Below are 72,089 nucleotides of genomic sequence, written 5' to 3'. Positions count from 1 at the left end.
ATAAACCCAAAATAAACTTAAATGATTTCTTCACCTCACGCTGTCTACATCTTGCTATGTCACAGTAGAAAAAGCACAGGTGTAAATAATAAAATTAATGATGGCTGAATTTCATTTTTAAGGTAAAAGTTGCTAAAACATCACTCTTACAGAGACATTTCTGCCCACAGCTGAGTCTTAACATTCTTATTTTACAGTGCAGTGAGCATATTTCAACCCGATTTTAAATCAGCTTGTTAAAACTGTTGCAGGAATGGCACAATGATGAAAGAAGTTGATTTACATTTAGAACAGGTCATAACATTCAGGCTACACTTGCAGATTTTCTCCCTTTTTATAAGATGATTAAACTGTTAGTGCTCCATTACAGAACAAAATGACTCAATAAGAAGTGCATCACTTTTTAGAAGCTGATTTTAAGCAATCTGCAAAATATGCAAAATAACCAGTGACTATAGCTATAAAGTAAATGGAATGGAATAAATATAGTATTTCCATCTGAAATGTAGTGGAATAGAAATATAAAGCATAAAATGGTAATACTCAAGCAACAAGATTATTCTTATATGCAGTAATTGAGTAAATGTACTTAGTTACATTCCACCACTAGTCCTGGTATTGTGTATACTGGCTACCATGGCTTGCCAACACATTCTCATCCTAACTTGTTGTATACCGCTGCTTTGTCAGTAGAGCTAAACATCAAAAAGTGCTAGGTACCCACCTGAGTCAGTTTTGGATGTTCTGGGACACTGTGTCAATTGACGCTTGTTACACGCATTGTGTCATGTCAAAATACACTTCTGTTTTCACCGAAAATGTACAGTTTGTGCTTGTTACATGCATAGTCTTTTTCAAAATAAACTTACAAGGTAGGTAAACACCTCAATTTTATGATTATTTCCTTAAGTTTAAGAGGGCCTCCCCAGTGTAGTGGTTAGAGCACTTGTCTTCCATGCAGAAGGTCCTGCTGGGGTCGACGTCAGCAAAGGCATGCAGTCGCAAGAGGTTCCCACCGCCGAATAAAAAGGGATTAAATTCAGAATAAGAAAGTAATTCTGAAATCTGGAATCAAGTCCTCAACAAGGTCCGTGTTTTAGCGCTGTTTATAAGTTAATTTTATGCTAACATAATCTTGTTTCGCTTAATTTGTGTAGGGGCTCAAGTTTGCATGGTTGTGTTTGATGGAGGATCTTGTTTTTGCCACTTGCTGTCAGGTATGTTTTCTGTGTTTTATCGTGCTTAACTGAATGTAACATGGCGCCCATTTGTTGTTGTGCTCTGTGGGAGAGGGGCTTGAGTTTGTATGGTTGTGTTTGATAGAGGAATTTGTTTTTGCCACTTGCTGTCAGAAATACACGGAGAGCGCCTCCAAAGATTTATATCAACACAGCAGAGACAACACTAGAGCCTATGCTACACATACTAGCACATGACTTTGTTGTTAAAATAACTTCACTGACTTTTGTGTGACTTCAGTGACAGAAAACAAGCACTGGGCTCCTGGTTGAAAGTCCAGAGTTTGTTTGACCCATCCACCTCCTCTCCTGCCCAACCTACTGCTCTTTATACTGTTTAGTTGCCGGCAGTGATACAAACTGCTACCAGCCAGTGCGTTTCATGAAGCCGCGAAATTGCCTTTGTGCATGGGTATCTCACACGGACGTCTACTGACAAAGCAGAGGTATTTGACAAGTTTCGTTGTTGCCCACTGCATCATCAACTGTTGCCGCCCATTGTGCATCATACTCCCACAAAAGGTGCCTCTGTGCGTTGTACCATTGTTAATGGTATTAGTAAGATGTGTGCTTTTCCTTCTATGACAAGTGAAAATGTCTGCTGTGAAAGAGGCCTATTGTAAAGACTTTAACACAGACAAAGAAAGCACTAGATTGCTGACAGTTCATCGAAAGTCTGAGATTTAGATTAAATATTTGTGTTTGGGCTTTCTTCTAAGCTCACCTTTTTGCACAGACAATAAAAATCATACTGAGAAAAAAAATCCACATAGAAGAGGTAAAGAAACCATTGACCTCAGTGTGCCAGGATGTCAAGCTCTACACCTCCCACATTAATGGATTTGTCACCTTTTACGTGTGACAGCTTTTTAAAAATAATTGCCAAGGCCTCACATTGTTCTGTGCTGGCACTTTCTCTTCATTGTAGAAAGTTGTTTTGACATCACAATCACAAGTATTGTAGCAGTCCTCATGTAGACTCAAATATCTCACAGAGGGGGGTTTACAAAGGTCTTTGTGAGAAATATCGAACTGAAGCAACAGTGAATGACGCAGTTTAGAGAGAGACTGGGTTCAGAAAAATATGTAATGACATTTAAAACACAGAGCTCTTGAAATGCTGTATGCCGAGGTTCGATTCATCCTCTAAATCTATTTAGTATTTACAATGAGAATTTTTCTTGGCTGATACGGACCAATACTTTAAAGCAGCCACAACTCTATGAAACCGTTTCAATTTAATACTGATGCACTGATATGACCTACATAAGCAAACGAGACCATCAGCGAGAAGATTGGCTATTTCTATAGTTAGTCTTCTGAATGCTGTGGTGATCAACAAGGGAAAACACACTTCAGTGGCCCAAAACATTTTCATTTGGAGAAACATGCTGAAACTATGCCAATTCAAAAACACAAAAGACCCCTAAATGAAGACAACAGAAAAACACTGCCTGTCAGATTAACACAACTAACTAACTAAAGTTCTCCGTACTTTTACAGGAAGTGCTAAGTAGCTACGTAAATCTGTTGCTCCTCTATAATATTGTAACAGACTGTTCTATATGGTGTGTCCCTCTTGAGTTGCCATAGGGCAGAAACAGTTTTGAGGTGACATTCCACTGTTTTAAGGGGCTCATGCATGTGTGAGAGATTGGGGGTGTGAAGAAAATAAATGGGCAGTTACACTATCTGCCGTCCCGTTTATTGTTTTATTAATTATTCAGTTAGGCGAACTCAGGATGCTCGGCTACAATATTATTAAAGAAGAAGGCCAAATGTAAAAAAAAATATTTACCTTTTTTGCTGCCTCGTTATTCCACTTTTCATCCTACTCAAAAAAACACACTCTCTCGTCTGGTCTCTGGTCAAAAACCAGGCTGTTCCTCTTATTGCTCCTCATAGAGGCCTAGAAAACTTCTGTTGTGTTGACTTAACATGAAGCTGTGTGTTTTTGACTTTGTATTATTTCTGTATTTGCTGCATGTTTGGTTTCAATTAGGGCTGTCAATCGATTAAAATATTTAAGCGTGATTGATCGCATGATTGTCCATGCAGTAGTTAACTTGCGATTAATCACAAATTAATCCCACATTTTTTTATCTGATCTAAATGTACCCTAAAGGGATATTTTTCAAGTTTTTAACACTCTTATCATGGGAGTCTACAAATATGCTCACTTTACGCAAATGTATGTTAATTATTATTGCAAAAATCCAGAACAATGTAAATACTGTCTAGAATATTCTCCAGAATAACCTTAAAGGTACTGACTGCTCAAAAATATGCTGAAAGCATACCATGGTAAACTTAAGCCCAACGAGCATCAACAGGTGGACGTATTGACCTGAATGTAACATTACTTAGTAAAACTAATACAATGTAAAGGTTAACTGAACATCCACTGTTTTTTTAAGCAGCTTTACGTGCTCCGGTAATAACTCAATTTACATCGACAGTAAAGGCAAATAACTTTGGTCTTGCAGAGAGAAGCATCTGGCCAGGCTCCTATGACAGTTAGTAATCTTACATAGCCACAAATAGATACATTACTTCATTGCTATGCATCCTGCAAACAACAGTACTGAAAACAAGTTGCGTCTTTCTGGCACTCGCTTCCAAAGAAACACACACACTAGACAGATCAAGATCTTTATGACATAGGGCAATGGTGCTCATGGAAAAACTCCCGCTTTTGTCCACAGTGGCCACCAAAATCAACACAAAATCAAATGACCTTGTAGCTGCTTTAAGACGAAATGCTGAAATATTTGATTCAGGCTTTTATCATTTTGATAAAGAACAAATCAACAAAAAGAGCAATGGTGAAAAACCCACTCGGCCACTGGTATCCCCCCTCTCTCTTTGCACAATAGGTCACAAATGCAGCTCGACACCAACGGGTAGAATAAACTGGCCTGAGCAACTGTAACGACTTTCGTGTTCTTGAACTCTGGCATCTTGTGTCATGCTGAGGAAGGGGAACTCGCAGCGCCTCCGTAGCCCGATGTCAGGCTGCATCCACGAGACTGCGGTGAGGTGAAGAGACAGGCAACACGCCAGCGGAGCGTCCCCAGCCATATGACTCACCCTGTCCCTACGTGTTAGCCCAGGCTCAGTCAGGGCCATGAGGGAACAAGGCCGTTGGTATTGAGTCACTGACACACTGGACAGTCCCCAGATCAAGCATGATGATGAGGAGGAGAGAGGAGGATGCATGTTGTCATGTTCTCCCAAGGAGTACTAAGGTTTAATGTACAGATCTTATATCATGCCAGGTGATGATTTTGGGACATCTATTGGCAGAAATGGAATATAATATTCACTACTATATTTTCATTAGTTTATAATCACCTACAAATAAAAACCCTAGTGCTTTCGTTACCTTAGAATGAGCTGTTTAAATCTACATATAGAGCAGGTCCTCTTCAGTGGAGTCCACCATGTTGTTTCTACAGTAGTTCAAAACAGACAAATCAAACACTTGCTCTAGATAAGGCCATTTGCATTTTTGCGTAGGCCACTGTAGGTCTCCTTTGCTCCTATAGCTCTGCTCAGGTGTGCTGCATTGACTAATGAGGTGCAATGATCCTTGAGGTGCACCTAGCCTGGGAAGGAGGTGCTTAAACCCAGTATACACTGTGTGATTTTGGGCTGTCCCAGATGAAAGATGACCAACATAAAAGAAACATGGCAATATCTTTAGTCATGGCTCCAAAAAGATGGTTCTGTGTTGTACAGTCAGAGAAGTTCAAGGATGGCTGTTCGCGGTCTTGCATTCAAAGACAGCCTGGGATGAAATTCTGACAACGTCAGAAATTCGGGATGACCCTCTCACTATGTGACTGCTGTCAGGTCTATATCTACTACGCACTGGTGCTAAACCTAAACAAACACACGGATAGCCATGAAGGCAAAATGCAAGAAAAGAAATGTATGGGATCCCGGCAAAGAGGAAAACCTTGTGACGTTGTGGCAGCAGAAGCCTTGCCTGTATGATGTGTCCTCCAGCTCTTACCATGATCATGTAAAGAAGGACGAAGCATGGACATAAATAGTGCCAGAGTTGCAGCGTCCAGGTGAGCCACCTAGCAGCTAGCAAACACACACACAGACACTGCAGTAGTGCCCACAAGACTTTAGGTTATTTAATAATGTGACCCCCTGTGTTGAACCTCACAGTTGGACAAGTAATAACCCATCCAGCATCCTTGCACACTCAGTATGGGAAGCTATTACATCATATGTCGTAGTCTGCTATCATCGTACAGTCTGCATACATCAAACTTGATGTCGTACCCAAGTTCATTAGATTAAAGTCGCACAGTGTAGCTGCACTAAACTTTTAAGATTGCTAAAATATCACAGTCTGTAGGAGGCTTAAGAGCAGAGGAGAGAGGCCTCTGGCATGGAGGCTGTTGGTCTTGCTGCCTCTCAGCCTGGGCGTTTATTGTCTTGTTTGCACGTCTTATATGAATAAATCCCTTGGATTTGATTGTTTTTAATGTATCTTCTTCTGTGGCACGAAACAGCATCCTCATGCATGTGCACAAGACAAACAAAACAGAGACCCTTTCACAGAAACAAAGCTCCATAGCACTACTACAGGTTAAAAAACCTCCCTAGGGAACCTTAAATATCATTTTTTGGCTTTAATCAGCCAGTGTTTTTTATTGTTTTCTTAATAGCTATATTGTACATAAAAGCTGGTCAAGGTTCTCCGCTATAACTTCACTATAACAGTTTTTGTCAGATGGACATCAGATCTTTTGTTGGGGCAACCTTATAACTGCCATGAGTAAAGTGCAAAATCATTTGCTGTAGCGGCTGCATCTTATACAATAAGGGACAGTACCAAACAGTAGTAAGTCAAAAGGATCTGAGCTGGTCTAGTGGGGCGAGGATAAATCAGCTTTTAAACATTCGCAGTATAACGTAGTGACAGTGACAAAAACGATGCACCAAGAGAGCTTATCACGAATGCATCTTTCCTTCTGGCTTTGCTGACCGTTCTGCCATAAAGCTGAGACAACTGATGAGCGAGCAGCAGAAACTGATGAGAGCATTGTCCTTTCCACAATACAAGCAAGATTTAAGGTCTCGCAGAGATCAATCACTACCTGCCACGTCCTCGCAATCATGCTGTTTTTTTGTATTCATTGAGATTTTGAGGGTGTGTGCCAGGTTTCCATGTTAACAGAGTCTTCTGTACGCAGACATGACAGGACTGTTGATGGGATGTTGTATAAAAGGAGTATTGCATCTGATAACCTACCTTATGCAATGATGCATAAACATGCCACTGTCTGCAACGCAAATCCACATTTGAAAATATTAACTCTGACATCTTTGTTGATTAGAGTCAGAGAGGTGCCAGAAGTACGTTGTATTGTCAGACTGTAGCCTTGAGGATGAGAACACATAACACTTTATGTTTAATTTTAGTAATCAGCGTGGTACATACAGCATTGTTATGAGGTAGAAGAGGGTGGCCGGGCAGCTGGAAAGCTTCTGTTCAGTGTCAGTAGTTATTGACAGACACAGTATTGAGGACACACTGCTAGCGCCATGGCTGTAGCGATGGCATATCAGTCTACCTGGTGACCTGTTGGCGCACCACTTTGGTCTAGATTGAAATATCTCAACAACTAGTCAATGGATTGCCATGAGACTTGGTGCAGATATTCAGGATGAAGCTGGCTGTTCTTATTCACTGTTTGGACTTATATTTACAAAACTAAATGCACTATAATTCATATATAACTCATGTAGTCTTGAGCCAGGCTGTGATCACATGATCTACTGTATAGGCTGCATGTTGTCCTCCCTCATATGGCAGGAAGTGAAGGAAGAAGTCAGGCTACGTAGTCTAGTGACAAGGTCAGGGAGTTAGGTCGGGATAGTGGACGGGTCAAACAAACACAAGACCTTTCCCTAGGAGACCAGGGTTCTTGTCCCATGAGAAATCAAAATGCAACATTGAGTTGTTTTAAGTCACGTAAGTACATATGTAACGTCAAATCATTACATCATATTGTGCCAAACCATGATTTTTTTCCTTAACCTAACCTAACAGGTAAGGGTGCTAATACCTGAGCTACTATGCCGCTAATTTGTAAGACACCATGCTGCTAATTTGTACAATATCATGCATCAATTCGTATGAATCGTGTGCATAACTTTCATAAGATATTGTATGAACTGTTGAATGAGCCTATATTGAGCTTAGTGACTGGTGATCCCCCAGCTTTTCCTCTAATGCCACCAGCAGGTCTTCATGTTTGGATTTTAGTGAAATGTCGTGATTGGATGTGTTGCCAGGAAGTTTTGCACAGAAATTCATTGTTCCCAGATGATGACTCCTATTGACTTTTGAGATAAACTGACTTTTCCTGAAGTACCGACAGCAGGTCAGACTTTTCATTTATCGAGTAAAATGTCAACATCGACTAGATGGGTCTGCAGAAAAGTATGTGGAGATTTTAGAGGTCCTCAGAGGATAAATCCTTGTGTCTGTAGCACCACCATGAGGATCACATCTGGTAAGTGAAATGTCAACTATTGGACTGATTACCGTAAAATTTGCGTACACATATTTATGTCCTCCTGAAAATAGGTGTGCTGATCCCTTCACTTGTCATCTAGCCCCATCAACGGGTCAATGTATCCTCTTGTAATGGTTCATATGATACCTTACAAAAATGCACTCACAACGGTTCCTATGATATCTAATGAATTTGCACCCAACGAATTTGCGCTTCTACTGGTTAGGTTAGGTTTAGGAAAAGAATCATGGTTGGGTGCTGTCTGGTTACGTACCAAATGTTAGGTTATGTACTTTAAGTACATAAAGTTATGTAGAGTAGGTTTAGTAAAATAATCATGATTGGTTATTGTCACGTTACGTACTTAATGTAAAGTTACATAGGTTGGGTTTAGGAAAATAAATTCACATAGCTTAGGTTATGGAAAAGAAACAGGGTTGGGCATAGTCAGGTTACATACTCAAAGTAAAGTTAGCATAATGTGATAACATAAAGATTTACTTTAAAATGACTCAAAGCTCACTTGCTGTCAAATGGGACATGGACACAAGTCTCCTGGGGGAAAGACCTGTGTTTGTTTGACCCATTCATCGCCCCAACCTGCCTCATTACATGGACTCTAGCTCTTTATACTGCTTCCTTCTTTACTAACATCAGCGCATTCGTCACGTGTTTGCAGCCTTCCCGATTACGTGGATCAAATATAGATTCTTGTGCATTAATTTTCATAGGTATAGCCTGTGAACAGTGCATGAGAACAGCCTGATCAGGTCAAAAGTTCAATTTCTCCAGTACTTTGGTTTCTAATCAAATATGTCATGACATAGCTATCAGCCCCAGTTTTACACTGTGTTTATTGCTAATCACGACTCAGCCAAACCTAGGATGGTGAACATGCTGAACATTAAACATCAGCATTTGCATTATCATCATGAGCATGTAGGAAGAGCTCGGAGTGCAGCCTCAAGGAGATCCTGGCAGGACTGCAGACTCTTACTCATGTTCTCTTTTGGGTTGTCCAGTGTGTGCTTGCTGTTTTGCGCCATGCCAAAAGTATTAAAATAACTGAATTAGGACTTGTGTGACTATTTGTGCTGCCAAGTACAGATTTTTCCCAGTCTTTATGCTAAAATCTAAGAAAACATCTTAGGTGCCCGCCCCCACACGAGTAAAACCATTTGTGCATGTGAGTGTGGGCAGCCGGCTGTACATTTGGTGGGAGGAAGTGTACATGAGCAAGAGGGGCAATTGAGCCTGACGATTAAAGCATCTATCTCTAATTTGGATCTCCCCTGGTGAGGTAAGTGGGGATGCTAAAGATAACAACACCAAGGGCTCATTAACGTCACTTCAGACATTTCAGAGGAGGTACTCTCTCCAAGCGTAGCATTCTCCTGTCTCACTGAGACTAAAGACACATGCAGGGACACACACGCACGCTGACCCATACGCTGACCCAAACGTTCACACACATAGACCCACAAAAATGCACACGCACTCTGCAGTTGCCTGATAAGCCTCACGCCTCACCAATTGGCCCCTGCAAATGTCAAAGTGAAGCCATCTCAGTTTACTGATAGGGCGTGGGTGGGAGTGAATGAATCCAAATTTCCTTCAGTTTCGTTTGCATACGCTGGAGATTACCTAAATTAAAACAAGTCTGCAGTAGAGACATAATCTTTCAAATCCCTCTACTTATACATGATGAAAAGAGGTACAGTAGAAAATCTCCAAAATATCCCCACTGCCGAGTCCAAGAGACGAAGCTTACGTCAACAAAAAGCAGCTTACAGCACTTCTCAGAGGAATACTTATCTTCAAACCCTGGACCTTAATAAAGTCAGGGAGGACACGAGATGAAATGTGAGTCAAAGGTTCAAGCGTCGTGTACAGTCCAGATGCTGTTTCATCACATACTAAGACACCGGCCCCAGAGTGTCCCATTGGGTAGGTTGTTCAGCTAAAGTCACCATCAAAACACCCCTGAGGAGGGGTTTGTGTCGCTTACACAAGCACAATAGCTTGAGTAAGGATCACCCAGTTTTGCAGGATGAGGCAAAGACGGTGCCTGCCAAGAGAATTTCTCTACGTTTTACACAGAGGCTTCCACAGAGGGTTTTGGGCTTACCCCTGTTTCCTGTGTGACTCTGACCTCGATAAATGGCTCAAAAAAAGGACGGGTGCAGTTTTATCTCTGTGGTGTGATGCAATAATTAGTATTATTTGCTAGCATGGTTGCACGACTAAAATCCTTTATGTTCAGGGAAAGAAGGAATGAAAAACAATGAATTCAGGTGCAAGACTCTCTTCACCAGTGTTTGGCAGTAATTACTGATAACACACAATATTAATATTAGTTTTCCTAGTCACAAGTAGTGTACCAAATTACTAATAAAATTTCAGTAATAATATTAGTTACACCTAAAACAAATACCTCGTTACAACCTTACTCCCCCCCCCCAGCTGATTTGAAATCCAACAGTACCACGTCCGCAGGTTCATTTTTGTAATCACTGCACAAGCTAGCTTGGAAGATGAAAAATGATTTTGTTAGGAGGATAGATAACAAGAACATTCATCGAGACAAGAAGTCATCGACATTGGCATGATGTGGTCAGTTGCCAGTATAGTTTAACGACGCCTGGCGGCATCAAAGGGAAATGCGGCGAGACAAGGACGAAAGTCAAGGCAGCGAAAGTCCAAGTGGGGTGGGCAGGTTCCTTTTTCCTAAACCAAACCATGTGTGTTTGTTTTTGGAGGAAAAGAAACGTCAATTTGTGGTGTTGTACCGACGTAGTGCGTTTATTTTGAAAGAGACTGTATGTAAATGTGAAAGAATCTTTTCTTGAAACTAGACAATGCATGTAACAGGCAGAACTTGACACAGTGTCCCAGAACGCCAACAACCAAAGTACTCAGGGTACCCTTTACGTTGTATGTGGACATGGAAAGTCCATGACCAAACGTCAGTATGTGATGCAGTCGGAGTGAGAATGCGTTGTCCAGATAGTTGAACTAAGACCATTTCAACTGCAAAACACACAACATCAAACCAAGCACAACAACACAACATCGTGCAGCTCCAGGAAATACCAAAAGTGAGCCCTCTGCAGTTGCGTAGGATAGTTGTAGCTCTACAATGGCTAAACAACCAAAACTGGATTTTACTGTAGACAGCAGGCTACAATGGACAAAGAACTAATGCAGCTTGTGGCTGGATATGTAGTTGGTGAAATGTTGCCTTTCTCAACAACCGACTCTCTATCTTTCAAGCAGATCATTGAGAAACTGGCAGTCACAGGCAACAGAGGTAAGAAATCATTTGCAAGCTATCTAGCTTTAACTGCACTTACCAATGATTACCCTGACATTCGCACAGAAGCACACATGTGAAGTCTGCATTTTGAGGAGAAACGATGCAATTACACATTTTGTGGTGTAATGGAATAGAGTATTAAGTAAAGTAATAAGATTACCTTTGAAAAAAAAAAGACATTCTTTCAGTAACAGGCCGAGTACTGCTCTTCACTCATGCAATATGATGGTAAATACTGTTGAACTTGTGGCCCAGTATTCAACATCTCTTAAGCATCTTTTTACATAAGAATGGATTTGGTGCGTTTGTGTTTCTTCCCGAGGGCTTCAAGAAAAGTACAGATGTTGCAGACTCTCGGGCAATGTTCAGTTCCGATGGTTTCAGCAGTGAAAGCTGCTTTCTCGCAGACCGGGGGCGTTTGTCTTTGACATTGTGACATGAAGTCTCTAATTTGACGATGTGCTCATACACCCTGCAAGGAGAAAACAGCGTGTGCTAGTGCTCAGCTCCCCCTGGCTTGGGTGACCTCTGCCTAGGCACGGACCCTCCGCCTTAATTGTGTCTGGAGGAATTCTGCTGTCTTAAGACAAGCTTAAGTTTAGACTGGAGGGCTTCCTGGCCTTCACTGCACGGAGCAGTTTAACAGACAACAGGATGCTCCAGTGTGGCAATTGAGTCTCATCATTTTAATCAACTGTATACTTTACACCGATTCACAGCTCACAAACAAAATGCTGAATTTAATTGAGTGTCAAGTGGCATTTTGAGAGGTAACACTGCGCTGACATTCAGTTTGAGTTGCGTCTGTGAAAGAGTAAATGTGGATTTTAACACGGTTTCCATATTTACGTTTCCTGACACCCTCAAAACTTTAGTTCTTGAACTCTTAACTTGGTGTTTCAAACTAAATAAGAGACAGTTCTGGACCCTACATGGCCCAAGTCAAAGGCACACTATGTCCAAAGAATTTCATATTATCAAAGTGAGCTTTCAAGAAAACTGAAAAATATACTGTTTTTTACAGTTCAGGCCTGGAAGCTATTTTCCTGTCTCTGACACTTGCATCGCAGTCACAGCGGAGCCTAATTTGCCCTCGATTACTTTCCGACACTGATCTAAGCTTTGTCATGATACGTTCTAACACCCGTCCCCTGACTTTTTCTCACTAAATCTCAGCGTCGCCACACACATTAGAGCCAAAACACACATCTTCCCTGTGATTGTGAAACACAATCATCTCCCGCTTCGTTTGGCATTTAACACAGCTGTGATTTCCTTTTCCCCTTTTCCTCAGTGATCATCTCTCCGTTGATTGCCTCTTACCGCACTGGTGTGGCTCTTTCTCTTGTAACATTTGTAGGGCTGGTTTTACTGGTAAATGAGAGATCAGAACAGCTGATCAAGAAATAGATTAAAGTTTCATTGTGCAAGATTTAGGTGGACATGGCAGGAATGGAATGTAATATAATAAGTATATTTTCTTTAGTGTATAATCACTTGAAAATAGGAATTGTTGTTTTTTCGTTACCTTAGAATGAGCCATTTAAATCTACATCCACGGAGATCACCATGGGATCATACCGCCATGTTTCCACAGTAGCTCAGAACGGACAAACCGAACAGTGCCATTCGTGTTTTTGCGTTTTCGTGTCGGCCACCATAGTTAGCAGCCCCACTGCGACAAGGACATTGGAAAAATGGATTTTTTAAACTGAAACTGCTTTATTCAGTGTTTTTACCGGTTTAAATCACCTGGTCTGTTTGTTTTGGAGAGGAGGAGACCTCTGCAGATAATTTGGGTCCTGGTAAAACCTCCTGAACAATGAACACTGAAGGAATTCTAACCGGGAGAAGTTTCAGCTGATTGCAATGTGTAGTCCTCACCACTAGATGCCACTAAATCCCTTTAAATCTTACACACTTTTCCTTTAAGTGAGTGACATTGACTACATAATGTGTGAGGAAATGCAAAAAACCCCCAACCTTTTTAATGAAAAATCATGGACATTAAAAGTAAAAGCAGCAACAGATGTGCCATAAGCCCACATTTATCTATTTAAACTTTGTTCAAAGTAATTGTATTTCTCTTTTAGTGGAAACATACAGAACATTTTAACAGGTTTTGCATGCATAAAATGAAATAAATAAATCTTTACAAATGAGCACATTACATGATATAATTATACAACTATCAATCAACAGCTATTTTCTTTAACAGACACACAATATGGTGTATGTACACTACTTTGATTGTGTTCGGACATCAAGGTTCAATATCAAATTTACAGTTTATACACTAACAATATGTCAAATATATGATGAGCTGATATGACAGATGATATTTTCCAAATCATCACACTGAGACAATACATTTTGTGACACTATCTGCCATTCGGAAAAAAAAGCATAATCTCACTTTGGCACTTAACATTTGACAACTTAGCATTTCTCCTCAGTCATTGAAGCACAACATGTTATTGTACAAACAGCATGAGGGAACATAATCTTAACATAAATCTAAACAGCACATTTACAAACACTGCAGTCGCCACGACTGTTAGATTTCCAGACTTGAAATTGAAATGACAGCTGAAAAATGATGGTGAGGCTTCTTCACTGTCAGAACTGTTACTGCACCTCAGCGTGACACATGACATGACTTGTCACTGCTGCGTTGCTCACGTCCATCAGAATAGCGGCATAGGCACCCCGTATACAATGGAGCATATGGATGAGGAGGTAGACAGTTACGGATAACCACAGATCCACAGCCTTAGTCACTGTATCAATGCTGACCTGAAACATCTGTATAAACAACCGGACTGTGGATCAGTGGCTATGGGCAACATTAACCTTACAGCGAGAGCCAAGCGAAAGTCAGGAAGTGAATGTCTTCTGGCCGTGACCTTTCACCTCTGAGCCCACGTACTGGCCTGGTCTTCAGTCGGCATAGAGGATGAACCCTGAGAAGGTGCTGTATTTGTTGCTGTTGCCCCCGTGGGCCTTGCCCCCATCCAGTTTTATGAAAACCTCATCGCCTGCATCCAAATGAAGGATGACACTGTTGCTAGCATAGTCATAACTCTGGTCCTGGTCTTGGGCAATGGCGCTGGCCCTGACCTGGACATGCACACAGACAAGGAGAGGAAGTGAAAGGAAAAGATTTACAATGAAGAAACTTTTAATTAATTTACAGATATCAGCAAAATGCATGTACTTATCATCATAAAATGCAAACATGAGAATTATTATAAATTGTAATTAATAAGCCTAAAGGATTTATTAAAATAGCATTACTGGAGTCGATCATAATACTGAAACAAATGTTTAATTTAATGCACGCCAGCATTAAATGAGTTGCTGCTTCACTGACTGGCACGAGGCCACACTTATTTTCCATTTATGAGTTGACTAAAAATCTTATTTTAAGAAAAAGAATATTTGCAAGGCATGCGGACTGAATTTGGGAGTTTTGTAAAGTGTGTCCCCTGTGGTGAATATTTTGTTTTTTCTCCCGTGACTCAACTGAGAGGGTCAGGCTTGAGTCAGCCTGCCTCTGAGGAAGGATGGCAGCACATACTACCCCTCTGCCTCGTGTCCTACTCTCACATCCACCTTTTTTCGGGGGGAGCAGCGATAATGCCGTGTTTATCCCGAACATAAGTGTCATCGTGTCAACATGGTGTAATTACTGAGGGTGTTAGATCTGGAGCATAACATCCAAATCTCTTCTGCGTGTCTGCTTGAAAAGTGAAACTGGAGGAAAGTTGCTTTGCACATGCGGTTATATCCCCTCTGAGCTTTAGCTGATGTGTGATGATCTGGGTTGCCAGGTTGGCTGTTACACTGCAACTTCACCAGATTTAACCATAAACATATAATCCACGCTTCAACCAGATTCTGGCGGCAGGTTCTGCACTAAGTTTGAACCAAAACAGGAAGTTCTAATTAGTGCCAATGCAGAGCAAAAGTGTATGTCAAGAGGCGGCAGGGTCTGAGAGGAGAGGTTGAGCCACAGATGACAGCATGATGATGGATTTCTGAGACATAAGAGGGATGCAGCCTTCCCTCTCTGAGCCCTATTGCAGAAGCATGTCCACCACTGACAAGAAAGCGCTGACTGAAATTTTAATTTACAGTAATATTGTTTTGTAAATGCAAAATATTGTCCAGCTTGTATCAGTAATAATGTAAATTACATGTAGCATAGTGGCTAAATTGGCCCCACACCAGTGTCCCTCCTGTGTATTAGTATTAGGATTAGGATTATCATTTTCAGTGATACCTTTATTTATTTAGAAGATTACATGCTCATATTAAGGAAGGTAATGGTTTCATTAAGTATCTCAGGATTCATGGGTGCTTAAGACAGTGTGAGACTGCAAATAGATTCATTTCCAACTGTGGTAAAATGAAGTAAATGTAGCTTTATATCTGAAACGTCACATCTGGTGTTGCACAATATTTACAGTGTCACTGCCCTCTACAGAAACCTGGAGGCGGCTGAAGGAAGTCTTTACAAAGCAACAGTCAGCAAACAGGTGAATCACTCTGATTAAAATATCCAGCTCTTACACACTGTCTCCAGTAAGTATATCTGTCTCTTTTTCCTTTGTTAAAGTTAAACACAATGAGACTATAAATCTAATACTCACTCCAGTATCACATTTTTACTGCCCATTTTTACCATACATATTAGTATGAGGAGTGGGGGAGAGTGAGGGTGCCATTTTTAAAAAATTAGCCTATGCCCCTTAAAATGTCTCTGCACACCCCTGCTTGAGACATTTATTTTTTAAAAAGCCAAGGCATTAACCAACATAAATACCTACAGTATACAATCTAATGCTATGGATGTAGTGTCTCTAATTGCAATGTGAGGTATTTTATTCCTTAGGGACTACATAAGATAAACACTTTTCAGTATGCTATACAACCCAGTAGAATATCAAGAACAATGGCCACAGAATTAAATCCACAGTTCTATGAAACAGTCTCGACAAAATTTAGCTCTCTCTTAGCTTCACAAATACGACATTAACTGTGTGGCCATTGTATTGGATTGCATTATAATGTCCAGGTGTTATTATCTCCGCTCTCTGTCCAGCCTGTTGCAGCCTGGCTTAGATGTTTGCAGGGAAAAAAATGTCCAGGCTCAGATTTACATGGTGTTTGATCAATGTCATCACCTGGGGCTTGAAAGACATTACAAAATTATCCATGAGAAGAGCAAATATCATGATTCGATATTGAAACGCCTGGGCCTGACAGGCAGTCTGATAACGCACACTCTGCCCATCATGGTTCCATGAAGTTTGTTGTATTTCAAAGGGCACCAGCTTTGAACTAGCCACAACCCCAGGCTGTGTTTTGATGTGTGCAGAGTTGAGATAGCGCTGCACTCCTTCCACTCACTTCAACGTGTACATCATCGGATGTGTAATATGCACAGATACACAATCTGGCAGCATGCCACAGTGCATTGTCATTATCTTGGACTATAACACCAGACCAAGTCGGATCTAAAATCACTATCCACATGAATGCATGACTACTCAATTTAGACTGCCAGCACGCTGGTTTCACTGTTCCCTGAGCATTTTGATGCCGGTTCATCCCAGTGTATGATTCAGGGTTCTTAACTCATAATGGATCATTCTCTACTATTTGTACTGAGAAGCTTGGCTTTTTCTATTTGTTTAATTCAACATAAAATCATTAAACATTAGGAAGTGTTTCGAGAAGGTGTCTTAAGAGTTAAAAGTGTTACCCACCAGACCGTTCTTGATCAGGTCAGCCCACATGCTGGTGCCATCTCCTCCTCTCATCAGCACATTGTAGATGAAAAAGTAGGTGCCAGGAATCTTACAGGTGAACTTGCCCGTAGCGCCTTCATAGTTACCACCAATGTTAGTCACCACATCATCGAAACGTAGAATATCGTAACCTTCTTGAGGGTTTCGTAGTCCTGCGTAAAATGCCACCCGAGGCGTGGTGTTGTATGTGGTTGTACTAACTGCCCCTATACCCCCTAAACCTAGAATCCCTGTCCGTACAATGTCCACACCATCTCCTGGTGGCCCCTTTGGTCCTGGTGGGCCCGGCTCTCCAGGTGGTCCTGGGGGTCCAGGCTTGCCTGGACGTCCTGGTTTGCCTTGTGGGCCGTGAGCACTGTATGTAGGCAGCGGTGGGCCAATGCTGTGATCACTCAGGTCTGCATCATTGTCCACCTGCAGGCCTGTGGTTGCTGTATCTGTCCCCGTGTGCGCACCTGTGTCCGACGTGCCCGTGTTTGGGAAGGGGTCACAAACCATTCGGCAGGTACCCAGCATCTCGTAGTGGCTTGCACTGTCATCTGAGCCACCTGTGCCAACGGAGCTGACCAGCACAGGGATGAGGACCACCAGAACCAGGACCAGCATGACCCCCACAGCAGCTGCCACCAGGGTCTTCCGCCCGATGCTCAGCCGGGGAAGGGGCTGCGCTGCCAGCGTGGAACTCTCCGGGGTGGAAATGGTGACTGTGGGGAGTGCGTCCACCTGGCAAAACGCAGACACAATGAGGATCTCCGATGGTGGAGATGGTGCCCAGGGAGAGCTGGTATGAGTGTGTGAGTGAGTGACAGAGCCGTGTAGGAGTAAGGGAGAGGGAGTGGAGCAAGGGACCGAAGTGATCAAAAGGAGAGAGGGATTGAGAGAGTGAGGAGAGAGAGTAAGAGGAGAGGAGGAGGAGGGAGAGAGTAAGACAGCTTGAGAGAAGAAAAAAAAAGAAAAGAAGCAAGGGGAGGAGAGAGTGAGCACTCACTAACCATCTGAGTCAGGGCTGAGGAGGGCACTTTCCTACTGGCAGATGTGAAAACCCAGCAAGGACATAGCAGTGTGAAACACAGAGCACAGAGAGTGGGATCAAAACCAATTAATTCATGTTCATTGGATGATGAAGATGGGGAAAAAGATTTGAGGAACGTTTCCTCAGATGAGAGGGATCTAAATTATAGGAAACACTATTTATATACTACCACTGAAATTAATACACTCTATTCTTGTGGGCATATACTGTTAATGTTTCAATAATATTACAGTTAGCATTGATGTAAGATTGTGCACCAGTGTCAGAAAATATTATATTTCGAGTAGGTTGCCAAAAGATCTCATTTGAGACATTTGCTAATCAGCAGCCAGGTATAACTATAGACTTCTTCTGGTTTTCTTAGTTTAATATGAGACTTTTCTCAAGGTCAGAAAGTGCATATCTTTCCTTATCTGCCTACGTGTTTGTGTGGGCGTGTAGCGGGAGATCTTGTATACTGGCATGATTCCAAGCATCTGTGGTCAGTCAAGCTGTGACCTTCAAAAAAATTTGGCAAACTTTTAAAGGGTCAGTTCAGAATTTGTAAGTAAACTTCTGTTCTTATAATTCCCTTGAATAAAAGGATCTTACTCACTAAATTAAATTAACTGCTGAGACTTGGGGTCATGGCAAAATCACTAGAACAGACAACAGAAGAGCAAGTGACACAAGCGGTGCAGCAATAAACTGATTTTAAGTCCTACACTGCTTCTAAAATCAAAGATGATCATTGTAATATTATGTAAACTGTTTGCTGTGTATGTATCTGTGATTTTGCAGTTACTTCCTGATCCATAATACGATCCTGTGACAGCTGGGTTGTTGTAGCTGCAAAAACAGAGGTATATTAAAACCAGTTTGTTCTGCTGCCACATTGGCTGCTTGGTGGCTGCAGAACAAACTTTAAAAACACAATATTGACATATTATCACTCTACAAAGGCAAACATGAAAAAAGTTGCTGCCTATCATGAACGCACTGCGAAGAGAGGCAAATTAGGCAAATGTTTGGGGCATGATACGGCACCGATTATTTTCCAAATGCAAATGTTTGGCTTTTTTTTTTCTTTCTTAGTCAGGTGACTCTTTCTACAATGATAAACTGAAGTTTCCGTGGTGTATAGCAGCCCCAGAGTGGCACCTCAGAGAAGGGAGTCAGATCTCAGAGTAAGGAGAGTTCAGTGACAAGACGATGGCAGAGGATTTGATGTCAAACGGAAAAGCAGGAGACCTCATGAGCTTCTTTGCCGAGGGTCCCCCACAGTGTAGGATCACCTCTGCTGCCTATTTTGCACATCCACCACACAGACAGCATTAGCATTAATTTCAAGTCTTGTTTATTTCAATGCAATGAATGTTAAGCCACTTTTGAAGTCATTTCAGTCCCTGGAATGTTCAGGATGATTTTTTGCATGGGGTCATGAATGAATGGAAGCAGGGATTGATATTCAGGGAAATCTGTACCACAAATTTCCCACCTCAAGACCAAGTAACATTTCAGGGAAAATGCTGGCACAAAAATAGTGACATTGCAGAGACAAGCACATAAATTGTAGACATGAGCAAGTATGTTATTATCTGTATCTGTTAAACCGAAATTATTTGGACCCACTCGGGGTTCGGCGGAGTTTAAACAGGTAATTGGGTGGGATTCAACTGGATGTTCACTAGCAAGAACAACGCAACAACAATATGTCGTTTAAAGGTTTAGTGGAATACAGGAGTTATTGAATGTTGAGAATAGATGAATGGATGTGGGTGAGGTAGAGGGAAGATGCCATCTGTTAGGCTGGTCTGGGAGGATGTATTGGAGACCAGGCGGAGGGAGACTCAGTGTGGGGGATCCGTCTCAGGTATAATCCACCCGAGCTGATCACTGGCCCCCATACAGTGCCTAGAATGAGACATGGGAGAAGTATGCACCAGATTGAATAGGAAGGAAGGGGTGAAGGGATGAGGGTAGGGATGAGGCAGGAGGATGCTGGGATGAGGGGATGAAGGGATGAGGGTAGGGGTGAGGTAGGAGGATGATGGGATGAGGGGGTGAAGGGATGAGGGAAGGGCTGAGGTAGGAGGATGAAGGGATGAGGGGATGAAGGGATGAGTGTAGGGATGAGGTTGGAAGTTGGAAGGATGAAGGGAAGGGAAAGGGAGGGTGGGTCGAGAAATCTTGAGACAAACAGTAGGATGGGTTGACCCAGCATAAGTAGGCTTGGCAGGTGATTAGAGGTGTGGTTGAGGCGTGGTTCTGCTCCCAAACCTACGTTAACAGGTTAACTACATTTGCTATTTCAAACCTAAAATTGATATTGGTTGATAACAAGTTTCTTTATTTATTATTCATTAGAAAACTATATTTACAGAACAGTATCAGAATTGAGATTCAGATCGTTTTTGATCCCAAGAATGAGAGACTGATCCGAGCTACCCAGCTACCAGACACTCGTTTCATCCGAGTATTCAGCTCAACCCCAGCAAAGGGTTATGTGCGTCTGACGAAAGACGCTTTCACGTGGAGCAAGCAAACCAATCACAAGATTCTACTGATGACGTTTTGAATGTGCAACTTTAGGTCATTGAATATTAAGTTTTTGACTGCTAAATACATAACCAGAATATTGGCACCTGACCAAAACAGCTCCTCGCCAACCATGTTCCTGAAAATAATAAGATAATTAAAGAGTCTCCTGCTGCGTTTGCGTGCACCCAGCCTTGCCCCATCTTCTTCTTCTTCTGTTGAGCTTTATGGAGGTTGGCATCCATAAGTGTTACTGGATTTTTCCCTTGCCCCATGTATTCCAGCATTGCCATGGCATGCGTGAAAAGGCGCAAGATGGATATGTTCCCAAATGTAATGCATGTGTGAATAGCGAAAATCATGTACGCTGCCTGAAAGGGTATCCCAGTAATTTAAAAGAAACAATGTGTGAAAAAGCCTAATACAGATTCTTTGTTTAGCTCTGGTTTGGTCTCCACCAGCTCCTGAGAGAAATATCTGTCTCTGTAGCAGCTGAATTCTCCACTGTGTTTACCAACTTGATGCTAACTTTGTTTGTATGCCATTTTACGGGCCATAAAACCATAATAACAAGCTACTAAACTACTTTGCATAGCTGCACAGAGTCGGGTGTGAATTCGACACCTTTTACATTACGTATCATCTGACCATGCCTTAACATGTCACAGTAAGCCGTGACAGTATGTGTGGATTGACAAGAGGAAGGCTGTTAAACTGGCACACCTGAACAGAATGCAGCTGCTATAAATATTAATAATTACACCTGTGGTTTTCCTGCTATGACATGTCACGACATCAGCTGTGAAAACTCCTGTTAAAATATCATCAGGAGCAACTCAGCTGCAGTTGCAGATGGTCTAATAAAATGTGTAAAGGTTATACATACATACAGGGGAAAGAATCACTGGAAGTTGCTCTTGTTTTCTCCTGCAAATGGCTTGGTATAGTTTTGTATTAATTTGGTCTGTTGCCATGAGTTGCCTGTTGACTGTGCTGCTGCTAACCCTGCTATAATACTTGTTGCTACCAAGGAAGACTTCCTGGAAGAAATGTTTGCTGTTACTAATTTGACAGAGGGTTTTTTGCTCCTGATGCCCTCAACTTCAGACTAAGATACTTTTCCTCTGATGGGTCAAGAACTACTAGGGAACATCTTTGTTCCTAGGGATCTATGCTTCCTAGCTCAATATCCTTTTAATGTGACTCATTAAGGAAACAATTCAAAGGGTTTCTTGATCTCGACAATGTTTTCCTCTTTTGGTCAAATGTTCAGTGTATGTTTCCCTGTGTCAATATGTTGAGATCATCCGCCTACTGATTTTAGACCCCTTGAAATCTGCACCCTTAAATTCAAGGTTTTCTTGACTTTAGACATTGATAGCTCTACAGTGGCAGAACGGATCTTTACCATTTCAACTGCATTTGAAACGTCCACCTCAATTCGGTCTTTTGCAAGTTGAACTGCAAGATAGCCCTTACCAATCTCTTACAATGTTTGTTTATATTAAGAGACACACATGCTCAAAATTCAACACAAGGCTTGACCAAATCAAAACGGAAGACAATCAACAGAGCAACTTCGAGAGGACATAGCTCTGGAATGGTACAACGTAATTGCATAGGGTTCAACTTACTGTGATCGTGAGAGTCTCTTCTCTCAAAGCATGAGAGAAATTTAATGTAGGACCCTGGGAACATAGGATTCTAGGAACATGGGGATGACCTCGACCACCACTACCCTTCATCAGGTTAGCTCTGCGTTTGGTGTTTAAGCTAACGTGAATGTTGTGGGTCCATGTCTTGGCTCTGATTGATCCACAGGTTTGTGTGCTCAGCAGCTAGTATGGTTCTTTCGTGCTGTTTTGCATAGTGTGGAGGTGTAAAAACCTATGTTTGAGTATTATGAGTGTTATATCAGTTTAACATGTGTGTTGGCACGCTACAAACTATATTAGCTAACTAGAGGACGTAGCATTATTTTGGCTACAGTGATAAACATTCATGCTGCGTTGCACACAGTCCATTCACCCAAAATTTGTTTTTTATTTTGAGTTTAACATGCTTTACATGCATGAACTTTGGTCTACAGATACAATAGTTGCAATAGTTGGAGATGTTTAGTTGGGGAATGACCACATGGCCGGTTCTCTTACGTAGCAGATTACATAATAGCTGTTGTTCAGCTCTGTATCTGATGCAGCTAAGATGTTCAGATTTTTGCTTTGCTTTGCTCGGCGTATGCTTATTCAGAAAATGTTCTGTATTAATAAAATAAATCCGTTCCACATGAGTTGGCTGAATAAACTCATACTTGTCCAAACTCAGTGTGCTGGCAGAGAGTGCTCTGCTTGATTCAGGAACCACTGCCAGCTGTCAGTTCAGTCGACAGTTTTTAAAACTCAACTGAGTTGATGTGATTTACAATATATAAATGTATCTGAGTATTTGCATGATGGATGGAAAATCATTCAGTGTAATCATTAATTCATTCACATACCCGGAAAATGTCCAGTAATTTAGCTGCTAATCTTCTACAAATGTCATTGCAGAAGAAGGATAGCACTTTAATTTGTTGGCTGACTTATTTAAACTTAAATGGTTGCTCAAACCTACAGAACATTTATTTAAATTCTAGTCCAGACCCCACATTTCCACAGATACTAAATATGTAATGCTGAAATACTGGAAATGTGTATTAGAGGATGCCCAAGATGTCTTCCATAAAGGCAAGGAAGCACTGAACGTGATGCTCATCTGTCAGCTCTACACAGTAAACCTTGTACATCCTCGCTCCACAACAAACCAGGTCACATCGAAGGCAGTTACATACACATGGCCACAGTATGACTGGAAATGCTGGAATCATGCAGTGATACTACGTTTCCGTGAGAGTAGTACAAGCGGGAGGTAGTTTTGTGAGTCCATCTCCACATTTTTGATGCCGCTGTTGTCACAGGACCTGACAATGGTACTGAGTCAGACACCTCGAGCGCTGCTTTCTTGCTGAGTCTCTCTAGCTGATGACAATATACACTAAATCAGAGAGATGACCACTTGGTCAGTAAGACGGAGAAGGTCTTTTATCTTCTTAAACCTTTCATTTGCCAAAGAAATTTGCATATAATACTCTTTATATATATTTTGTAGTTTGTATATCACACAATGTCAAGAGGAGCCATATCATTGTTACAAACAGATAAAACAAAAAAGACCAAAACTAAAAATAAATGCTATAATTTTGCTGAAAGCTTTACAATAACAACAAGCAAAAATGTGATATAATGGTAGGATGACTGCAACAAGCCTTACAGAGCAAACACCTGCCCAGAAAACAAGACTCAAAGCACCTTTCAAAATAAGATACATATTCACATACTTTTAAAACTTGTGCATTTTCAAGGTTTAAAAAAAATTCTATCAATCTCTGAAAAGGTATACTGTCTCAGCCCTCTCTGTAAAGTGCTGCACAAAGACTTTGCTCTATATGCAGACTTTAGTGCCCTCATGTGGCCCTTTAACATATTACAAAATATGTAATCTCCACATGGCATTCATTCATTCATTCACTTGCTCTCATCCTTCTGCCCCCACTGTGTGTTCAGATCCAAAGCTAAACAACAAGCTACACACACTTTCTTCCCTCTGTAGTCTTTAAAATGTATACATATGTGCCAGACACAAAACACACACTTTTTTTTAGGACCAGCTATTTATTGTATTTATTGTACAAAAATCTAACAAGAAATGAGAATGCCATACATTCAATATTTACAATTTTACATCAATAAATAATAATTGATATAATAATAATAAAGCCTAATCATAATAAACAATAATATAAAAGGAAACATGCATAACATCAGACTGGCTGCATACATCCACATACATCAGAAAGTTAGGTAATCACAGATGGTCCAACATCTGGGAGGGATTAAGCTTAAGGCCTCTATTATTGACCACTCACAAAGTCAGACACACACATACATATACTCCTTGTATACACACTGATGTACATATCCATATGCGTACACATTCATATCGACTCATGATGATTCTGCACTTAAAGGACAATAAAATGATTTTAAATTTGAAGACATGCCCTTTATGCAAGTGCATTACTGCTACACAAAATCAGGCCTTATAGCTGAAACATGGGTAAGCCATTCTGATCAATCAGAATCAGAAATACTTAATTGATCACCAAGGGGAAATTGTGATTTGTTACAGTCATTTTGATGTAAAGAAGAAAGAATTAGTAAGAATAAGAATGTGGAATAGAAATATGTAAATATAAAGCAATAGAATAAAATAAAATAAAAATGGAAATGTGCATAAAATAAAATACAGTAAAATAAAATGGAAATGTGCATAAAATAAAAATGGAAATGTGCATAAAATAAAATACAATAAAATAAAATGGAAATGTGCATAAAATAAAATAAATTAAAATAAAAATGGAAATGTGCATAAAGTAAAATAAAATAAAATGAAATGTGCATAAAATGAAATAAAAATGGAAATAAGCATAAAATATAATAAAAATGGAAATAAGCATAAAATAAAATAAAATAAATTAAAATAAAGTAAAATAGAATAAATTGTGCATTATGCTACCGTATTTGACACCAAGTCCAAGTCCATAACTTTCATCAAAATATCAATCTGAGTTCTTTTTTTAAATGTAATTCTCTCCCTTGTGTAGCCTTTCTACTGCAAACTAAGTCGATCCACTAATTTTTGGTTGGTTCTTAAGCAGATGAGGCTGAAGGGAATGTCAGTTTTGCAGGTCTTTCGTCATGAATCAAAGTACAAAAAAAAAAAAGTCTGACTTGAAGATATTGCTGGAAGAAAAGGGTTAACTAAAGTTATTAACCTTCATTACAAATGGGACATATATGTGCGTATAAACTTCATCCAATGGAGACATTTCAGTGAAAATGACAAATGTCAACCTCATGGTGGTGCTAGAGGAAAAGTGACTCCAACTTTATCAATATTCTCATCTCACTCTACAAAAGAAAATAAGCACATTTTCCAAAATGTTGAACTATTCCTTTTAAAGCTGCTCATGTGTCTTGTCTCATCTGACGCTATCATGTTTTGGAATAAAGATAATGATGCACAAATTACATTCAGTGGCTGATAAACACGTTTGGTTCCAAAGCAGGACGTAACAGGACATTATACAACAGACCTTTTACACAGCAGATATTCTAACTTGTCATGGCTGGAAAAGCACAATTGTTAATATCAATATTAATATTAATAATGGCTCTGTTCAATTAAGTGTCGTAGTGACTCATGACACCAGTGTGGCAGTGAGCCAGCATGCACAATATCTGGGGTGGATTTCATCATGCTAACTTATGCAAACTTATGCTCCCTTGCGTCCTCTCTCCTCCTGTGACCCCGAAATCAATCCCTGTCTGTCTGCCATCATGGAGGATCTTTCAGTCTGTTAAATGCACCTTGAGGAGTGAGAAGAGAGGTTTTTGGAGGAGCTTAGAGCAAGGAAACACAGGTGTATCATATGCGTCTCCTCTCACATCTCTGTTACACATCTTTTCTAGGAGGAGTGCAAGGAAGAGACGCAGGTGAGGGAAGCTAGAAGACATGTCCTTGAAAACAATGCAGATAAATTGATTTAGCTATCTTCAATTTTATTATATGACTATGCTTTTCCTACTGTGACAAGTCAAAATGTTTTCTTCCTGAAGGTCTCATGCTTTAACTCAGTGTTGACTTTTTCAATTTTTAGCCATGTTTAGTAGCGTAAACAACACCTACAGTATGCAGGATGTTGGAAACACATCCCAAGCTCCGCTGTCTTTTGTGTTGCAATGTCTTGCCTCCTGAATTTGGAGACAATTTGCCAGTAAAATCCAGGCAGCGATTATGTTTCCTCCAAAATGCATTTGGCAGTAAAATTGCATTTATGCCTTTTCTGAAGGAGACACATTTGCTTTGTCTTGTCTCTGACAGTCTGCCGAATGAATGGAAGGGCACAGTGATGACAGGCATTTAGCATGTTTTTATTTAAAAGTCAAATCCTGATAGAGCATTTTGGGCCCAGAGGACGCTCTCTACAGGAAGTCCAGGCAGGATCAGGAGCTGACTTTCTGTTTGTTGACTGTCTCGTGACAAGTGTAGAAAAGGAGTGTAGTTCACATCATGTCACCATAACAGCATGGGCGGATTATGAGACAATGGGTCCCTGGGCACAGATATGCAAAAGGCCCCACCACCTCTCCTACATAGGAGCAAGACACATAGACTTTGGTCTTTTTGTTGTTGTTTTGCATCTGTTGGTAGTTATTATGCATCTTTTTGTGGTCTTGTGTTTCTTTGAAGTAATTTTGTGTCTTTTTGAGTTGTCTTGTGCCTCTTTGTAGATATTTTGTCCTTGTTTTTACTTTTTAAATCATGATTATTCATGAGACCCAAACGAATTTTAATTTTATTTTATTTTATCTAATTTAATTTAATTTGATTTAATTTAATCTAATTTAATCAAATTTTGTTATATTTTATTCTATTTTAAATATGGCTGTATATCTGACTCTTTCTTAATAATTTTCAACAATTTCTTTATGTCTCACCCTGCCCTGTTTCCTGAAGTATGGAAAATGGTTGCAAATGAGGAGAAGCAAGTCCCACTGTCCTCCACAAGGGACATGGATTAAAATGTGTTAAATGAAAGGCTTAAAATTAACATATACTTCTAAAATCTTAATATAATACAGTTCAGACTGTCATAAAAAAAAAGCAACATTCTTATGTAGAAGAGAAACAATATATATTTCTAAGTTTGATCACTTAACGTCTTTACTGCCATAAAACCTTATTTGCTGCCCCTCATTTTGAAAAGACAGAAGATGTGTTCTGTTGGTCACACCCCATGTGTGTTACATGTCAGACTGGCTGCATATAAGGTGTTTGAAACATAGACCTCAATGTCGTGTCGCCCACAGAGGACAAATATGCTGTCAGAAAATAAAACTGCAGGGTTGACTCTTGAAGGGACGATGCACTTTTGGCCACAGCCCTCATCAGTGATGCCCCAACATGTGTCCCTCCATCCACTCTCGAGGGATGTACACCTGCTGTGACATCACTGATTGTAGTTTGGCCAAAAGTGCAACTCACTCTTGAACATTTGAAGTCAGAGGAATCAGGGTTATAGCAATTTGTGCCCTCTGTGAATCTGTCCTAATTTGCCCCTTTAGCCTTGGTTAATTCAGGGAAATGAAATGAATGACTGGGCCTTTTAAAAAGTTCTTCTTCATGTATTATAATGATGTGTTGCTTTGAGTGTTATTTGTGTTCCCATTTCACTGACTGCATTTACTTCTTTCAACCAGAGGATGGAGTACACTGCTCACTCTTGCAGAGATTTACAGAGAAAGAAAGAAAGCAGCAGGACACTCACAACTGAGGAACTTCACATTAAAAACTTAGTGAATCCTGTCAACAGATTGTCATATTCATTAACAGTTAAACGTAGTTTGGTTGTGATGTGTTTCATAAAGCATCCAAGAGACAAGAATGTTTATTTCAGTATGTTTTGTGCACAACAAATTCAAGATTTATGGTGCTGAGTTCACACACTGTTTGCACTGCTATTTCAGGACATAACCCACCTCTACACAGCAGCAGGAACTTGTGTTATTGGCACTATGGTAGGAGAAGGTGTAGACCACCCATCTTGAGCAGCCTTGCTCACATTCCAGCATGGACACACGGGACGGCCTTTGCAGTAACTGGAGAGCTGAGGAAGCAACAGGCCATCTTTGATGTCTATATTCAGGATGGCCTCTGCTTGATAGTGCAATTATCTGACTTTTGGGAGATGTAGAGTGAGATTTATGTGGTGCTAGTTTCTGTTGATTCTTTTTTTTCATTAAGGTGTATGTAAGGTGGATATAAAACTGTATGTTGAAGTGAGAAATTGCATTTTGTACCCTAGTTTTGCCTTAAAAAATAGCATAAACACACACATAAAACAGCTGTGGTGGAGATAACTCATCGCCAAACATCAGAGTCAAGATAATGTGGAAACCCTGATCTCTTCAGTGTGATTATGTCTTGCTGACGTTTGCTACAATAACCCCTTATATAAAAGGAAAGCATATCAGACCCTTGTATGTTTACACAAGGGTTCAAACAGAGTAACTTCCTTGATTCTTTCATTTTGGACTCTTCCTTTTTAGGCAATGGGCCGCTGCCTTGCAATCCCTCTTGGGATTCTGTGGGAATTCCTTAGCTGGTTTTGCTTGGCGAATGATTTTCAATCCTCAAGATATTGTTATTTCAAAGTGTGAGGTTGGGGCGGAAAAGGAATTGAAACAATGCGTTGTGATGCCTTGGGCAATTTTTGACAAAGCTCTGTCCGGAGTTTGTAAACCATTGTGTGGGGTTGATGTTATCTATAATAAGTGACGCAGGAATTCAGGCTCTTAGTTTGCAGCATTGCAATTAGCACTTTGGGCATCCATATTGCTGTGTTGTCTCACTGATGCTTCATTTTGTGTGATCCCATTGAATCCTTATTAAAATACATGATCACATGGATTGTAACAGATTATTCCGTGATGATTAGATCATGAAAAAGCCTTAAAAGTATATTTTATTACCCTCTTTTATGGATATATGTGGAGAATTGAGTTTGAAGTTTATTGAGAATATCCTGTTCTGTTCTGTTTATTGTCTGTGAGGTCTTTTCTACTCTGTAGGTGCCAAAAGCAGAGCTCGTCTGAGTAGTTAATTTACAGCGGCTGGAATCTACTCCTCACAAACACTGGACACATATTTCCCTTTTTAGGGCATGAGAATCTATTACGTAATTTAGGGAGCACCTCGGATCTCTAGCAAACTCGCCTGTGTGGAAGCGGGAGGTGCTGACGCAGAGCGGCACCGCTTTCCACCAATCAGAAGCCAGAAGCGTTGCCTTCTCACTCGCTGATTGGCTTAGAGGGTGGGAGACGTTGGTTGACGTTTAGGTTGCTCGCGCTTACTCTCTGGCTGGGACTTTTTCACGTTGATGGTTTCACGGGAGTAGTTGTAGTCTTCGTACCGGAGAGTGAAACTGTCCTGGAAAAGAAAAGCTAGCGGGACTGTTGTAGACTTTTGTAGCGGGAGTTTGGGAGAAAACTGCCTCAGGTGGTAGGATATTTACTTATTTTTCTCTTGGATAGTGATATAAAGTTGTCACCATGCCGGTTTTTCACACGAAGACGATAGAAAGTATCCTGGAGCCGGTGGCTCAGCAGATATCCCATCTGGTCATAATGCACGAAGAAGGTGAAGTTGACGGGAAAGCTATTCCAGATCTGACGGCGCCGGTTGCTGCCGTGCAGGCGGCTGTTAGCAACCTTGTCCGGGTGAGTAACTTTCTCCCAGTATCTGATAAAGTCTGCCCAAACTCGGCGGGTGTTGTAGGCTACCTGTCGCTCTTTGTCCCACAACGTCCGCTCTCAAATTAACCTAACGTTAAAACACAGCACTCACCGGTGTGTAGCTAGCTCTGTTTTGTGTGTGTAATATCAGAGATGATGTATACGTGCTATTAAAGTTTTCTGAAGTTGTCTGACTCGGGGCAAAGGGCAGTGACGCCCTTTTCCCCTTGAAAATATGCCCTGCCTCTTCTGTAGCTGACTGCCATATCCTGACGTAGGCACTGCTGCAAGTATGTGAGCCAGGTAGTGGGGCAGCAGGCTACAGGAATTCCTGTTTCATTCAGTTTAGTTGGAGGAACTGCTGCACGGCTTGTCATTGAATGTGGCTGTCAAAAGGGAATATGAATGAACTACAACCACAGATTGTTTGATTCCAGGAAACCTCAGCTCTCTAAACCACAGAGTAGATGGGACAGGTCGTTGCAATGCATATCATTTGCAATCAGATCAGTATAGACCAGTGGTTCCCAACCTTTTTCCTAAAGGTACCCATTTTTTACTATTAAGCAAACTGACAACACCTTACCAAGTGACATATTTTATGGATATTTCACATTATAGTCAATGCCTAACAGTCACAGCACAGAACACCTTATTAACTGCACAATAAACTCAAATAGTGAATGAAAATTTTGCAAGACGTTTGTGTAAAATGAGCAATTTAGGTCAATCTTGAGCAGATTTCCTGTGCATTTTATTATATTGCATTAGAGATGAGTTTTCCTGCTATCAGGAATATTCTATATGATTCTGTATTTTTTTACACCTTAAATAATAATCTAAGCATAGAGTTTTCTTCACAGACACGAATAAAATGCTGAGATGTAGGCCTACTGTATATTTTTTGAAAAAAGTTTTCTTACACCCCTTGAAATCAAGAAACCCCCCGTGAAGCTTTGGTGACCCACATTAGGGTTTGGGACCCCTCAGGTTAGGAACCAGTGATATAGACTACACTGCTGCATGGGAGAGTTAGAGAAATGATTAATAGTAGATGCAAGTCATAAATATGTCAGCTGTAAATGCTCTGCTAATGTGATGGAATAGAGCTAGATAGCATTATCAGATCTTCACCAACGCTGTGCACGGATGTGTCAAAATTGTTAATGTGCAAGTGTATCCGGTGTAACGCTGCTTAGCACTGTTAACCAGTAGCATGACATGATGAATTTTGTATGTTTCTGTCCTGTCTTTTTGTATTTAACTCATCTCATACTGAAAAAAATGTCTATAACTTTATCCTCCCAAATTGCCTTGGTGGAAAGTATCAAGCATTTTCAAGTCAAGAGGCTGAAGTCCAAGCGAAGTCATGACTCATTGGTGTTTAAGTCCATGTCAAGTTGCATGCCTTTATTGATTTTATCAAGTGGGGCCTAAAGTTGTCAAATTTGTGACTAGAGGTCAAGTCATGGGACCAGAGTTCACACCTCTGAGTCACATACTGTATTTTGACAGCTATTAAAATGTGCAACCCCATGATATTTAGATGAGTTGCACATTTTAATAGCTGTCATAGCAAGAATTTGTGGTGAGTTTGAATACTGTAGGTCTTACATGTAAAGCTAGCAATCCTCACCTGTCACCTTTGTTTCTGATTCACTAGCATCAGAGAAGCTGATTGGTCAGATTCTGAATAAATGCAAAATATGCATCAAAATACATATATGACCCAGAACTTAAAACCATGTTATTTAGAAATTGTTGACATGTTTTTGAGAGAACCTGGTAACTAACAAACAAGCAAATCAAACTAAAAATATGGACCCCCCCCCCCCCCGGTTGATATCATAGCTGTAATTTTGACTCACTCTTGAAACACTATGGCAAGTGCTCATACTTCATCATATCTATTTGGTGCCCATGATGCTTTTCTACCCACACAGAGCAATTAAAATGCCTTTGGAGCTATTAGTTATGTGTTTCCAGACTGTATTTCGAAAACATTGCATTATGTACAACCCCTTGACCAGATGCAGCTGTGGTTTCAAGTATATTTAGAATTCCAGAACGACCTGACCACAGTAGTGTTCCTCAAAGCCACATTGTAGCTATCACAGCAACAAGTAAGGAAATGACAATGTTGTTTCCTCAATTTTTTGCCTGAAACACAAAGCAATCCATGGAAAGTTTTTATCACAAAGGAAACAAAGAGATGTGAGGGGCCGTCAGATACTGTGGCTCGTAAAGAAAGGAAGGGACAGAGGCTAAACTAAGGCACGCTTGGTTCCTGTGTGTTGTTCTCTGTCAGCCTCGCAGATGTTGGGCGATAAATTTGGACAATTGCTCTGGCGTCTCTTGTCAGCAAAAGAATTCTCCATTTAGAAGGACTGACTGCCATTAACCCACAGTTTATTTACTAGGTTTATGGTCCACAACCATAACTCTAATTGGCTTCAATCTATACCTTTGTTGTCACTCAATGCTCACTCTCAAACTAACTCTGTATCCCATTTTATGCATTGTTACTATGTCAACACCCTCGAGACTTTCTTCCTCTGAGGGGCATTAGAGAGAGGTGTTTAGCTGGTGTGTTGTGTTTATGTTTGACATCATACGTTGACAGAAGGCCCTCTCTGCCAACTCATACTGCAGTTATACCTTGGATAACAGTTCATAAATCCTGTCACAAACAGTTTTGACTCCACGTAGTAAACTTTTACTTGAACTAATGGTAGTAATTCTTAACCCAATTATATTTATAGTTTGTAATCAGATGTAACTACTAATAGTGAAGAGAGATCTGCATGTAAACTTTGATTGGGTCGTTAAAGGATCATCAAAGATGAATGCACAACTCTGTCCTTCAAAGGAATTGTAATGATGGGTGTGTGATGTTAAGGAAAATTAGACACACCACTTCTTTTTTTAGATGCATACTGCATGCAAGTTAAGTTAAAGTGTGCACAGTTACACATATATACGGGAACATCAAAACATTGCCGTAGTGTTTAAAGTTCCACTAATATACATTTTTAACATTAGCAGTGAGTTGAAAGGTATTGGTTGCAATGAAGAACTCGTAAACAACAGCCAAGTCTGCTGCTCTACGGATGTTTTTAGCTTATTTTAGCTAATTTGGAGGTGTGCATTGTATGTGTGTACACCAACCTGTTTTCCAGCATCAGTTCTGATACTTAATGTACCTGCTATCTGCTCAATGCCGTTTGGACATACATACAGCGCATTCAGAATATGCATCTCAACTTTACCGCAGTTTGCTTCACACAGCGTCCTGCTCGTTTACAGTCAGCTCTGTGCGTTGTCATGAATGTGATGTACACAAACCAACTAGAGAGCAGTTTGCATGGCCGGTGCATACAGTAGATGCATGCCCAAAAGTTTTTGGATATTCGCAGATACTTCAGCGCCAAGCTTCTGAAAAGGTGGTTTAAGGAATGAAAGAGGGAGGCTGTGTTTGCATGGACGAACAAGTCCTGTGTGAGGCAAAGAAGCAAAATGGCACAAGCAGTTCCAGCCGTGCTACGTCTCCACATTTTTAGGCTAAAAACCACTTTAAGGCACATTAATCGGAATATGCACAGCTGCAAGCAAATAGGAATAATAATGGTATATTCATTTTCATTAGCCTTGTAAACACGTTAGTAGGAATGTTGCCTTAGGAATAAGAGCAAAAAATAGAACATTTTGTACATTTTAACTCAGTCACTGTTTCTAAAATGAATGCAGTGCGTGCGAGCATTTCCTGACACATGAAAATGTCCTGTGCAACCTCAGCTTGCTAGGGGTGAAACGATCCCGGCTCTGTGGACATTCTGAATTGTGATCAGATGTTTCCAACAGTGGCATGAATGAATGGATAGGCCTGTAATTATTTCCAGTTGCTGTAGCAACACTACAACATGGACAGTGTTATGATATCATTGAAGTTAAGGATCAGATGTAATTTCTTCTGGTCTAAGTCCCACCAGTCCCGTGAGTCATATATTGCAAAGCTCAAAAATAAACGCACTGTGTGGCCCATATCTTTGACTTCTCTGTAACAGATGACTCTTGAAGATTCTCAGGAAACAGGAATTTTTTTTTTTAACTTATGTACAGTCTAGGTTTCATTTTGCCCATGGAAGTTGTTATCATAACCTCAGATCTGAAGCATTTTCAGTTTTTGCCCAGTCACTTACTTTCAGTGATTGTCTAACTAGAGAGCAAATGACCACAGAGGAAAGGATCATCCTTGGAAGGGAAATGGATGAGGCTGTCTAATTGCATTTCTTCAGAGATTCTCAGGGCGGGGCTGTGCCAGAGAAAAGCTATTTACCTCACTGTCTGTGTTGCCCAGAAAACCACATGTTGCACAGACTTCAAAATCTCTTGGGCCAGGAGCTAAAACCCAGTTAATCAAGGTGGATTTTGGATGACCTGAAAATATGAGTGAAACTGGGTTACAAATGACTACCTTTCAAAATACATATTCCGATGGTTGCGTCAGGCTACTTTCCATTGCCAAAGAGAGATGGAAGATGAACTTTTAGCATGCTTGATGGCGCTTACAGGGAAAGTAACCCCAAAAATAAAAAATACATATTTTTCCTCTTGCGCGTAGACTGTTTTTGTGTGAGCTGCCGAATGTTGGAGATACCAGCTGTAGAAATGTCTGCCTTCTGTCCAATGTAATGGAACTAAATGGCTCTCAAAGTGCCAAAAAATAAATTTGAAGACTCAACAGCAATGTCTCTTTCCAGATTTCAGGACCCAGTTACTCAAGATAATCCAATGATCTTGTTGTGAGCAGTTTCGTGAAGGAACTATTTTCTTTCTAGTGAACTACACCTGCCAACAGTATCAGCATGCAGAAGAAGGCGTGGCTCTACTGCTGGCTCACTTAGCACCGCTGAGCAAGCTAACTTTACAGCTCAGCTAAGGAGGACGCCATCAATGTGTAAATCTTGCACTGTCATGAGCATGATCCTCTTGTCCATGAGTAGATGCACGTTTCCTTCTGCGTGATGATATAGTCAGCGCGTGTAGTTCAGTACAAAGAAAATAGTTCCTACATGAAACTGCTAACAACAAGGTCTGTGGATTATCTTGAGTAACCAGGTCATGGTTTCTGGAAAGAGACATTGCTGTTGAGTTTTTGGCGCTTTAAGCACCACAAGTTGAGTGCCATGCAGTTCCATCCAGACATCTTTAGGGTCCATATCTCCAACACTTGGCACCTTACGGCAAAATAACCTAGATTAATAAATGGCACCACAGGTAAAAGGATAAATATGCGTTTTTTATTTGGGGTAAACTGTCCCTTTAAGCCTATCTGAGGAGATCTGGTGCACTCACTGTGATAAATGTGTAGACCTTTAAATTATTAATTAGAAAGGGCCTAATCTCGTTATTCCAGATGCATTGAGATAAAAGTTGAGCCCTCGTAAACTGACCCAGTATTTAAAGTGTAGCGTGTGTTTTCGGTCGAACTGAGACCCTTCACTAGTGCTCAGCATCCATTGAGACAATGAGCCAGACCTCAATTAAAGATGAATGTGAGGAATGTGAAGAATTCCCAGCAGGCAGGAATGCATCCCTGCTCAGAGGGGGGTTGAGCTGATGGTTTGAACGAACAATTTTGGGGAAATGTTGAATAAGATGATCAATTAACATGCCCCCCATTGAAGGAAAGCTGTGTTCACACACTGGGTCTTTCCAGCTTCATCTTTATCTACGATATCTGTGTTTGACCCATGATGCAGTTTGATGTTGGTAAATGGTTTTAGTAGCAGGATATGACCAACTATATTACCAACTTTGAAGTATTGTGAGAGACGATGTGTTCATCGCTTGTGCAATAAGCAAGCCTTGTGGTTATTGCAAAAAATGACTTGTGCAACAATAACATAACATAAGAGAAATAACTAACTTGGTCGCCTGGCTCAACCTGCTGAGCTGTACAGTGTATAAACTCTGATGTTTGCTGTGTATTTATATGCAACTCTGGTGCTTTATCATTCTAGTTTTGTCTCATATCTGTCAGGTTTACATTTCAAGTTGAAGACGTGGTGCTAAAAAGTGTCATAGTGAAACCATTACATCTAAATAGACATATAAATGTTTATATTGTATACTAAGTAATTCTTGGAGTTCTGTTTTCCTACAGGGGTTAATAGAAGAACAACATGCTTCTCTGTGTCAGCAGTCATTCTTTTGAGTTGACTATACAGGCCCTTTTTTATTTCAGACTCGTTGTGCTTCATTATTTTTATAGCTCCTTTTTATAGGCGTAGGATAAGAAAAAGAATGCCAGTGATGTAAGGTCCTGGAGCGGATGAAGTCTTCCTGTTTGCACTGATAATGAGGCTCATGTGACTTGTAGAGATGCTCCTGTGCAGATCGCTCAGAGGCTGTACAGTTGATCTTGGGGTGGGAAAAAAAGCTGCCTTCTTCTGCAATATTGCTGAGGTTACAAAATACCATTGTGATTTATGCAACGATACCAAAGAAATGCAAATATCGGAAGTTGGGCTCAACTGTAGTATTTCACTCGTTCTGCAGAAAACGTCAGTGGAAGTGCTGCTAGTCTCCAACTTCTTTAAGAGAAATAAAGCGGACACAGCCTGAGGAAGCTTTTCAGTACTTACAGTTAGATCAGTACTTGATGAGATCTTGAACAGTAATTTCAGTCACCCACTTCTTTAATCCTTTATGGCTGGGAAACAAATGTGTTCATTAACTAAAGTGCTTAAGGCATACAAAAGAAAACATTTCCTATTACCTGGTACTCCAGCTTCCTGCAGTTTCTCAAGGGAAATCATTTCATGTTGCTCACTATTTGATTCTGTCATCGTGGCAACTATACAAGGCGAACTGAGTCTGAAATGTTTGCATAGTCTCTAGTGAGAAGAGATACTCAAGTCTTTACAGAAATGTGCAGTTGTGTTATGGATTCATACCACGTCTATAGTCTGTTTCTTTCATCAAATTCGTCAAGACAGGAGGACATGGAGGAGTGATGAATTGATGAGGAAATGCAGGAAGCCAAGTCAGGAAGACCCGGCAGCTGTCGGCCCCACTCAGGAACAGGAGCGTGAGCCGGCGAAGGGAAACCCCCTCTCTCTTGGCAATGAACGTGTTTATAACTGCTGACCATTACAGAGGATACAATGCAGTGGGGGTTTAACTTTGTTGTACTTTATAAACTCCAAAGTAGGAGCTTCTACACCATGCTCCTGTAGTATTTGAGGGCAGAGATAATGTGCATTGATGTGTGGTGACTATGAACTTTTCTTTTAGATCAAACTATTAATTTGTGTCCCACTAGAAGATTCAGATCTATTTGAATACAACAAATAGGTTCACGGTGCATTGACTGTCCCGATTTGATCCCTGGTTGTGATGTTGTCCCTTCCCCCCCAACCTCCAGTAGATGCAATAAAAGTAATCTCCTGTTATCTCTGTTCCTCTGGCAATCCTTGCTCCGGTGGAAAATGGCAGCTCATCTATGACAAGCCTTGCATTGACTCACTCTTCTTTTTAAGAGGAGGATTCACACAGATGAGTGCCACTCCCCAGCAACACTGTACGAGCTGCTAAGCTCCTGTAACATGAGATAGATAGTTGTGATATATTCTCTCTGGCTACAGGGCCATGGCCGAGCAGGCCGTTTGATTTGTGACTTTCATCACCTTGGACACCCCCTGCGCAGCTACTTCCTCAACTCAAATTAATAAACTGTGTGAGACACCTCTTGACAGATGCATGATAAAGGCGTTGACCTTCAGTATGACCTCTCTGCTGCCCCTCTGAGTCATTATTAGTCAGAAGTCATTTGATATCTCAGAACGCACTTGCTAGTTCTGAGACTATTGATTAGGAGAAGCTAATGGAGTGCTACGCCATCAGTTTGCGTGAGCGTGTCTCATCAGATTGCAGTACAAAGTAATTTCAGTATCAGTGTCTGAGTTGCACTTCTAAACCTCTGTGCAGTATGGAGTACAGTTTAATTGCAGGACATTGCTAAGGGCAGCAGTGACAGCGCTCGCCAGAATTTTGCCATCATAGATCTTTGTGGTCACCATGACTAACACAGCATTGTGCTAAAACTACCCAACATGTGAAAGGCGGGCTGTGTCTTGGCAGCCTTGAGGCTTTCAGAGTAGCCTTTCTTCTCCCAGCAGAGCGATGGGCTGCTGTCAACAAAGGGGAGTCTGTTCTAAAGGAGCAGCCACTTTATCAAGCTACTTCACAACACACAGGGTTTCCACACAGCTCTCTTGGATGGCAAAAGGAGTGTCAGTGTTTCCACTCCAGACACAAATGGTAAATGAGACTGTCAGCCAGTAGTGCGGTGTGTGACAGCTTGAAAGAAGATGACACTGAATTGGTGAAAGGTTTTAAAAAGAAGGTGGAAGTGAACATCTGCCCTTCCTTAAAGTGGTCTGGTCCAGTCTATTCAAGGAACAGGACATTTGTGTTGTGGTTTGGCCTGTGAGTCTGGGCTCTGATTAAGAATGAGTTCAAACTGGACGTCATTGTTTCCTCTCTCCCCCATGTTTCCTGTCTTCATTATCAATTATCAAACAAAGTGCCAATAAATAAAACGTTTTATATCATGATTGATTAGTTGATTGACAGAGAAGACATTGTTAATAATACTGATGAGTAATAAAAGTCTTTCAGGCTGTGGGTCAGACAAAATATGCAATTTGAAGTTGTCATCCTGGGATTTGGGAACTAGAGACCTTTTAAAAAGTACAGACTAAAGCAGCCTTAATGTCAAACGTGGTCAGTGTTGGTGTCATGAGAATGTGGTTCAAAACTTGGACAGAGGCTCAGAATAGCAAAACGGGCCAGGCATCATGGACTGCTTGACAACAACGGTTATAAGCCAGGTCACAGATCTATTTTTGCAGCAAATTGTTTGGATCGCTGTTTGGCTGCAGACTGTTTTTGAACTTCAGACAGCAAGAAGAGGCTCCGCAGGGAGGAGGGAAAGGAAGACAGCGATGACCTGTTGAATACAGTATCAAGAGCCTCAACTCGCATTATGCTTTGGGGAGAACATGACTCAGCAGTCGTTAAATGCAGCGTGCGTTTAGCTATTGGCTGCTGCTATGTTGGCCTATGGTGTCGTCTGTCTTCTTTCCTTTGTTTGCCTTAGGTCATGTCTAAACTTGACTTGATCTCATATAAATCTTAGCGTTGTTTTAACAATTCTGTTGTGGGATTACTCAAGCACGTTTCAGCCAAAGCTACAATTCAGTGTGTAATAAAGTCAATAACTGGTTATGCGGGCTTCTCTATGGCGTGCACATGCAAGCATCTGACAGGAGCAAGTGCTCATTATTCTCAGTGCCTTAGAGAAAGTACACCATTATTTTATGACCACAAGTAGATATTTTCATCATCAATAAATCTTAACCAGGATAAAAGAAATTCTTTTTTTAATCTAGTAATTTTTTCTGTAAAATTAAAAAAATGTGACAATGTCACAAGCTACTGGAGTCCCAAAAGGTGCTTATTTTGTAGGGCTGTACCTGACTCAGAATTGTTAGTTGAATCAAATTTGGCTACTCAACACAAATATTTGTTTGTTTCTTCCTTTTTCCCCATATAGAGTTTAAACGGGGTTCAGCGGGACGTTCAGGGACAGTGACATTTACAAACAAGCTAATTGAGCTTACGGCAAAATGTGCAATATACACTAGGTATCAAACAAAAGCTAGAGACTACACTAAAGAACAGTGTGACAGTGAGGAGTGCTCACTCTGCAGCAAAATATGGGGACCAAAGTGCCCCCAGAAGTACACTGCACACTGACTGGCAAAACAAAAAATAACTGTTCGACTTGAAGCAATCTCAGTTGATTGAGGGGTCTCCAACTGATGATTGGAATCTTTGACTTTCAGCCCTATAATTTTGTCCGACAGTCAAAAAACAAAGTTAACAAATAACGGTATTCCAAATAAAAGTGTAGTTCATGAAGAGTATATGAACATCGGAATCCACTTCTATGTCTGGAACCTGACCGGACTACAACAGGCTTGAAACGCACCTGTGTTGAGAACTTGGCCCAGACTCCGGCGGTACCGTCTTATCCTGAACCCTATTTAGGGCACCTGAACTCGGTTGATTTGCTGACGTCGACTCCAGCAGGATTTGAACTTTGGACCTTTGGCATGGAAGACAAGTGCTCTAACCACTACACTAGGGAGGCAATATATATACATGTCTTACAAGCTATAACCAGTGAACGTTTACGCTGTTGATCAACAAATCAATATTTCCGTAGCCATAGATTTGATTGATGTTACCATGAGTTTACTAGGGCTGGGTATCATTAAAAATTACAATACCGGTGCCAAGACCAGTCCCCTTAAAGTGATACCAATACCAATATAATGCTTCATTTGATGGCTGTTTTTCCTACTTCATTCGATACCCATCATGTGAATGGAATCATTGATTTGTGTACAATGCCCCCAGACGCCACAGGTTTGTCGTACAGCCATGTGGCGAACTCTTGTGGTGATTAGCTGCGGGCAAAACCATACAAACAGTAATTGTTTCCTAGGATCGAATGCAGTTATCATTTGAAGTTTTAATATTACTTGATACTGGGTTATTTAGGTCGATACCTTACTGGCATTGAGTACCAATATCCAGCCCTCCAGTTCACTGTATGTTTTTGCTGGTGTGTAAATTAGTTTTTCATCATATAGAAATATGATGTAGCTTTACATGGGATGAGATTGATGCACTTACTTGTCCTGCCGGTGCTTTGCAACTCAAAATTAAAGAAAAATAAAAGTTGGTTAGAAGTACTGGCAACACCCTGGGCTTGTATATATGAGAACAACACCCTGGGCTTGTACTGTATATGAGAACTCACAAGGCAGGAGAGAGGTGTTACTTTCATAAAGGAGGTTACTGTGCTCTGTAATGTTGGCAAGGCTGGAAGGTCTTTGTGTTACTTCCTCCCCCCTCTCTTATGTTTACTACCCTGTCAGTGCCCTATATGCCTGCTCTGTAGCTGGCTGCCCTTTAGTTGAACGGGACAGAACAGCTTTAGTTGTTGTGGTTTGCTTTTGTTCAGGGCGACTCATTGGTGGAATGTCAGGGCGGCATATGCACGCTGTCACTTTGCTCCGAGATGGACAGCCTCTGCTAAGCTCCAGTTTTAGTCTGGCACAACCTTTGGCCCTAATTTATAACCCCTTAGTTACTCAGAGTCCCTCTGGTCTGGTGAAAAGAGAGGAGATGTATGTCTGCTCTGCTCCATTACAGCCTCCACGTCAACCATCTGGAATGGTTCTGCTACTGCGTGTAGTCGGACACGTTGACAAGCTCTCTGGGAATGCTCACCAGCATCAAGACAGCATCCCAAATCACTTCTTTTTTTTTTTAGAAGTTTTTCTTTTTTTTTTTTTAGATAATCAATTTATTATTTAGTCTATAAAATATGTATATGAGAGTCATGAATTGTGTCAAAACAGTGTCATTAATAAGTCCCTGAGCGCAGGGTGACATATTTAAATAGTTTGTATTGTCAGTGAAGTTCAGCACAATGAAACATCATCTTCATCTTCTAACCGCTTCATCCTCTTGAGGGTCGCGGGGGGGGGCTGGAGCCTATCCCAGCTGACATCGGACGAGAGGCAGGGTACACCCTGGACAGGTCGCCAGACTATCGCAGGGCTGACACATAGAGACAAACAACCATTCACGCTCACATCCACACCTACGGACAATTTAGAGTTATCAATTAACCTAGTCCCCAATCTGCATGTCTTTGGACTGTGGGAGGAAGCCGGAGTGCCCGGAGAGAACCCACACTGACACGGGGAGAACATGCAAACTCCGCACAGAAGGGCTCCCACGCCCGGGATCGAACCGGCAACCCTCTTGCTGTGAGGCGAGAGTGCTAACCACCACACCACCGTGCCGCCCACAATGAAACATGTTGGAAATATTATATATTGCTAAATTATGTGTGACAGTGAGGTAATCACTCATGTAGTTTATATTTGTTATAATAATAATGTAAAAGAAAAGGTTTAACGTGTCCCTGTTGGCCAGGGACGCAGCTCATTTAACCCAGTCAATGTGATCCGTGTCCCGGTATGAATGCGTGTGATCTCTCACCCATGGCAGCTCGACGTGGGTGAGTTGTGTCTCTCTCCAGAGCTGAGGTCATGATGGGGGAGGTGAGTCATTTTGGCATTTGAGGGAGAGGCGACGTTCAGCTGCTTTACGCATTATAACTGCGCTGAGGCCTGGCATGCCCCCAGCAGCTGCCTTGTTGAAATAATGCTTCGCTGGACAAGCAACAGGACATCGTTGTGGAAAACTGCATGATTAAAGACAAAACTCCCTGAGGGGGAAAGTTGTGGTAACAGAGTTTTTACTCACGCATATGACATGCTATTGATGTATAAAATGCGCGCTCAAGTTGCATAAAAGCTCGGGAGTAGATGTGAGATTTGAATATTACTAAGCCAGCACAACTGTGTGAACTCTTCTGAAACTCAGTGCCAGAGCTCTGAGTGTTGACTGATACAAAATCCTCATGACTGATGGGCTAGTCATCAGGGCTGAGGCTGGCGTGGGGGTGTTTTCCTGTCTCCATTGGAGAATGTTTGACCACCCTTGGTGCCACCTGTACTAGTTTCTAAAGAGGAATATGTAGAATCTACCAATAAAAGCATTACCTCTTTTATAGTAGCATCTATAAAACATATTTTGGGTTTTGTAGTTTGCAGTGTTCTCGTCAAAATTGTAACCTTAGCCCAGATATGAGAAGATAATGGATGAGATGAGGGCAAAGAACTCAACTTACACCATGTGTTTCTATATTGCTATAGCACAGAGTGCATTATCACGCTTATATCAAGTGCATGTGCTTTAAATACTTGTTTGTTTTGTCAAATCAGTCCCTGATTGAAAGAGCAGGTGTCAAGCATTACTCTAGTCACTGCAGGTTTACCCTGTACACTGATTTAGAGGTGTGGTTAGGCTGTTACATATCTGAACTATATTTACTTTGTGACTGACACTGCCCAACCAACCAGAAACAAGGATTTCCTGTAACGATATTGTCAAGTAGCAGCTGCAGGGGCTGAAAGATGAAGGCAAAGGGGAACTGCAAAAACTGCAGTTTATGTAATGGCCACATGCATCTCAGATTAGACCTCTATGTTAACATGCCCAGCCATACATCAGAAAAAAACACATTTACAGCCTGGTACAAAAACAGTTTTGGTCTCTTTCGCCAATTTCCACATATATGACAACTGTACGAGGGGTGAATAGTTATGACTCACCTGTTTACATTTTTATTAAGGCTTAAAGTTACGGATAATGAAGTGCGTGGTCGCTTTGAGTGACAGGGTGTCTGGGAGGTGTCACCTTGGTCTATGAGGGAGAATCACTGCTCGCTTCTCCAAGGCTCCACTCTCTGGTCCAAATATGGCTAGTTTTGGCTCCAAAAAAATCAAGATGGCGACAGCCAAAATGCCAAACTCAAGGATTTGAAATGGTAGTCCACAAACAAGAAATGTGTTTAAGTGAGATATTATTAAGCCCGATTCCACTAAATTAGTTGTTAGTCAAATAACTAATACTAGTGAACTGAATGATGCACTCACAAAGTCCTGCAATGAAATCAAGTACAATGGTGGTTTAGGTTTAAGCATTGTTGCTACACAACCAAGAGTTTGATGTCCCCAACACTTTCTATCCACAATGTTAAATTGTGAGTGTATAGCATCTGTGTAGACACTGTAATGGACCAATGACCTGCACAGGGTGTCTTTGACCTTTACCCACTGCATGCTGGGACAGGCTCCGGACTCCTGTGACCCTGAAAGAGATGAAAAGAAAAGCATGTGCTAAGTGGGTGAAGTCAGTTTGAAAGTTATTGGATAAGTCATATTGAGCACCAGCTTTAGAAAATAGAAAACAGGTTGTAGACATGAATTCATTCATATTAGGTTCTGAATCAACAATTAATAAAAGATAATTTCTTATAGGTTTTCAAATTAAGTTAAATCGGCAGATTTGTCAATGATTAAAGTTGCCGTATGGTGTATACAAAATGGCATCTCATGTCTTTGCTTTGAAATGTCTGTCCTCTGTGTCTCATGGATTGGACATTAACTCGTAATGTACTTGCAGTGTATTCTGCCTAAAATCATAGATGATTAATTTTTACTCATGAAAAATCTGTGTTTCTCAGGTGGGGAAGGAGACTGTACAAACCACGGAGGACCAGATCATGAAAAGGGACATGCCACCAGCTTTCATCAAGTAAGCACAGATGGATCTCTCTGCATACCTCAATTTCATACATTGACAAATCTCTCAAATGAAATAGCTCTCTCTCTCTGCAGTATGTGGAACCCACAAGCCTCTCTCTGGCTCTTCTTTCTCTCTTTATCTGTTGCAGTAATGGCTGGTTGTGCCCAAGCAAAGGTCAGACATGGCATGTTAAGTGCCTCTGAATCTTGCCCTGGTGTAACAGAAACACTATTTTTGCCTAGGGAGGAGTTCCTTTACCCTAAAGAAGAAGGGCCACAAACTCATACATGCCCTCATACATAAGAGCCACTGGCTGCTGCTGCTGCTGCTGCTGCTTTTGGTTTATGTTTAAACATGAAACACGCACAGAAATGTTGACATGTTGAGCTAGGAAAAGAGATTTACATGTTTCATTCATGTATTTGTTGTATTTGTAATGTATTTGTCGCTAAATCATAAACTTGCACTCAGCTACTGTCTCTCCGCATGAGAGTCTTCCACCGATCCTTATTACATGAGACACTACAGTCGAGGGAGGGAGTGGCAGGACCTGGGAGCCCCCCAAGGTCAGGGATGAAATGCATTGGCAGGCGCAGGTCGTCAGGCTCAACACATTTGGCGCCTCGAAGTCAAATCGTCACCCTGTCGTCATCCATCAGCCCATGTGCTGGAATGCGTCTCCTCCACTAAATATAGTGTCTGTCGGGGTCCGGTTAATGCATGGCTGTTTCTTGCTAGTGCACGCTGAAGGACACTGCTGGCTGGCTGGCTCTGCAAAGACAAACACACACACACACACACTCAAGTCAGCCTGGATGTCATGCACATACGTTAGCCTTTATCCTGCAGGAGACTTGCTGCTTTAGAAGAATGGAAACTGAGCACTTGTTAGGCCCCCTTTCACTGCTTTATAATGTGGAAAATAGTTATCATGATCTTTTTTTACCACGGCAACATTTGGCCCGTAGGCAACAGAAGGAAATCAGTAAACTGTGGGAACTAGAACATGTGTCGGTCCTTGGCTTGTTGCCTGTTTCTATGTGCAATATGGCTGTTATGACACAATGCAGGTGGCATGTATGACGCTGAATCAAAGGGCTGAGCCTGCAGTGTTTTCTGCTCTGGAGTTCACCGGGTACATCGCGCCTAGGAAGCAACAATCAATCATTCACATTTCTGTGGAACAGGGGTTAAATTGGGCCAGAGCCAACTGGAGCTCCACCTCCTGAGGTCCAAATCACATCCTGTGAGAACAAGCTGACTTTTCTGTCACAAGACACTCATGCTGAAGAAGTCAAAGTCAAGTCAGTTTTATTTATATATCCCAACATCACAAAATTGCCTCAAAGGACTTCACAGTCTGTACACCACAAATGCACTCTATCTTTTAACCATAAAAACCGTTAAAAGCATGCTTCATTTTTAACCAGCCCCCAACTTGCTTCCCTATATCCCACTCACTCAAGAGTTCACTTTAAAATGAAGTGTCCTGTCCATTCACTTATTCATTAGGCTTTCTTACAAAAAACCCACATTAGTGTAGGTTTGTTTTAGTAGATTTCTTCTGGAGCTCACAAAATGTGACTGAAAACTATTTTCAAGGTCAATAATGAACCTTCAAGCTCAATTCATTAGACTGTAGCAATATAACAACACACAATTCTACTCTGTGAAAACATGATTTTTATGCTTTAATAATTCAGAACAGAACACTTCAACAGCTATTTCATGAGACAGGTGTATAGGAGAGGGTTGAGTAGATCAAAAGTTGCAAACAAACACACTGTCTAAATGGCAAAAATACATTAAATTGCAATGTCTAGGTGATAGACCTTCATTAGGCAAAACAAGTCCCAAAACAAATCCCTTAAAAGTATCAAAAAAATACTATAAATACCAGTCTGATTCTGCGAAAGTATGACCGCATAATTTTCTTACTAGAGAACAAAGTTTGGTTCAAATATCTAATTATAATGTCTCCGTACATGCTGTGCTGCAGCTTGTGGTCAACTGTACTGGTTTGCACACAAACAGCCTATCACATACATACATAGCTTGTAGTACAGGAAGTATAGTAACTGTAGTATTGGAATGAGTACAGTCAGATTCAACTGTTTCTATGATGTGTAAACTCCTTGCAAAAGGTGTGAAACTTGGCCTGCATATTTTTCAGTTCATAATTCTTTTGAGCTCAGATATTTTCAGTATTGTTTTCATGTTGTGGTTGCTTTTAATTACACCCAGCACCAGTTACAGTCAAATCTAGTCAGGTTAAAAATATTTTGAATACCTAAATGTATGGAAATTAAATTGTATGAAGAATTGTGGTGTTAGGCTTTAACTGTAGGTGGAGAGAGCAGGGTACTCGTGGGTCCTTAAAAACTCTAATAGTCAGGCGTTAATCTGTATTAAATGTCTTATATCAGTCTTTCTGGTGTTGCAACCTTAAATCTCAAAATAATTAACAGATATTTAAAAAAATAATTTACTAAATGCCTCTTGCACAGAGGGATGTCGTATGCTGTAAAGCCCTGTGAGGCAAATTGTGATTTGTGATATTGGGCTTTATAAATAAAATTGATTGATTGATTGATTGACTATCGTCACGCAGACCAGAGTAGTGAAACCAGCAACACTCAACATTTGTTTCGGCCACTATGCTCCGAGCAGAAGATCCAGTGTCTGCTAGCTAGCTGTCTCTGAACCCTGGATGACAAGGGGAAGTGCAAATTCAACAGAAACTGGCTGTTTTAACCAATATTTTGTGGTATGGCTAAAACCAGTACAAGGCAATGCCCACAAGATTCTATGTATTTTAGGCAAACAAGTTTTTCAGACTCAGCACAGTGGGAATCGATGTAGTGGAATCCCACATTTTATGTTACAGTAAACATCTGGGTAAAACTATCTCTAACTCAGAGTAATTTATGCCTCCATGTTTTTTATTTTTGGTTCTTGTAAAATTGGTCCTAAATTTCTTTCATCGTCTTAAAGGTGTAGGAACCCTGAGAGAGGACTACCCTGTTTCTAATTCCCAATTTAACCCCTGTATGGAAGACCTGTATGGAAGTATTTAGTCTGGGATTTAGACTCTGGTTCTCACATTAATATATACTGAAAACGTGATGAAAAGCATATAAGAAGAGGAAAGGAAACTACGACCTGCTTAGACAGCAGTTACTGTATGTTATGGCTAGCTGTATCCCCAAGCTTCCATCTGTTTTTGCTGTAGGCAGTGTGCTGTTTCCATGCGTAAAGTCCATCTGGCTTCTGTAGGGCTTTGTACCATCAGCATGACTCGTTTTGAGGATTTTTGTTTTTTAACTGGTCTTATAATCAATTGTCTTTCTGCTGTCCACAGAGTGGAGAATGCGTGCACTAAGCTGGTGCAGGCAGCCTCCATGCTGAAAGCCGATCCGTACTCTGTTCCTGCTCGGGATTACCTCATCGATGGCTCCCGGGGCATCCTCTCTGGGACCTCTGACCTGCTCCTGACATTTGATGAGGCTGAGGTACTTTTCATTCATTCATTCATTCTTTATGTTATTTAACAAATCTGTTAACCAGCAGAAGTCTGTTTGCTGAACAAGGAGGTCAGAATGCAGATTCTGAACCTGTTAACACTTTATATTAACATACGTCTTGGACGATCCGATCACAGGTGGACAGCTCTAATTCTGTCTGTTCACACTTGGCATTAAGTGGTCTCGATTGACCACTTGATCGGATCTCACTTTCCCGCTCTGTATGCAAATAAACACATATCTAATTTTCATGCCAGGAGTACTACTACTGCTACAGGAGTGTGAGCTCCGCAACATGGGCAGATGACGAGAGTCCACTCTCACACACACAGTGACAGGGCTAACTGTTAGCATCCCACGGCTAACATAACCTAACCGATATTAACTGGTTTGACGATACAGTCAAGCTGTTTCGGTGTCGGTGTGAGTTTGTTGTGACCGTCAAACAGCGGCTGCTGTTCCCGCTGCTGTTTTAGCTCACATTGAACTCACTATTTACCTAGAGGAGAGCTGCTCCAGAGACAATCACTTAGCACTACGTTGGCAGCCACAGAAATTAGGTAGTTGGATAAGCAAGAACATCAGTGTGGCCCACTACACTACACATCAGAGTACACACGGCTAAGGATGCATGAATACCAGGTGTAAACAGGGCCTTTGCTACAGGAAAGAAATATCAGTCAGACTACACAGCTAGCTAGATGTCATCTGTTTTAGCAGTTAAATGTATTCTACTATACTTCATTCATGCATGATGTGGTCGTGCCCCCAACTTAAGTAACTTATGTGAATATAATTATGGTATATTGAGCCATCTGACGGTGAAGGAACTGATTTCTCTGCCTCTCTGTGTTCGTAAGTTCTCCCACTGCATTAGTAAAGCATTAGAGCAAAATGGCGTGCGTTTACATGTTTTTTGATTTGCCTGACCTTTCACATGACTGAAAATACTTCAGAAAGACATAACTGCGTAACTGCTTGGCTGGTTATGAATAGGAACCGAGAAGCAGAATGTGTGATAAGCTGATAACAACATTGCAACCAGAAACAAAAAATGCCAAGCCACAAATTCATGTACACCAACACAGCCAAATATGTGTGAAAAAAGGCTGCGAGAGTAAAATATAGAGCCCGGCCATGTAAAATATCCTGCCCCAGACATATTGATATCCTTAAGACCCAAATTTGTACGCTGCTATGCTTACTTGTTTGTTAAAAAGTAAATATAACTAATATATTGTAATCACATTTTTATCATCCTCAGATATAAATGATATTAGCCTTCCAAATCCAGTATTGGTCATGCTGTAAAAGATACTATATCTGGCAGCAGAGGTTGAGAAATGGACAGAACATAGCTAATATAGCTTGTAACTGTGGCAAAGGTTGTACCATTGATTTTCATTGAGCAGCAGCTGAGCTGAAAGGGCTTTAGTGTCTTTTTAATGGACACTTGAGCATGGCAGAGGCCTGCTGTTTCTCGCTCCTCTGCTATAAGGACAGTATCCATTCCTGCATTCCCCTCGGGTACCATAATGCTTATAAAGAAGACAGAGAGGTAGATAAATATGCCGCACATGTCTGAGAAACTCTCCATATTTCTTACACGAACAGTTTCTAAATCTTGAGCCAGGCAGGAGTATCATCTATCAGGGCCATCCATCTTTTCCTCTCAGGGATGGAGAGTAAAATATAAAGAAAAGTTGCATATCAGCTCTCTGGGAGCAGACATCAGGCATCCCAGCGCTGTCTGCAGCAGTCAGCAGGACTCAGCAGGAGTCATCAGTCAGCAGTGGCATCATGTTTTCCAGTGCAGCTCAGGGACGGCTCTGTATAGTGGAGTGGTGACTCCAGCAGTCCACATAAAGCCAGAGTGAAGCAGGACAAAGAGGCTGGAATGTCAGTAGGCAGCATTATCACGGTGTAATTAGAGAGGATGTGAATGGGAGGGGGGGGTGGGGCTGGTTTTGCATAATCACTCCACTCTGGGAATTCAACTTTGTTTTTGAATTAGCTTTTGTTGTTGTCTCATCCTGTCATGATCATAGGTCCGCAAAATAATCCGTGTGTGCAAAGGCATCCTGGAGTACCTGGCAGTGGCAGAGGTGGTGGAGTCTATGGAGGACTTGATTACATACACAAAGAACCTGGGACCAGGTCAGTCCTCTGATACAGTGGTGACAAGATTACACTGCTGATGTCTTCCCTTCACAGTATCTCAGATGTTTTGCTGTCTTAGTTGACAGATTCAGGGCGTGAATGTGCTGGAGTTAACATTTAGTTTTTGCTTTGTTAGCGTCAAGTGATTATTGCGGTGCAGAAAGTAGAGCTCAGCTGCGGGCACACGTTTAACAACTATATATGTTCTTCTAGGGGGATTTATTTATTTTTTAAAGTTTATTTTATTTTTTAAATTTTTTTACAGAGATATATAATAAATAAAGATAGAAATGAAATAAAATAGAGAGATGGTAATCATATTTATACTCAAATTTGTTATATTATATTTAATTATTATTATTAATATTATTATTATTAGTAGTAGTAGTAGTAGTAGTAGTAGTAGCATTGTTATTTTTATGTTTAGTGTTATTGTGGTAATTATTGTGATTATTACTGTTATTATTAGTAGTAGTATGTTTCTTTTTTAAAGTTATTTATTTTTCATTCATTTTTTACCATTACTTCCCTCTATTTTATTAAATTTTTATCTTTTATTAATTCATATTAATATCTTTATTCATGAAGTTTTATCATTATTGTTTTTATTAATATTATTATTGTATTGTTTATTATCTCTACTGCTATCTCTCCATGTATACAGGTATATAGGAAATTGAAATGGGCATTGAAACTTAGACACTGAACTACAGATTCATGTTTGCCCTGAAAATTTCAGTGAATAAAACTGAAATAAAAGTAGAACTCAGATTATAAATTTAAGCAACAGGAGAAATACAAAAATACTCAAGTACAAGTTAAAGCCCTGTATTCAAAGTTTGTAAGATTTAGGAAGTTTTTCTATTTTGGAGTCTTCTTATTTCATGATCCTCTCTCATGCTCTGTTTATAATCGTAATCTTTAAAATAAATAACCTCTGGCATGTCTTAAATGGAAATATTTGTGTACCACTACCTTAAAATTACACTTTAAATATATTACTCGAGTAAATGTACTTAGTTCCTTCCCACCTCTGCTTTGCTGCCTGTGCCCAGGGATGACGAAGATGGCAAAAATGATAGATGAGCGACAGCAGGAGCTGACACACCAGGAGCACCGTGTGATGCTGGTCAACTCCATGAACACAGTCAAAGAGCTGCTGCCCATCCTCATCTCAGGTAATCACACGGGGAATTTTTATCTGATTCGTTTTTTTATAACTAGCTGGCTCGATGTATTTTAGGTCAGTGTTTTGGGGTTGAAATATTGTTTAATGTGAGTTCTGTTTTATATTTCAGGTATCAAAATCTTTGTGACGACCAAGACGTCTGGCAGCCAGGGTGTGGAGGAAGCCTTGAAGAACCGCAACTTCACTTTTGAGAAGATGAGCGCCGAGATAAACGAGATTATCAGAGTGCTGCAGCTGACGTCCTGGGACGAGGACGCCTGGGCCAACAAGGTACGCGCCATGAATTACATGCTTTTTGGCCATCAAAGTCACATGCGCAGTTATTATAAATACACACGAGGAACAAGAGACTGCTTTGCTCCTTGAGCTGTTCGGTGTTTAAGCTTTGTTTTTGTGCAGTCTTCATGGATCACAGCTGGAAGCAGTGTTTGTAGGAGCGGATTTTATCTGCAACCCGCTGTGCTCTCACACACTCCCAGAATGCCGTTGGCAGAAGGCTGCAGACTGGAGAGAATATGAAGTGATGTTATTCTTATTTATTTTTTAACAAGGCATGCACTTTGTTTCATCAGGATGATCTTATTTCAAGGGTGACAGGTGTGAAAAATGCTTTTGCTTTATTTCAAGCTTACATACAGTTAGTGATGAACGTAGGAATGCTTTATCTTTCCGTGTCTCTGTGTAGCTGGTTAATCTTTTGGGCTCTTCATGTTTTCCTGCTCTGCACGTTCTGCTCCTGTCCTGTCCGACACTCTCCAAACGGCTCCTTAATGTGCCACTTTTCTCTTTGTTGACACTTTTTTTTGTTGCTCTCAGTTGGTATGTCCAGTTCAACATTTGTATTTATGTCGTTCTTCCTTTCTTTTGTACCGTTTCTTTCTCCCTTCACCCCCTGTAGAAGGTAAGCCTTACCTCTCTCGCCCCTTGGTTGTGAAGCGGCATGTCTGACAGATGTGTGTGCTGTCTTGTGCTTTGTGGTGCCATTGTGTGCTCATCAGTAGTGAGGCAGCCGTGAGGTTAAACTGTTGACTATGTATCGATAGAGTAAATTAGCAGTTTGAATTTATCGGACTGCTAATGGAATGGTGTTTATTGAAGAAATGCTAAGCAGGTTGAATAGCTGAAATGTTGATTGATTTTTTTTTTACCCCTCTTTTTTGATTTGTTTTGCCTCATAACATCAACATGTATCAACATCTGTGTGTCCTCCTCCTGTGTCATTTTAAACCTCACCATGTGCATGTCCTCAACCTGTCTGATTATTGATTGACCCAACTCATGCTGTATCGATTTGGGTGTCATTAATGAGAAGTCTCTCAGCATTTTCCTGATCCCTACTTGCATTTAACATCCTTGGGAGGAGAGCACATAGAAAAACTGATATGGATTTTGTTGTATGAATTGCTAATTTTTAGGGATGCACCTTTTGTTGGCTGATATTCACCTTGTTGGCCACCAGCAATTAAGATTGGCCGATGTGTTTTTTGTTGTGTCACACCAGTTTTAAATGGGCTTAAAAGTAGGGTTTGAGACCAATGTCTTTATGGGGACGGTAAAAAGCGTGTTTGGAACGAACAGAGATCTTAAAGGAAGACGTAAACTCACTATCGTCTCGTCAGAGGATGCACCCGATTGTTTCCCTGATAATCTTACATGGTGAACAATGAATCTGTGGTAAAATCGACAGGAGGAGAGCAAGGTAACGTTAGCTGTTAGCAGTCAGTGGCTGCAAGTAACAGATAACAGAGGTTGCATTTAGTTACATTATGATACGTTCAAGCTCTATTAAGTAAAAAATTTGTGTTTTGCAAAGGCATGATGTATTCAAATCTAATCTTGTGAACAATTGCTTTTGGAGTTAACTTAAATAAATACATTTTTTGAAGGGAAAATGTAAAATAGATTATAGAGATGGAATTAGGAAATGTTATAGGCTTTTGAAGCAGTTATTAAAAATATTTTCATGTTGAAAAAACGCTATATTAAAGGTTGTTTCTTACATTTCTATGATTAAATCTGTGCTCATTTAAAGACTTAAGCTGTTCAATTATTTTGTTATAATGAAAATCTAATTTTTCTTAGTATGAAAGGAAACGAAACAACAAAAAAACATCGGTATCAGCTGTCATCCAAAGTATCGATATCGGCCCAGAATTTCAAAATCAGTGCATCCCTACTAATTCTCAGGTTTAATCCAAGACATTTGGCCTTGTTTGCTCACAAATTTTATTTCCATGAACACTGAATGTGCCCTCTCACTCTACATAATCCCTATTACTAATGTGATGAACCACACCTTGTCTAATTTTTGAGTAATTCCATTCTGTGTTTGAATATAGGCTGTAATGAATGTGTGTTTGCATTTGAGATTCTTTATCGATTCATCTTTACTTCACTGGCTGGCTTTGTCACCCACACACACAGGTAGTTACAGACAGAACAGCTGCTGCACAAGTTTGAACAGTCAACTAATAATACACTAATAATAACTAATACACCCATGCAGCACTGTGACATCACTTCACACCTTTGTACTTCCTGTTTTTTCTCTTCCCTTGTTCAGGTGTTACTCCACACTCCCAGTTATTTAAACAAACATACTTGTTCTCTTTTATTTTGACAGAGGGATTATTGTGAGGGCTCAGACATATTATGTGACAAATACTTTGAAAACAAGCAGTGTAGGTTTGTTCTTATTCAGCTTAATTTGCTATGAAACTCTTGCTGAACTAGGTGATGTAGATACAAGCTGCATATATGAAGGACAATAATGTGTGTTTTCTGTATTTCTGTTCTCGTACCATGAAAAATAAGCTCACTTAAGCACTCATTCATGCGCTCTGGTCTCCTGCTTTGCTCCGTGTCCTACAGGACTCTGCTTTGTTTTGCAGACTCTGGCAATGAGTGGACTCATTGTCGAGTCGGCCACAGTTGGACAGAATGTTGTATTTCCATCCGCTCTGATTGAGATACAACGGAGAGTCGTTTGGCTTTCATAACATGACACGCTCATTATTGACTGTGTAGAAGAATGATGGAAACGGCATGTGCTGCGTGGTTGTGCCTGACAAGTGTTAGCGATGCTGCACATGGACTCTGCTGTGTGTTTCTTGTACTGGAATAACTAAACCGTTGGGTTTGATCAGAACGATGATGAGGGCCTGGAGCGCTGCTTGACCGTGCAGCTCACTAAGGAAGAAACTTTGAATAAGGAAAAATTTACTCCAAGCCCAGTTTTAATGAGTCATGACCTTATTTTTTAAAAGGAATATAATTATTACAATGAGATTCCAGTGTGTCTTATTATCACGTAGAGATATATAGAGAGAATGTGTATACATGGAATGACTAAGGGCATTGATCGGCTCATTTTTTAGTTTTCTTTGGTTGCATTGATTCCCTTTAAGTTATTCATTCATTCTGTCTTTCAAACCCAAAGGACACAGAGGCCATGAAAAGGGCTCTGGGGCTTATCGACTCAAAGATGGCTCAGGCGAAGAACTGGCTGAGGGATCCAAACGCTCAACCAGGTAACAAACATTCATGTGCTATACCTTAAAGGGTACTTTTGGTATTTCTCCAGACCCCATTTTCCCATGTTTTTGTGTCTAAGTGACTAACGGGAACAACAAATTTTGAAATTGGTCCATATTAAGAGAGACCACTACTACTTGTTTTTGCGTCTGACAACCATAGGAAAGCATCCCTACAGAGATAGACCTCTTGGTTAAGTGTAACATCCTTGTTGTTGAACTTGAAACAACCCTGAGATCGCAATCCGCAAACCCACCAGACTCCATTGAAATAAACAGTAATTTTAGTGCATACAGAACCAGCATATTTTCACATCAAACTGGGTGGATTAAGGGTTTATTTCAGCTGAATCAGAGTTTGTAATTGGTGGAACAGTTGAAAGACAAACTGAGAAAGTTTCTGCGAGTTTTCTTTGTTTCTGTCAACTTTGAATAAAGTGTGTTTTATGATGCTAAAATGATAATCTTGTTGTGTGTATTGACGCTGTTGATGTGTCGTGCTTCTAGGGGACGCTGGTGAGCAGGCCATCCGACAGATCCTTGATGAAGCTGGGAAAGTTGGAGAACTGTGTGCTGGGAAGGAGCGCAGAGATATCGTGGGCACAGCCAAGACCTTGGGCCAGATGACTGACCAGGTGTCAGAGATGAGGGCCAGGTAAGACATTGCTTTGTGTGTCTGTGTTCCACTTATCACAAGACAATTCCCCTCATATTTCATGCAGTGCATGTCGTCCTTTCATTAGATATTCTCATGTTCTGTTACTGTAATCGAATTTTTATTGATAAATGCTCCATTTACACAGTAGTTTGATTTTTTCTCCTTAAGTGTAGGGAGTGTAAGGCAGTAAGCACATTAGAGGGGATTATTGTGTGTAAGAGTGGAAGTGATATCCTTCTGATATGAAATCTGATTGTCACCAGGGACCCTGAGTCACGCTCGATTAAAAGCAGCTGTTTGGTATTAATCCATAATCTGCTTTAACCCCTGGTTGAGCTACTGCTCTGAAAACGGAGAGACGCCTCTGAGCCTTGTCTGGTAATGGAGGCTTTAAGTTAGGAAATGCTATTCTTAAACAGGGGGGGACCAGAAGGATTAAGGATTTGAGTAAACCAACAGAGGAGTGTGCATGTGTGGCCTTTAAAGGCATAGCCGAGCTGCCGTTTATGGTATCCATGTGTTTTCTTTGTCCACCCCAGAGGTCAGGGGGCGTCCCCAGCTGCCATGCAGAAGGCACAGCAGGTTTCCCAGGGGCTCGACGTGCTAACTGGCAAGGTGGAAAATGCTGCTCGCAAGCTGGAGGCCATGACTAACTCCAAGCAGGCCATTGCCAAGAGGATCGATGCAGCACAGGTGAGTCATTAACCCTGTCTGGCTTCAAACCTTGAAATACAAGTTTCTGATGGTGTTTTCAGTGTGCGTTCCCCGCCCCTGCAGAACTGGCTGGCAGACCCTAATGGCAGCCCAGAGGGAGAAGAGAACATCAAGGCTCTGCTCACTGAGGGCAAAAAGATTGCAGACATGTGTGAGGACCCCAAAGAAAGAGATGACATCTTGCGCTCTATTGGAGAGATCGCTGGCATGACTGCCAAACTGTCTGATCTCAGAAGACAGTAAGTTCCTGACTGCTGCAGATATTGCATCATTTTATGCTCTTGTTTATGTGTGTCTGAACTGTACTTTTATGGAGTGCCATTTGAGTCAATATCACATAAATAAATACAGAAATATGCCAATGAAATCAATTTTAGCTTTACTAAATGAGGCAATAAATCTATTTATTTATTTGAGTCTGAGCCTGACTTTTATGGCATGCCATTAAAGTCAATAATAAATAAACAAATACATAAATTTTGTTCTGCACCAGGAAGTGTAAAAAGCACTCATTTTATTTTTATTGAAAGTACTCCATATTTGAAGGAAACAGCTGTGGCTCAGAAGGTTGAGTGGGTCATACACTAATCGTAAGATCGGTGGTGTGATCCCCAACTCCTCCAAGCCACATGTTGTGTCTTCCTTGGGCAAGATACTGAACCCCAAATTGCTCCCGATGGCTTATCCATCGATGTTGAGTGTGTTTAAGCTGAGTAGCAGGTTGCACCTTGTATGGTAACCTTGGTTGCCAGTGTGTGAATGTTTATGTGAATGGGTGAATGTGACATGTAGTTTTAAAGTGCTTTGAGTGGTCAGAAGACTAAAAAGGTGCTATACAAGTGCAGGTCCATGCCACTGAACTGGTGCTAAGAAAGCACTCGTAATCAAACTGATTGACAGCTATGTGCTCACTAACTATAGCTGGCCATTTACAGGCCTCATTTCAGCCATATCTTTATATTAAAACACCACCTCAGACCTTTTTCGCTGTTTTTAATTCCTTATAGGGGTAAAGGTGACACTCCTGAGGCCAGAGCTTTGGCGAAACAGATCGCAACAGCTCTGCAGAACCTGCAGTCCAAGACCAACAAAGCTGTGGCCAATAGCAGGCCTGCAAAGGCAGCTGTTCACTTGGAGGGAAAGATCGAGCAGGCGCAGCGCTGGATTGACAATCCCACCATGGATGACAGTGGCGTGGGTGAGTCTGGCTGCTGTCCTCCCCAACTCCCCCATCTCTCTATCTTTCCCTCACACTCCTTCACATTCCTTCCACTGCTCCTGTGGTTAAAAAACCAGACCAGACACTTTGTGTACATGTCGCTTTCTACTGTACTCAACATTCCACAACATTCTACCAACTCTGTTATTTCTTTCTTTTGGTTTTGGCTTGTCTCCTCTCGAACCTGGACATCGTCTTACATGTTTACAGTAGAGCTGTAGGCTGGCTGCTGTAAGAATGATTGGTCCACACAGTGTAATAGATCTAAGGCTTACCTCAAAGGAACAACATGAAATAATACAGGAGAAGCTATGGCTTTCTTTCCCTGCAAGTGTTGATACAAGCACGCAGTAAAATACCAACAGTACCTAGCATTTAATGGGCAGCTATTTGCAGGAGGCGGCCAAGGTCAACACTGGCCTTAAAAACACACTTCACAGTTAACTAATGCTGAAACAGTTAACAACTTTCAGTTTAGTGTTGGATTAAAATCATTTATCAAGCAAAAATGGCAATCATTCTCTGGTTGAGGCTTCTCAAATGTGAGGATTTTCCTATTGGGCGCACAAAACAACTGCTTGAAAATGTAACCATGGGAATTGTAATTGGCATTTTTCACAGTTTGACGACATAACGTAGATGATGGATAAGTTAGCAGGGAAAAGAAAGATGTGATGTGGCATGATAAGAATTAAAAACTCCTATTAAAACAATTTTGAAGTGATATAAAGAATATATTCATGTCCTGATTCCAAGAAAATCTAGAAGTAACCCACCTCTATTCCCTTTAAAGTTGGTACAACAGTAGCAACCAGCGCCCAGCCTTGCAGTCTCTAGGCGATAAAAGATGCAGCATGTGTACGAGTCCTTTGTGTTAATGCACCCAGAGGTGACAGCACAATGTTAAATAGCAAAATATTGTTTCTTGTGAATCTTCATGCGTATGTTTTTTGTCTTGTGTTTAGGCCAGGCAGCCATCCGCGGGCTGGTGGCAGAGGGCCGCAGGCTGGCCAATGCTCTGCCAGGCCCGTACAGGCAGGAGCTTCTGGGTAAGTGCGAGCAGGTGGAGCAGCTCATGGCCCAGCTGGCCGACCTGGCTGCCCGCGGGGAAGGGGACTCTCCTCAGGCGCGTGCTATCGCCCAGCAGCTCCAGGAGGCTTTGAAAGTAAGATGGCTCTCGGTCAACAGTCATTCAGACCTGTGGCTTCACTTTGATAGATCATGATCCATACACAGAGACAGAGAAACACCCCCCTCTGCTGGTTATAATGAACTACTAAAGATCTGAGAAATAATGGAAATCTCAGATCTGTATTTTGGGGGTTTTCAGTCTTTCAGATAAGTTGAAAGATTACGTGCTACATGCTGAAAAACTTCTCCAAATCTCCTTAAGTTATGTCATTCTGAAACAAGCTGTTCACAGTTCCCTTAAAGTCTGCCTTGTGTAGAGGGCAGATAGGGACAGATTCGTACAGCACTTGACTTCAGAGGATGTTGAAGTTCATGGAGAGTTAGTATTTTTTAATCTGCGAGATCAGCAAGATTTATCTGGACAAAATTGATGTAACACGTGTGTATCTGTAATCTTAGTCAGCCGCTGTGAGTGTGCTGACTGGTCGTAACATCTGTTTGTTCTCCTCCCAGGACCTGAAAGGGAAGATGCAAGAGGCGATGACTCAGGAGGTGTCAGACATCTTCAGCGACACCACCACCCCCATCAAGTTACTGGCAGTGGCTGCCACCGCCCCGCTGGACGCCCCCAACAGAGATGAGGTCAGCTCTACAGTCACTCTGCTCCTCGCTGTGATCTCACTGCGATCAGCCTCGTTCGGTTATATTTATTGGCAGTGCGTTGTATTATTTATAACGAGCCCTTTTGGATAATTGTTTTATTTGATCATGTGTAGGTCTTTGATGAAAGGGCTGCCAACTTTGAGAACCACGCCAATAAGCTTGGCACCACAGCAGAGAAGGCTGCTGCTGTCGGCACTGCCAACAAGAGCACAGTGGAGGGAATCCAGGCTGCCGTCAAGTCAACAAGAGACTTAACACCGCAAGTATGTAACGGTTTAGTGTTTATATCTGTTTCTGTTTGTGTCTGCCCTCCACTCTGCATCAACAGTCACAGAGCTTGAGTGTTTTCTGCTTCTTGAGCCAAGTCTTTAGTTGTAGTCATTGGACTGACAATTAATGACTTGAACTGTTTTTTAGGTGGTATCTGCTGCTCGTATTCTGTTGAGAAACCCTGGCAACCAGGCTGCGTATGAACATTTTGAAACCATGAAGAATCAGTGGATTGACAATGTGGAGAAGATGACAGGTGAGGTGCCATAAAGATGCTGTAGATTCCCTGATTACAGGTGATCCCTATTCCATACCCCCGAGTGTAATTCCCTTTATTAACATCTTATAAATCTTTAGGTTTGGTGGACGAAGCCATCGATACCAAATCCTTGCTGGATGCCTCAGAGGAGGCCATCAAGAAGGACCTGGAAAAGTGTCGTCTGGCCATGTCCAACCACCAGCCTCAGATGCTGGTAGCCGGTGCCACCAGCATCGCCCGCAGAGCCAACCGTATCCTCCTGGTGGCGAAGCGAGAGGTGGAGAACTCTGAGGATCCTAAATTCAGGGAGGTAGTGAAGGCTGCATCCGATGAACTGAGCCAGACAATTTCTCCTATGGTGATGGATGCTAAAGCAGTGGCTGGAAATATCCAGGATCCAAGTAAGTGATGTTGCTAATGGGATTTAGGATTATGTTTTATGTGCACCTGTGATAAAGATATTTGTCTTGTGGTTCCCAGGTCTTCAGAAGGGCTTTTTGGACTCAGGTTATAAGATTCTTGGTGCTGTGGCAAAAGTCAGAGAGGCATTCCAGCCCCAAGAGCCAGACTTCCCGCCACCTCCTCCTGAACTGGATCAGCTTAATGTAAGTCCTCGGATAAGCACAACTTTTAATTTGGCAAATCATCTGAGGCTGCTTTGGTTTAGTGTCCAGAATGACTTGTGTATTTACACAGCCAAACCATAATTACTTGAACTTGTCCTCGTAGCTTAACGATGAGGCAGCACCACCCAAACCTCCTCTTCCTGAGGGCGAGGTACCTCCCCCCAGGCCTCCTCCCCCAGAGGAGAAAGATGAGGAGTTCCCTGAGCAGACTGGTGAGATGGTGAACGAGCCCATGATGGTGGCTGCCAGGCAGCTCCACGATGAAGCCCGCAAATGGTCCAGCAAAGTAAGTCAACACTGTTAAACATAGTTACAGACTTTTCATGTTAAAATCCTCGGCTTTCAGATGGCTGTATTCATAACTGCCTACGATATATTACTGGTGAATGTAGTCTGCAGTTGGAGTGTTTGCGACATACTGCAAACCGCATTTGTCAGTGGTATGCAGTATGAAACTTTAAATTGATTTATGTTGCAGTATGCTAGTTCAGGCTTAGCCAATTCCAGTTTTGGAAAGCGGAAGTAATCAATAGCACGGCTAACATTAATAGCAACCACCGCTACTCATGGATGGATTACTGAATGGGCCTGTGTACCTGTCGTACCTCGTAGGGAAACGACATCATTGGTGCAGCCAAGCGAATGGCTTTGCTCATGGCCGAGATGTCCCGTCTGGTGCGTGGAGGCAGCGGAAACAAGCGTGCTCTCATCCAGTGCGCCAAGGACATCGCTAAGGCTTCTGATGAGGTCACACGGCTGGCCAAGGAGGTGGCCAAGCAGTGCACTGACAAGCGTATCCGGACCAACCTGCTCCAGGTCAGTGCAGTCGTCCTTATCAGAGAGTTTTGGGTGTGGCTTTGGGTTTGGTTTGTCTGACCTCGCCTGACTTTCTGATCTTGTTTCAGGTGTGCGAGCGTATTCCCACCATCAGCACTCAGCTCAAAATCCTGTCCACAGTCAAGGCCACCATGTTGGGTCGTACCAACATCAGTGAAGAGGAGTCAGAGCAGGTGAGCAGAGTCTTTATCATTTCCAAAAAGCCTTTGAGAAGAGATTATTATAGTTTCCTTCATCACTGTATCTCTTCATTTCTTCTTCAGGCTACTGAGATGTTGGTCCACAATGCTCAGAACCTGATGCAGTCTGTGAAGGAGACGGTCAGAGAGGCCGAGGCAGCTTCCATTAAGATCCGGACAGATGCAGGTTTCACCCTCCACTGGGTCAGGAAGACTCCCTGGTACCAGTAAGAGGAGGGCCACTGTTCCTCTGCTCGATGCTGGTTCCATCCAGCTGTCCAGGAGGACATTGAAAGGACAGATATATTGTTTATCAGAGCTATGATATCAGTGCCCAACACACTAATATGGGTGAAGCTTCTCTATTAGTCCCATATCCTGTCTGTAACAGTTGCTGTTCTGGTAGAATGTAAACAGTGGGACTATCAGTGCGAGTTATGGGTTAGATTCTTACTGGGGACGTCTTTTTTTTTTTTTCTAAAAGTGTGTAAAAAATTTATTTTAAAGCTTATTTTGACAAATCCCAGGAATATATACCGTATGTTTTGATTAGAGGTTGGATTACATGTAATGCAAGGTTGGTTTTTGGCCTCCTCTAGACACATTAAGTTAAATTTGAATAACTAGATTTTCTGGAGACATTTTTGTATCTTTGTACTGATAATTTTATTATCATTCATTCGCCTTTGCTAGAATAAGCACATGAAATCTGAGGAGTTGTTACAAGTACAGTATAGGCCGACGCTCAGCAGCACACGCAAGATATATTCAGTGGTATTATGCCTGTTTACACTATTCTATATGATCACAAGTGAAAGACAAGAGAAACACTGTTTATTATTGTACATCGTGTAATGCAATCGTAGCGTTCTTTATTTTCTTAAGAGTTCTGCCAAAGACATTCTGCCATGATCTTTGAAAATTTTTCTTTGGTCAGCAAATACAGATTTTGTTACTTAAAAAAATAACTTGGATTACTGCGAAGTGCTTGTGTTAAACTCTTTCTAGATATGTTTAATGTTTCACATGTTGCATTGAGATTACATGTAAGAAACAGGCTTATGCTACAGTATGAGGCCAAAAATTATTACTCAGATTTTCACAGCAAGCTAACAAAGCTTCAGAAAGGCTCATCTTGCCTGCTGTTTTTTCTTTCCTTCTTCTAAACACTGCACACAGTTGTACGTCTCATGTTGTCTTGTTGTGCACAATCATTTTTTTTTGTGATATATGAATTGCACACTTCTCCTAGGTAGTCAAGGGAATGACCAGAGTTTAGAGATGAAGCACAGTGTCATCTGCAGCTGGTGAAATCTTCATTTTACGTCTCAACATGTCTTGATACACTAAGCATAACTGGCCACCGCGTGTGGCGACTGTATTTGATATTTTTTGAAATGTCTGAAGACCGTCGGTGTGAATGTGTCTCTTTTTAAGTATCTAATACCAGCGGATGTGCCTTGCAAGAGAAACTTCATTTGCAACAGATACAGTTTTGCTTTGCAGATCTTTTGTATGATTTGGTGTTTATTTGTTCAGAACACTTGTTGTACATGATTCTTCCGTAAGGTTACACCCGCTTCATGACGTTTATTTCATGTCAAATGATGCTCTATGCAAACCCTGAGAACGTTTGTTTTTAAAAGCTATCAAAATTATGCAACTCGGTCGGGTTTAAATGGGCCTGAACAACATTTTGCTGAGGCATTGTTCACAATTTTGTAATAAAGCATTTTATAGCACTTTGAGGTGTGTTTGCGATCATTTCTGTTTTTACCAGGGCCTGTGATTGTAAGGAAGTTGAGGCTCTTGTTTTGTCAAGAAGGTTCTCATTTATCTGACTTCTTATCGATCTCTACTGCACCACCTGGAGGTATCATCCTGCAGCTACTGTGCAGATGTTGAAGCCAACTGAACAGCCTGCGTCAAGGCTCAGCTTGTCCTTAACTTTAACCACTAAACTGGGACACTCTTTGAGCACAAACGTATTAATTGACTCTCATTCCACAGTCAAAGCATTTACATTTTCTTGAAGCTGTATCACAATGACCCACTAAGGGGGGGGCCTACATTTCAGTTCTGTGCTTATGTGGAGCTTGCAGAACTGTAAAGTCATTATACTCTGTTTTCATCAGTCAACTCGAACTCAGTGGAGTGGGTGGATTCAAAGGTCTCTACCCAGGCAAATTACCACAAACAAAGGGATACACAATGAATCAAGGGCTTTTAGCTGCCTGCTTTGTCCAGTCAGTGACCCAGTCTTGGCATTAACATCATGAAAACCATTACATTTGACTTTACAAATTCAGTCTTGTGTTCCAAATCTAACCCAGGCAGCAAGGAGTTTGGTGCAGTGTCTTTGGAGACAAAATGAGTGAGCATAATTAGAAGCATGATTTTCCATTTGGTGTGGCAAGTGTTAATTTTGATACTGAATGGCTTTGATAGTTTGTTAAAATACAAATTTATTTGGACATGTGATGCACCATGTAAATTTTGACAGGCCCAGAAAGAAACAAGACAGGTAGTAGACATGAAAGGTCATACTACTGTAGGATGTGAATCAGTGTCTTGATGGCGCACAAAACTGATTTGCCACAGTCACTGAAACTTTTTGGTACCAAGAAAACCACCTAAAATTCAGGAGGCTACCTTGAGTGTAACTTTTAGAACTTGTTATTGATCTCTGCTATAAAGAAGATGTCTATAAAGAAAATATGTTGCCAAGTAAAATAAGAAACAGTCGATCTTCAAACACACCAAGAACCTGATCTCACTCTTGTGAAATGTTCTGGTAAAATGGGACACTCGTGTGTTTTTTAATGATTAAACCCATTTATCAGTTTAGTAATTCATTCATTAAATCATTAACGTAACCTAACTATTCATTAAAAATTGACTGTGATGCACTTCCCTGTTCTTTAGCTGCCCATTTCCTTGGTGCTGTATTATCTACAATGGACGTGTGTGTACTTGTGTTTGTGTAACAATTATGGCTAATTCTGGACTACCGTGGCTGACATAGACTCACTGTATCATCTGTGTATCATACAGTGAGTCTATACGTCTGATACAGATTCTTTTGTACTGAAGCTGCTGGTTGACAATATTTTACAGTGTTCGATATCTTTAAATATGACCATAGAAAGTATTCATTGTTGATTAAGAGAGCTGTATTCAGAGTGGTAAAGCCTCTTAAGCCTAGTTCACATTACACGATTTTCACTGCGATTTTGACGTCGCAGAGGATCTTGAGAGCCACCTTTGGTCAGAGGTGAGTCGACAGATAGTCAGACAGTCCTCATGTGTGAACAAGCCTACGAGCAAGTCGCCCCCTTGTCTGCAACTGGGACTGGATATCTGGCATGCTAGAAAACTGGAGAAGTGTGACACGACTGACAAAGAGCATCAGCCAATGAGAGGCAGGATACGTCCCACGTCAGCACGCAGGAGGACGGAAGAAATGTGAGGAGGACAAGCAACAACAACAATGGCGACGTCCACAGGATCACGGGGAGCGCGTTGTGTTTGGACCCAGGCCCTGGAGGCAGATCTGATTCAACACTGGGAAGAACATCCATGCAAAAAACGTAGTTTGGTGATGTCACCGCGTTATCTGGGGGTCTGTCGGCGAGGGCTCGGTGGAGAAATCTTGTATTGTGCTCACACAGGTTGTAACGCAGTTGGCGAGACCCCCGATGACAGAAACACACATCGCCAGGTATGACCACTCAAATGATTACGATAGTCTCTGCGATGCAAAATCAGGGTGAAAAACGTGTAATGTGAACTAGTTTTAGGGCAGTATTTTACATGAAGTATTTGCTCACTGCTTGAATTGCTCCTGAAACGTCTCAGCCTTCACATGTGCATCAACATTAGGTGTGCAAAGCCATCTAGAGGGCCGGATTGGACCCTTTGGCAGGCCAGTTATGGCCCCCGGGCCTTATGTTTGACAGCCCTGGACTAACAGGTGTGAAATGTAATCTGGAGCCAGGCCATTAAGAGGCTTGTAAGTAATTAATAAGATTTTTCAGTCAATCCTAAAACAAACTGGTATATAAATACAACCATTGGGTTTTTGAATATTTGTGTCCATTGGAGTCATCTCAGACCAAAAAAGTTTCAGTCCAAGATGTAAAACCTTATCTGTCCCATTTTTCCTGATGTCCCACATTACCTGGTTTCACCCAGGGCATGCAGTGGACAAGAGGCACATTGTGACATTGAACATCTGGGGTTTGTTTGGTAATTCACCTTTACAGGTGGTACAGATGTGTATTATTACTCCTTTATTATATATTTTAGGATATAAATATCTTGTTTGGGGACTACATGCAACAGTGTCCTCTGTGTTGAGATAACAGTATCACTATCACTAAAGAGGACCATATTTTGTCTCCTGTGTGACTCAAAGTTAAACAGGTGAAACAGGTGAAAGGAGAAAGCACCGCGATAACGTGAGATAACTATATCGCTTTCGCCTCTTTATGTGAGTCTAATGCACATTAGCTCTGCCAGCACAAACTAACGAGCCATTACCGACCCTTCCCTGAACATAATTAATTTTCCCTCTGGGTCGCATGCTGTTGAATGACCAATTTATTCATTATCATCAGTGGGGAAGAAGGAAGCTGCAGCCTGTACTCTTCCCCAGCGGTGAGCGGACGCTTCCCAGGCTCCGCAGCGTCAACACAGCCGTTGCTGATTAGAAGAAAAAAAAATCTCCGACGAAGAACCACAAACATGTCGACGGGGAGGAAAACAGCGTTAAGGTAATGAAACCGACAAGTGTTTGCGCTGTGTGACGGATGATGCTGTGTGCTGTTAGCTGCTGCAGCTAGCTGTTAATTCATGCTAACGTCTGGTGGTGTTGTGGCAAGCTGTCGGCAGGAGGTGCGGGGTGATAAGGCGCTAAGCAGTTTGGACCTTTGAACGTTACATCAACTGGAGTGTTCAGGTGAAACAGCCGTTAGCATGTACACACGGTTTGTTCGGTCGTTACGATGCTAACCGCTGCTAGCAGGAGAGGGAGCGTTCATTACATGATGGGGAGGCAAGAACTGTGCCTCTATCCAACATGTAATATATGTAGTTAAGGAAACATATACAATTAAACGTGTAAAATTATTTTATTGGTGAAAAACAGCGGAGAATATATTGGTTTTATTAGCTAGCTTGACTGGCGCGAGACAAACTTTAACGTTTGCTTAGAAGTTAAACATCAGTGATGCTGTCATCATTAAGATGACACTTGCACTAAGTTTATTTGTATTCACCACATAGAACAAAATGAAGCTATTAAATTATTAAAATTGCACAGACGCACATTTGTCACAATGAAATATATATAAAAAAAAAAGCAGGAACAAGCGACTAAAACAAATAATGCAGCCTAATATACAGAGTAAAGTAAAGACTGTAAATGCATCCTGGGTCTTCAATTAAAACACTGGCCCTGCATTTTTTTCTGCCAGTTTCTTGTGTCCCATCATCAGTATTATCATCTCATCATCCTATGAAGCACATAGCTATTAGCCTAACATAAACAGTGCTGGCAGGCAGCTTGTGTCTTGTTGACATTGTGCATAATGGTAAGTTAATGGTGCTGCGTTCACTTGACTCGAGGAAAGCTCCTCCAATGAAACTGTCCATAGCCACGTTTCTGGGTGAACGTTCAAAGGCAGTAAGGACAGATGAGGAGCTATTTTTTACAGGCTTGAATAGATCTTGGCAAAGGTGATACACTCAACTGTAATTGTTTTGTACTTAAAACACAATGCAATAAATCCAAACTGACAACAACAGGTAAAATAAACAAACAAATAAATAAAAAATCCACATGTTCATGCACACACAGATAACAGGCTCCCTAACAAAGAGACAGCAAACAACCTAATGCTTCAGAAATAATATGGCAGCAGCTAGTCAGGGAAGAAGAAGGAAGGAAACAATGTCTACTTTCATGGATCACATTTTGACAAGTCACAGGATAAGCACATGCATAAATCATAAAATTATTGCTGCTTCAGTTTCCAGTTCCTCATCCTGTGCAAGCTGACTCACTGTTGCACTGGCATGGTTAAGTGGGACACGTGGATAGGAAAAAGCCATAGATTATGTTTTTTGCATAGTTTTGGGGAGGCTGTTGAGACAGTCATGTCGCCAAAGCAATTGTCCTGCGTAAAGCACTCATGTCCAGAATATCTCAGGTCTCCGACAGTGGTATGGAGGAAGGAGTTGCGCAGTCTAAGCAGGGGAAAGGCCATTCATTGCAAGACGAAGATGACAGAGATTTCAACTTCATTCATAGGAGGCCAGTTGAGGGAGCAAAATAGTCCAAGACCATGGGTGTAGATTGTAGGGGAGGACACACAGGGAACAAGTTCCCGTCAATATGTAGCGCATGTGCAGAGGACTTTCATTTTGACAAAATTAAAGACATTTACACCATGAATTGATGCAGAAAAGCACTAATTGGTGCTCAGAATGCATATTGATTAATTAATTAAGTGTTTGATGCTCAGAATTTTCTGGCAGAGGATCCCCAGTCCACCAGTTTCATGTATTTCGCCCCCACTGTTGACATGAAACCTTGCTTAATACTTTAATAATCATCGATAAAATCACTCCAAGTCAAAATACAATCAGAAACTCCTTAAAATTATATCAACGAGGAGCTGACACAGTCAAGTTTCCCATATGACCTAATTTGACCTTTTTGAAAATGTGGTAGTTGCTTATTATTTTAATACACCATTGATCCTAAAGGAACAAGTAAATATGTTGCGTTATACCCTGAAAATAAGTGATGAAAACTATTCATTTAATTCATTAAAAAGTGTTGACCCGCCAACAAAACTGAAATATGTAGGGAATAGAACTTATTATTTCCATATAGGCTGAATTGAATGCACATTTTAGCTGTGTAAGAGCAACAAATTTAAGTTTTCTGATGCTGCTGGTTTATATAATGTTTGTATACAGCTACAAAACGTCTACATATTTGCTATATGTTTATGAAAACTATCATAAAATTATAAGCAAATAAATATGTAATGTGCATGGTTAAAAAATTACAGATTAGTCCTTTTAAATTTCCTTTTAATTGCTTGTATTGTTTACTTCATGGTCCACTTTCTTTCCCAGTGGCCCCAAACGCAGCACAGAAAGCTTAGCAATAATTGGAACATGTGTAGCCAACCATATGCCTAGTAGCCGTAAGTCCCGCCCTTTGTGCTCTGCCAACCAGTCAGTGTTGACCAAAGTACAGCTGCAGTTCCTGTAGTCAAAAAGCACGTTGCTTTGACAGAGAGGAGGAAGCTTTTAATTATCACATTAGGCTGCTGTGATTTCTGACATAATGCCAACTCCAAGGTAAGATCCAAACGACAATGTCCTCCAGTGTTTCCTCAGGGTCCAATTCTGCTGTCATGGTTGTCCTCTTTAAATTGTGCTCACAGCACTGAAAGCCTTTCAGTGGGTTGATTAAAAACACTACAAGAAAGTGTATCATGTCAAACTTTTAGGCTGATGTGTTAAGATGTGAACTCTTCAGTGAGTATTAGGAATCAAAGCCAAACTGCTTTCAGTTACTTATCTCTGTGATCTAAACCAGACATTCAGCACTTCTGTGTCTTGTGTTTCATGAAAGTTGGGTAACCTGTTATGAAGACTGCAGACTTTGACCACTATAATATCTTGTCGCTGAAAATTTCTAGCTGAAAGTGTCATTAGGTATACATGCAACATTTAAAACAAGCACAATAATGTTTTCCCGCTTTGACACATAGTCTAAGCATGCTGAATGAATGAATGACGCACAAGCTACACACGTCCGCACATGAAAACATTGGCACACCAGTTGTTCAGAGAGAATAATAATCCTTGCTTTTCATTTGACTAATCTCCACCTGAATGGGGGAAAAAGAAACTCTGTGACTGGCAGTTTTACATTTCTCAGTACAAGCTGAGGAGTGATCCCTCCCAGAGTCGTAAAAACTCACTCATTAGTCTGTTATGAGCTCATTAGTTTGCAACTGTACAGGTTTGTGAAGCTTTATCCTCTCCACGTGTTGACTGTAGAAAGGAGGTCAGGCAGCACAGATATCAGCTTACATGGGTTCATCCCTCGGTGAAGTTTCAGAGACTTAATTCGACAGAACAGACCAGATAAATTAAAAGAATCCTTTGAAGATGCAGCACAAGACAGGAATAAGTCCAGATAAAAAGTGAAAGAAGAGGAAGAAATAGAATAAGAGGCATAAACAAGCAGAAGTAAAAATATGAACTACACAAGAGCAGATAAATGCAAAGTTTTGTGGTGAAGTGACAAGATAAAGTTACCAAACAGAAACAGATGATTTCTCTGTCACAGCCGACTGTTTGTTTCCTCTGTTCGTGCAGAGCTGGCGAGTGGGAGTCCACATAATACAATAAGTTTTTGTCCCCCCCCCACAGCGAGAACGCACTCTTTGGGATGGGGAATCCCTTGCTCGACATTTCAGCTGTCGTGGACAAAGATTTCCTTGACAAGTAAGTCTAAACAGCTGTTGTCTCATGTTTTCACCTTCATATTTCTCTGTCACGCCTGACCAGAACGCACTGACGTTATATTATTTTTCTGTCCCCAAGGTTCGGACTGAAGCTTAACGACCAGATCCTCGCTGAGGAAAAACACAAAGCCTTGTGAGTCAAACCTCCACTGGGACACCACATGCTTGGATAGTGTAAAGTGTGAAAACGACATGGAACCAAATAGGGATACACTGGTCATTCATACCTACTACTCTTGACACTGAGCTGTGCTCAAAATAGCCAAGTTATAAATCAACCCTCTGTAACTGGGAGCCTCAGCACTTGACACGCCCACACATTTTTCTCATGCTGAATTCGAGCCAAACTATACTAAGATGACTCTAAATTTACTGCTCTGGGCTAAATAGTAGATCTGCTATATATTTTTTGATGCAAAATCATTGTTTATTCTAAAGGATGGCTCTGCTGAGCGTGCGCACTCCTCTTCCAGACCCTCCCCCATTCAAGTGGATGCAGCAGTAATAGTATAGCCTTCCTCGAAAACATGGTTCCTGAACGTAGCGCTCTGCTCCTTATGAAACGCGCCTGAAGGTGAACACAGACTGTAAACAACAGAAAGACTAGAATTAAATTTACTGACTGACCTGTTTCATGTGTTTGATCGAGTGCAGATGGTGTCGTCTCAGGGAATTTGTCTCTTCATTTTCGTGCAGACATAAAATAGTTCACCATCTGTAAGTAAGATGATGGTGAGAGGTCAGCTCTATACCGGGAAGGTGGGCGTTTTTATTCAACTGAGTGCAGTAGTTCAGGAGAAAGTAGGAAGTTATTCAAAAATACCATATGTCACAATGTTGAGAAAACCTTTTCAAAAATTCCTGGATTCAGCTTTGCATCAAAAACTCACTTGTTCCTGGTCCAACTGAAAAAACATAACCTCCTTTGTGGATCAGTTAGACGGTTAAAGGGGAACTACGGCCATTTTGACAGTACAGAAATCCAAAACTAGAGCGCTAAAACTCAAATTTGTGATGTCGTAGGGTATAAAGTCTGAAGCTGCTCCACAGACAATGAATTGGGAAAGATGGTCCAGATCAGTGCTTCCCAACTGGCTCGCAAGTCGGGTCAAGTTTGTAAAAAACATACTTTATTTGGAATTTCTGGCACAGAGCTTTTATGTTGAAGTGCTGTTTCCTGCTGTAGAGTGATTGACTAGCAGACAGCTCTTTGACAGACACAGCAAACTAGCTGGATGACATGGCCAAATGCAACTATGATGATGCTGAATATATTTAACTATGTGGACTTTGAATGACTGACAAAGGAACAATCTGGACCCCGTGGCTGGACCAGTTGGGAACCGCTGTTCTAAATGTCACAGAGAGCACCCAGGGGAATGTTCTGAGTATATCGGTACATTTTCAATTTCATAACTGAGAGCACGACATTAGAACAAAGTTCATTTGTGTAAAAAAAGAAAAAAACATTCACAAAATCAGACTTCATTTAATGTCTAAGAAGCAGCGCCAGATGTGCTCTTCCTATTAATTTTACTCATGGTGGTGCTTACTAGACATAATATGTAATATTCGGACATAGCTTGTAGCCAAATTGCTTGCCTCCACTCGGCCCAGGTCACATTATCTTTAGGCCTTTATTTAACCATGGTGGACTCACTGGGCACAAACACTCTAATGCAGGAATCCATTGCTCAACACTGGAGCTCATTCACACCTCCGAGCTGCTCTGCGCAACCAGCCTTATCTGTTGGATGTAAGATAACCACGTAACTCTTATCTCCTGGTCACTGAGCAGCTTCACTTGAGCAGTTTGATACCTTGCTCAAGGGCACCTCTGTGGTGGTAATGTGGAAGGGGGGGCAAGTGCTGTTCTTTGACTTTCTGAACCCAAGTAAGGGACATGTTTGATCCAGCACTTGTTGAAGAGTGTTTTTGTATGTGCATACTTGCTCCAGTCAAAATGCATCTTGACATTAAATTTTTGAAAGGACACTCGTATTATCAGGACCATTCATTTGAGATTTGTAAGCATGAAGGGAGGAGAGGCTGCTTTAATGGGCACAGCAATACGAATCCAGGATCTAGTATACTGGAGACACAACTCTTCTTCATATTCTTGTTTTAATGTAGAATAAAATGGATTTTCCCAAACCGTTGTCGATGCTCTCTTCAACACCAGACTCCTTTGACAAAATCAGTAATTTTACCTTGCAGAACACTGGAGTTGCTTGTCCACTCCGGCCTTGACCAGTGAGTTTGTTTCTGTTATGTGTGACTTTGGTGTTTTAAAGGGTTCGTTTGGATTCACCAAAGTCGCACAATAACCCAAACAAACTAACCAAATGCGCAGTGGTAGCCCAGAAACTCCTGGGTTCTGTAAGGTAAAATTACTGATTTTGTCAAAG

General features: G+C 41.2%; 3 protein-coding genes across 6 annotated transcripts in view; 2 read left to right on the top strand and 1 right to left on the bottom strand.

Moving 5' to 3' along the window:
* Positions 1 to 13,145: 13,145 nt before the first annotated feature.
* On the bottom strand, positions 13,146 to 17,732 carry LOC126399894 (C1q-related factor-like). 2 transcript variants are annotated; one of them, XM_050060223.1, is made up of 2 exons: positions 16,874 to 17,732; positions 13,146 to 14,219 (listed from the first exon to the last, which is right to left on the bottom strand). In XM_050060223.1, the coding sequence occupies exons 1-2, from the start codon at positions 17,519 to 17,521 to the stop codon at positions 14,040 to 14,042; spliced, it is 828 nt and encodes a 275-aa protein (XP_049916180.1). In that variant the 5' UTR covers positions 17,522 to 17,732; the 3' UTR covers positions 13,146 to 14,039. The 2 variants fall into 2 exon arrangements, with proteins under 2 accessions (XP_049916180.1, XP_049916179.1); XM_050060222.1 differs by having other exon boundaries at positions 14,040 to 14,214; positions 16,874 to 17,650.
* An 11,752-nt stretch (positions 17,733 to 29,484) lies between these two features.
* On the top strand, positions 29,485 to 62,874 carry LOC126399702 (vinculin). 2 transcript variants are annotated; one of them, XM_050059881.1, is made up of 21 exons: positions 29,485 to 29,845; positions 44,103 to 44,173; positions 47,526 to 47,676; positions 49,737 to 49,845; positions 50,904 to 51,026; positions 51,147 to 51,307; positions 54,477 to 54,567; positions 55,078 to 55,225; positions 55,768 to 55,921; positions 56,006 to 56,181; positions 56,950 to 57,140; positions 58,127 to 58,326; positions 58,806 to 58,934; positions 59,069 to 59,218; positions 59,373 to 59,481; positions 59,583 to 59,885; positions 59,965 to 60,089; positions 60,214 to 60,396; positions 60,723 to 60,926; positions 61,016 to 61,120; positions 61,211 to 62,874. In XM_050059881.1, exons 1-21 carry the CDS (start codon positions 29,678 to 29,680, stop codon positions 61,355 to 61,357), a joined length of 3,198 nt encoding a protein of 1,065 aa, XP_049915838.1. In that variant the 5' UTR covers positions 29,485 to 29,677; the 3' UTR covers positions 61,358 to 62,874. The 2 variants fall into 2 exon arrangements, with proteins under 2 accessions (XP_049915838.1, XP_049915837.1); XM_050059880.1 differs by having other exon boundaries at positions 54,474 to 54,567.
* Positions 62,875 to 64,809: 1,935 nt separating this feature from the next.
* LOC126400112 (adenosine kinase-like) overlaps positions 64,810 to 72,089 on the top strand; it is a 143,456-nt gene continuing 136,176 nt past the window's right edge. The window contains exons 1-4 of one of the 2 annotated variants that reach the window (XM_050060587.1): positions 64,810 to 64,847; positions 65,746 to 65,901; positions 69,587 to 69,661; positions 69,761 to 69,814. In XM_050060587.1, the coding sequence (XP_049916544.1) occupies positions 64,825 to 64,847; positions 65,746 to 65,901; positions 69,587 to 69,661; positions 69,761 to 69,814 (308 nt within the window). In that variant the 5' untranslated portion in view covers positions 64,810 to 64,824. Of the gene's footprint in view, positions 64,848 to 65,745; positions 65,902 to 68,389; positions 68,504 to 69,586; positions 69,662 to 69,760; positions 69,815 to 72,089 lie in introns of those variants that run through there. The other variant, XM_050060588.1, reaches the window with a different exon arrangement.

This window comes from Epinephelus moara, chromosome 13 (genome assembly GCF_006386435.1).
Source record: "Epinephelus moara isolate mb chromosome 13, YSFRI_EMoa_1.0, whole genome shotgun sequence".
NCBI lineage: Eukaryota > Metazoa > Chordata > Actinopteri > Perciformes > Serranidae > Epinephelus > Epinephelus moara.
Note: the sequence above shows the minus strand (reverse complement) of the source record. Positions and strands in the feature narration are given on the sequence as shown.

Bases quoted from the DNA above. Each gene is read 5' to 3' on its own strand.
- LOC126399702 (XM_050059880.1), top strand. From the start codon at position 29,678: ATGCCGGTTTTTCACACGAAGACGATAGAAAGTATCCTGGAGCCGGTG. The intron at 29,846-44,102 runs GTGAGTAACTTT...TGTGTTTCTCAG, and splicing joins CTGTTAGCAACCTTGTCCGG to GTGGGGAAGGAGACTGTACA. The intron at 58,327-58,805 runs GTAAGATGGCTC...TTCTCCTCCCAG, and splicing joins AGCTCCAGGAGGCTTTGAAA to GACCTGAAAGGGAAGATGCA.
- LOC126399894 (XM_050060223.1), bottom strand. From the start codon at position 17,521: ATGCTGGTCCTGGTTCTGGTGGTCCTCATCCCTGTGCTGGTCAGCTCC. The intron at 14,220-16,873 runs GTGGGTAACACT...GTGCATGTCCAG, and splicing joins ACCTGATCAAGAACGGTCTG to GTCAGGGCCAGCGCCATTGC.